The 72,089-nt window shown below is 34.9% G+C and overlaps 1 protein-coding gene across 1 annotated transcript; it reads right to left on the bottom strand.

Moving 5' to 3' along the window:
* Window positions 1-29,841: 29,841 nt before the first annotated feature.
* LOC132543755 (uncharacterized) lies at window positions 29,842-58,373 on the bottom strand. The gene is made up of 2 exons (XM_060207278.1): window positions 58,240-58,373; window positions 29,842-31,096 (listed from the first exon to the last, which is right to left on the bottom strand). The coding sequence occupies exons 1-2, from the start codon at window positions 58,257-58,259 to the stop codon at window positions 29,842-29,844; spliced, it is 1,275 nt and encodes a 424-aa protein (XP_060063261.1). The 5' UTR covers window positions 58,260-58,373.
* Between the last annotated feature and the right edge of the window lie 13,716 nt (window positions 58,374-72,089).

Genomic DNA, 72,089 nt, shown 5'->3' with positions numbered 1-72,089 from the left:
AAGATAATTTACAGTGAATCAAATTCAGTGCTTGAGACCCCTTAAATACTTTATTGGGACCTTCTATCATAATATTAGTATTTCTGTAAGCATATCATATTCTGGTATCATCTATTTCCGGTGAAATACATTGGTGATACAGTATCGATGATGTTAGTAGCGTTAGTTCCAACGTTTCCGCTTATTCCACCGGAACACATACTTTTGAAATATAACTATTTCCGTTAATGTTTCTGGTTGAATGCAGAGTTTTGTTGTGATAAATGGTATTTCGTTTATAACTTCAGTTTGTGAAGTCCAATATTCTACCAACTGAGCAACTGAATTGTGATGAAGGTAGACACATATAGTTTTAATGATTATATCATAATTGAGTTAGGGAATATTCTTTGTTGTAAATGTTCAATATAATAATCAGGAAATGATTGTTGCTATTTAAGGTGGCACATCGGAACTGTTTCCTTTGGATAAAGAGGCGTCTCCAGGAATTATGGAAGACATCGATGAAAATGAGCTAACATCTAGCTGCGATTTTAGTGGTATGTAGTACGGCAGCAAGCATCATATTGGTATTATTTATGATTTTGATATGTTGACATGCAGGAATGGTCTGGTTATTATTTCTGGTTAAATGCACATAAAACCACTGATGCATCGTGATAGAGCACTTAATACTGGCTCTCCTCTTTACCCGAGGTCACGGAGTGCGAGGCTCCTATTTTCTAAGCAGTCGCGATTCTACATAGTGATGGAGATGGACAAGTTTTATTGTTTTGAAATTCATAACATCATTGAGTTATGGATTATACTATTTCTTTGTTGTAAATTGTATCAGTTTGCAAACATCAACAAAAAATTTCAGCTGACAATTTTGGAAAGATTTCTTTGGAAGAAAGTGTCTCTACAGAATCTATGGAAGACATGGATGAATTTGAAATGGCAGGAACAAGATTTTCTCGTGGTATGTAGTGCTTCCGTTAGGATATTTACGTTCCAGTATTATTAAGCTATCAGATGTAATACACATATGCATTACGCCAGATTGGGATCAAATCACTAACCTCGGATCTGTACTTAAGGTTGTTAATTCCGCGACTACATTCTCTGAACCATCGTGACATAGAAATGAAGACGCATATGTTTTATGGTTTTTTAAAGTTCACCCCATAAATAAATTGCAGAATATTCTTCTTTCTTGTTGCAGGTTTGATTTACTGGTCTGATGATTTTAGGACAATATTAGGCGGGATGGGTATGTAGTATTTCCATAAGCATGTAATATTTTGGTATCATTCAGTGTTTCGGTGAAACACATCGGTAATATAGTTTATGAACTTTACCCGGTTGCTCATAGTTTTCCATTTATTTCCACCAGAATGCACATTTGTTTTCGATATTTTATATTTTTGTTTTTTTGAATGCAGACTTTTCTTTTTGACAAGTGGACTGTTGTAGGTATTCTCGTATCTTTATCTGATTCTGGTATTGTTTAATATTTCCGTTATAATCAACATGAAGTAAATGCCTGTTAGGGAGCGCACCACTAACTTTTTGTCTCCTTGAATTTCACTTGAGGTCGCATAATACAAGGTTTTACTGCCTGAGCGATTGCGACCCCTATTATACTGAAGAAGGATGATACATGATATTTTGCTCACATCTTGTTTCATTGTGAGATGCTTTGTTTCCTTGTTGTAAGTTTTGAAGATGGATGAAGATTAATTGATACAAAAAATGTCTCTATGAAACTCGTCACACAGGGTTTCAAAATATGCAGGTTGATGAAAATTGTGGTTAAGATTTATGGTCGCCATAGTGATTTCATTGAGAAATATATTTCTTTGCGCGATATGAAGTAGGACGTGTTTGATGCTCGTTAGTTTGCCTGTCTGGTCCGTTACATTACGTACCTGGACATTTTCCTTGTACTTTTACAGGTATCTCTGTGTTCACAGAACACAGAAATTTTACTTTCCATTCAAATGAGATATGTCTAAATATTTAAACGACTTCTCATTAACCAAACGCCTAGGGTGCTGATATTTTGTCTGTGGCATGCTGGATTGAAGGTTTATCAATTATTGGCATTTCCTCATTTTAAAGGTTACTTAAGTCAATCTTCAAACAGCTTCTCAATAACAAAAGGTGCAGGCTGTATATTGGTTCTGCAAGATTTTTGGATGAAGGGCTACCGATTTGTTAATAAAATTGACCTTGACCTTTATTCAATATCTCTAGGGTTAAGTAAGTTGAGGTTTTTTAACACTAGCAGTAGGCTCGTAGTAATGGCATTTTTGTAGAAGCATGTATTAGGAATATGATTTCAGGTTTGGAGAAAATGTTTTTATGAACCAACGATGTCTTCCCTGTAAAGTGTTGAGTTCAATATAGTTAAACATTTAATTGCAGGCCTATTTAGCCTCTTTCATATATAGGACTTTATAGTCAGACGACCGTGGGCCTCTTGTTGTGAAATGCAGTAGTTCCGTTAGCGCATCGAATTTGGGTTTCTGTCATCATTTCCAGTTGAGTTTTAGGTACAGTGTATATATGTTATTTCCAATAGAATGTTTTTGTGTTCACTTTGATGCTGAAAGTTTGAGTCGAATATGATATTTCGTTTATGCGCAAAAAATTCTAATGGTGTACATTAATCCAAAATGTTAAAGTGGTATTTCCAGAAGAATGTGGACTTCTTTAGTAACTTGTAGTATCTGGTATGTCCAGTAGTATCTGGTATGTCTAGTAGTATCTGGTATGTCCGATAGTATCTGGTATGTCCGGTAGTATCTGGTATGTCTGTTCATGTCTGGTAAGTTCGGTAGTATCTGGTATGTCCGGTAGTATCTGGTATGCCCAGTAGTATCTTGTTATGTCCGGTAGTATCTGGTATGTCCGGTAGTATCTGGTATGTCAGGTAGCATCTGGTATGTCCGTTCATGTCTGTTATGTCCGATAGTATCTGGTATATCCGGTAGTGTCTGGTATGTCCGTTCGTGTCTGGTATGTCCGGTAGTACATGTATCTGGTATGTCCAGTAGTATCTGGTATGTCCGGTAGTGTCTGGTATGTTCGTTTATGTCTGGTTTGTCCGGTAGTATATGGTATGTCCGATAGTATTTGGTATGTCCGTTAGTATCTGGTATGTCCGTTAGTATCTGGTATGCCCAGTAGTATCTTGTATGTCCGGTAGTATCTGTTATGTCCGGTAGTATCTGGTATGTCCGTTAGTATCTGGTATGCCCAGTAGTATCTTGTATGTCCGGTAGTATCTGGTATGTCCGTTCATGTCTGGTATGTCCGATAGTGTCTGGTAGTATCTGGTATGCCCAGTAGTATCTTGTATGTCCGTTCATGTCTGGTATGTCCGATAGTATCTGGTATGTCCGTTCATGTCTGGTAAGTCCGGTAGTATCTGGTATGTCCGGTAGTATCTGGTATGCCCAGTAGTATCTTGTATGTCCGGTAGTATCTGGTATGTCCGGTAGTATCTGGTATGTCAGGTAGTATCTTGTATGTCCGGTAGTATCTTGTAGGCCCAGTAGTATCTTGTTATGTCCGATAGTATCTGGTATGTCAGGTAGTATCTGGTATGTCAGGTAGTATCTGGTATGTCCGTTCATGTCTGGTATGCCCGATAGTATCTGGTATGTCCGTTCGTGTCTGGTATGTCCATTCGTGTCTGGTATGTCCAGTAGTATCTGGTATGTCCAGTAGTATCTGGTATGTCCGGTAGTGTCTGGTATATCCATTCATGTCTGGTATGTCCGGTAGTATCTGGTATGTCCAGTAGTATCTGGTAGGTCCGGTAGTGTCTGGTATATCCGTTCATGTCTGGTATGTCCAGTAGTATCTGGTATGTCCGGTAGTGTCTGGTATATCCGTTCATATCTGATATGTCCGGTAGTATCTGGTATGTCCAGTAGTGTCTGGTATGTCAGGTAGTATCTGGTATGTCCGTTAGTATCTGGTATGTCCGGTAGTATCTGGTATGCCCGTTCATGTCTGGTAAGTCCGGTAGTATCTGGTATGTCCGGTAGTATCTGGTATGCCCAGTAGTATCTTGTATGTCCGGTAGTATCTGGTATGTCCGGTAGTATCTGTTATGTCCGGTAGTATCTGGTATGTCCGTTCATGTCTGGTATGTCCGATAGTATCTGGTATATCCGTTCATGTCTGGTATGTCCGGTAGTGTCTGGTAGTATCTGGTATGTCCAGTAGTATCTTGTATGTCCGGTAGTATCTGGTATGTCCAGTAGTATCTGGTATGTCCGGTAGTATCTGGTATGTCCGTTCTTGTCTGGTATGTCCGATAGTATCTGGTATGTCCGTTCGTGTCTGGTATGTCCGGTAGTATCTGGTATGTCCGATAGTATCTGGTATGTCGGTTAGTATCTGGTATGTCCGTTCATGTCTGGTATGTCCCGTAGTGTCTGGTAGTATCTGGTATGCCCAGTAGTATCTTGTATGTCCGGTAGTATCTGGTATGTCCGGTAGTATCTGGTATGTCCGTTCTTGTCTGGTATGTCCAGTAGTTTTTTTTTTTTTTTTTTTGTATGTCTGGTAATATTTTCTATTTATACGTGTAAGGAAAGTCTTTGTAATATTCATAATGCTATAATGTATATTTAATAAAATGTAAACAGCCAACAATTTTGACTGCATTGATTTCCCTCAGAACACTTTATCCCATCAACATTCAAAATCGTGAATGTCTGCAAATGATTACAAGGGTCATCGATGTGAATTTCAAATGCTGAACTTATTCCAATGCAAATAGTTATGTTTAATAGTTTCTGTTGAAATATAGTTTCAATACACCATTTTCCTGTATATTTGATAACAAATACAGTTTTTCATAGATTGCTGTAACGACAAAAAGTATTTTTTAAACATTTTGTTACCATGGTTACTTATGTTATAATTTGCAGATTGACATCTAAAGTGAAATCTATATATTACAGACATGACACAGCGATGCAATGTCAGGAAAATAGAAGAATTACTCAAACCTTTAATTGGCAACCAAGCTGCAGCTACTGCATTTAAGGACCTATTATACGACGACATCACACAGTTATGTCGACTGGTAAGTAGAAAGTCTGGTTCATTTAGCGAAGATGTTGTCGGGATTTCAGGCCTTGGCTAGGTAGTGGAATACAATAGAACAATAGAAGTTCCATTATCACGACCAGTGGAAAATATGAGAGTGACTTTTCAATGACAACACTGTCACCTTCCTTCAGCAGACAAATGTCCAATACTAGTTTTGGTCGTATTTAATGTTGCAGCCCATATGGAGAGAAGCACTGACCCCAACAGTCGATATTATCCATTATTTGTAATATATATCGACGTTATTTGATTTTGTATATCATTTGAACCACTATTCAATTATATCAATACGTGAAAGGTTATAGCAAAACGTGGCTATTGAAAGTCTACTAGCAGTGTTTACCAGCGGCAAATTTTAGGACTAAACATCAGGAACAAAAGTTAAGGTTGGAATGCCGAAATATGATTAATACATTTGGAATTAGAAATGTATTTCAGTTAGCCATTGAAGAACACGTACCTACAGCTGATCAGTGTTTAATGGTTTAATCGTAGGTTTTTTTTATTGTTTTATCAAAATAAGGTGTTATCATTCAGTTGTAACCTGAAAGTTTTCAACTGTATCATTTATATTCTTTGATCATTTTGGGCAAGTCTTTGTTATCAGTTTGATATTGTTCTCGTACAGTTATATAAATATGTAAGACTTGTGAGTGGAGTTTAGGCGTTCAGATAATAGTTCAAATTGAAATCAGTTTGATCAGATAGAAGACATTGAAGGAGATGTAGATTTACCTGACGAGACCTCCGAGAAATGCCGAGATATTTTACAGTTTGCAAACTTTAAACAGGTATGTATGGACTATTAAACTGTTTAAAAAAAACCTTTATCTCTTTTCGGAGTTATTCTTAATCAACTCTGGGTATTTGTTACTTGTTTTTGCTATTTTGATAGGTATTTTTACATCAAACGGTTAAAACAAAACCTACAATTACGTTTCTGCTCCTAATTTAATATTTATCCATTTATTTGTTCAATATAAGTTCACACTTTTAACCCATGTAATTGATAATGAAGTAATTCGAGAATGAAACTTACTATTATTCCAAGTTATATGAAATGATTTCCACTTAATTCCCTCGTACACAAATATTGATCGTTTGCAATAACTGAAATCAAAACCCGCACACCCTTTTAAAGGAAATGGATAATGATACCTGTAATCTATACGAAATAGAAACTGCAGAGCCATCTTTAATACTGGTCATGGACCCTCTAAGAACTATCGCTAATAACTCGTAATGCAACATGCAACAGCCGATACCTATCCAATAATACTTCATAGTCCTACCCTGTAGTACTACCTTGTTGTACCCTGTAACACTGCACAGTCTCATCCTTTAACACTATCTAGATCTACTCTGTAACACTATCTAGATCTACTCTGTAACACTATAACACTATCTAGATCTACTCTGTAACACTATCTAGATCTACTCTGTAACACTATCTAGATCTACTCTGTAACACTATCTAGATCTACTCTGTAACACTATAACACTATCTAGATCTACTCTGTAACACTATAACACTATCTAGATCTACTCTGTAACACTATCTAGATCTACTCTGTAACACTTTCTAGTCTTACTCTGTAACACCACCTAGTTCTACCCTGTAACTCTACCTAGATATACCCTGTAAAACTACTAAAACACCATAAGCGATCTTATCCCTGACATACCATATGTTGTCCATGTTTATCGGATCATTTATGTGGACTAAGTATGATTTACTAGTTGCAGACATTCTGTTTCAATTGAAATAAGCAAGGATTTTAGAGTAATTTATATAATAATAATATAATAAAAAGCACTAAAGATAGAATTTTAATGCTTTTAGACATAGAAATCCTTTTTTTCCAAAGTTATTTCGTACATTACATAATGACCAGACTGCATACACACTCGCTTTCACACACAAAATAATATACATACATAAGGATGTGTAACATGTTTCATCATCATCATCATCATCATCATCATCATCATCATCATCATCATCATCATCATCATTCATACTGGTATGTAATTACATGTATATTTGATTACCTCATTTTTATTTCAGAATTATACATATCCATAGTGTCAATATTGTCACTCATATTATACACAAATCCACACACTTACACACCTTCACACAAACACACATCATACGTACATGTACTCACATTTAAGAAAAAGGGGCAAATAAGTATAGCAAAGGCAGGAAGGGGAAGAGAAAGAAGAGACAAGATCAGAGAGGCACGGTTTCATGGTATATAAATATAAAAGTGTGCAAAACAGTGAGCAAATCGGGCGAAACCAGGGTTAAAATGATCATGACAAAGTATTCAACGTTGTCAACTAGAACAAAAATTACAAGTATTTATATAATAAATTGATATATTAATTATGCTTATTTTGATAATAATAAAAACGTAAAAAAAATCGAACAAAATTATACTTTTTGGATTAAATCATTACAATTCCAAAAGAGGTTTCCAATTTCTCCAACATTTTTATACACCGCCGGGGGCTGTCCTATATTGGCATCATCTTCTCCGTCTATCCGTCCGTACGTCCATTTCTTGTGAACGCAACCAATGTCACTACTACGATGGGTAGATGTGCGTGAAGGGGCTATTTTTCGGTTCTTTGATTTTTGTAAGATTTATGCCATTTATGATCTCACGTCCCTATCTCTTCCAGCTAAGCTAACTGTTCTCACAGACTTCATTTTGAGCTTATGTATACGGACATGTTAAAAGCGATGATTAACAGGACCAATCTTGATCTTTATATTCCGTGGCGACAAATATTATGTCCACGGCACTCTTGTTCAAAATATCCTTTAATCAGTTCACTTTTATTGTCATTTACAAACTCTTCAATCAGGAAATTTTCTTTTATAATACTGATGAGTGCATTGAGGATTAGGGATAAAGTGTTTCAGATAAAAATTAAAATTTCATTATCCATATGATTGCAATATTGTGTTACTATTCCAAAAAGAATCCTTGTTAGAAGCTAACAGAATTAGTAATAAGCCGAGAAGAGGTTCAACTCTCTTAAGTAACATTTGCACCTCTTGAAATTTCCATAAACAATGAACTATTGTCTCATGTTCTATATTACATAACGTACATGAAGGGCTAGCAGTTAAGTTTATTTTATAAAGAAAAGTATTTGTAGCCAAAATAAGATGCATAACTCTAAATTGGAACCATTGAGTTTTGAACTATTACTGACTGAAAATGTCAAAATCCTGGTTTCAATTCCTGATCGCAGCTGGCGACAGTGGTAGAGTAATAATACAATTATAAACATCTGTTGATCCTTTTTAAACTCTTGAAAAATATTTCCAAGTTCTGATTGATAAAAATTATGATTTCCTAGAAAATGTTTTGAGTGCATTTACAGTTCCATGATACTGTAAAAAGTTTGTGTTCACATGGGACATTTGCATAAATTCATCAAAAGTGTAAAAAGTCAATTTATCTGAAATTTTAATAAAGTCACTCAATGAAATCACACCAGCTTCAAACTAAGTATAATAACAGGTTTATTATATACATTGATATCCTTATTGTACCACACAACAATTTTCAAAATTGTTTCTTGTTTACTAATCTTCACCACTTCAGAATTATTAACTTTATACCATGCTTTAAAAACACCTCTCTAAAATGAATTGAAGCAACTGGATTCACAAAAATGGATATATTAGTTTTCATAATTATAAAGCTTGTATAGATCCACCATTGTATTTAGAATGAGCCTCCATTTTCCATGTGATTGTACTACTCTCCTTATCCAGCCTATCTTAAGAGAATCTATTAAAGCTTGACCATCTATCATCTTTAAACCTCCATCTATATCATTTTGAATCATAACGTCTTTCTTAATCTTATGACATTTATCATTCCATGGAAAATCAAATAATAGTATATTCTAGTGATTAATATATTTTTTCTGAATTGTTTGTTAAGGAGATAAACAGATAATTAAGTTGTGAAATCAACAATGATTTAATAACATGTCTTTTGCTTATTGGAGTCAGATTACGTCTATTCCAAATGCTAATAACGGCTTTAAGTTTTAAGTGTCATCATCATACTGAACATTTAAAATTGGTATATTTTCAACATTCATACCTTATAACGACAGTTGATTTTTATTTCTAAAGGTAAAACGTCAGCACAGAAAATGAAAATGTATGGAGAAATAGGGTTCCGTTGCCGGCATCCATGTTCAACGTTGATAAATATAGAATGCATTTACATTGTTGTGAAAAGTTTTGACCCATTTTCTTTACCAAAGTTGTACCTTTTCTATAAAATTCGAGGTTACTGAATCGAAAGCTTTATCAAAGTCAATTAACAGAAATATGCCTGGGATATTTTTTTCCTCTGCAAACATTGCAATATCATAAACTGCGCGAATATTTTCTCCTTTATACTTACCTGATAAAAATCCTGTCTGATCTTCATTGATAATGTCGTCTGAGAGAATTATGGGTTTCCAGGTTTTTCTAAGAAATGGCGAGGCTTATCTTCCTCTGGAATACAAGTTACAATACCATGCCTCTGTGTCTCTGATCACTGACCAATTGCAAAACAATTATTTCCAATATACTTTAAAGAATTCTGCAGTGAATCCAGTACTTTTATTATTTTCATGTCTTGGAGACTTTCCCGTGCTTCATCAAATGTTATACTCCCCTCCATGTTTTTCAATTCAGTATAACTTAGCTTTTTAACATTACAATTCTGCAGATGGTTTTCTAAATCAATATTATTAGTATCTCGGTATTTATATTTTCATAAAAAGTCCTAACTTCTGCCAAAATATCCTCTTAGTTTGCAACGACCTCATTTTCTTTCTTAATCTTTGGGAATCGTTGGGTTAATTTTTGAAGCAAAGTTTCTATTTACTAAACTAAAAAATCTATGATGTTGGGTTTTCGCCTTCTGTCCATTTCGCTGTTGCTCTTAATTGCTTCCCCTAGTTTTTTTAAAGGAATTATCTCGAGTTCCTTTTTTACCCTATCTAGTTACTCCTGATCTGTATTAGTTTCATCCTCCAAAGAATTTATGAATTTCTTAAGTCCTTCCTCTCTAAGATTAATTTGCTTTTTCTTATATGATTCATATGAAATATATTTACCCCTTATTTCCATTAACAAAATTTCTAGGAACAACTGATCGTTAATTACAAATTGTATACCACTATCAGGAATAAGATTAAGAGTATCAGGATTACAAACAGATATACAGTACTAAAATTTTATATTCTCTATGCATTTTTACCGTATCAAGATACACAGATTCAAACAGTAAATATTTGTTCTGTTTCCAAAGGCCCTTCCCCTTCTTAAGTTTCTTCATCGTTAAAGATATTACTGGAGCAGAGTGATCCGATCTATAGCTTGGCTCGATACTAGATTTGCTGACATTTGATAGAAGAGATTAAGAGAGAAGAAAAAAAACCCATTCTAGCCTGTTTCGCAGGATTAACATGTGGCCAGGCATATCGGCTAGTATCAGGATGAAGTTCCATTAATATAAGACCGTTATTTTCAATAATTTCGAATACCTTATCTCTAGCTAACACATGAGTAATACCCCGGTAGTTTTCGTAGTCTAATATAGGATTCAATACCGGTTAAAACCACCACAAATTATTATCTTATCAGTCCAAATAAGTTTCCATGACATCCGTCATTAGAATAACAAAAGGTTTGGGTTGTCCTGGTTTAGTCCGTACAGAGAAACCAGAGTTATCCTTGACCTTCAATATCAGTGTCTAATGCAAGAAAATTACCGTAAATCTCCTTTTCCTCCCAATGCACTTTACCATCAAAATTTTCATTTAAAAGAATTGTGATACACCGTGCATTGGATTTAAAACAGCTTAAATAACAATTGTAGCCCCTCTCGTTTCTAATAATTAGAAACGAGAGGGGCTACAATTGTTATTTACGGTGCACGGTGTATCACAATTCTTTTAAATGGTGGATATCCTGCAAACAGTAAATGCTGTCTGTTTTCTCTTAAATACGAAAAAACATCTTTTCTCTTTCCTTTATCGCTCAACCCTTGACATTTCTCTTTACGTTATCGCTCAACACGTGACAGTTCGCCGACAGCATAGTGATTTCACACATGCAAAATCAATATTGTAATCATCTCTTTTTAACGTACCAGTACCTCTCCGGAAAATGATAGAAAAAATGGGAGAAACCCGAGAAAAACCTTTGCATGGCAAAGACTCCGTAAGAAAATAAAAAGAAAGTAAGAGCAAATCAACTTGATATAAAAACATTGGTATAGTTTAGGAAAAGATAAGTCGAAATTACTACACAGCACTGGCTATACCCTGCGTTGCAATACATAAACGGAAATACCCAACCGGAAGTATGGTATTCTTAACAGAAATCTAGAGTACGGAAAAAATATAGAAATTCTCAAGTAGTAAGTGTACAGATACCTCCCATGCATCCTTAACCTTTTATCCCAGTATCATTATATTCTCATCTATGAACCTGACTTTCAGAATAAAATAATATCTATAAATATATCAACCTCTCAGTGGTAGAGCACTCTAAACAGAAACGTGACCTTTAACACGATCAATGCGCCCCTAACCTATGTATACTTATCATTCTCTTAGTCTCTTATCAAAGACCCGAATACATGCAAAAATTATATATTGATATCAATTGCAAATAGCAAAATAATGATTGTAATATCATACGTGCTACATAATACAGCATTACAATATAACACCTAACAATTAAGAAGGTGATCGTACCAAGTTGTAAAGTGGATATTACAGTCTGAGATCTTACTCGGAAAAGTGAAAAAAAAATATCACTAGTTGTATGCTTTTTGGCTGTCTCTGAAGGCCACTGCAAAAATTGTATATTGATATCAATTGGAGTTCAGAACGTACAGATTCCTGTAGGTTGTTGTCTTTAAACAATTTGTTCGTCATGTTCACTAATTGTTGTAATTTCCAACAGGAGTCGGGCAGACTAAAGCTACAAGAAAGGTATATATGTAATAATACCTTTATCAGCTGTTACTACTTCGCCGTTCTACTGGAAGAGATCCCAGGGACAATCCGCAACCTCATTGAACAGTCCACTGACAGCCTTTACAGTCTGGTAATAAACACAAAAATGTCGATTTAAAGGGTTATTCATTTGATATGCTCATCATTTTATGGACGTTAACTCAGTTTTATTCCTGAATCATGGTATACAAGGTATATACAAATGTGAATTGTGATATACTACCTAACATCACTAACATTACAATAGAGAGTTACTTTGCTTTTGGTCCCTATCTTTTGGTAGCAATAACATTAGTTGCCATTCCCAGCGAAGCGTTTTTGCTTGAGATGATAAATTGACTCCACTAGCCCGTTACCGTACACCCGGGCAATGACATCTTTGGACACTTGAAAACTCTCCAACACATCTGAAAAACAACCTTTGTTTGTCCTAGTTGAGCGTTTTGCTATTGTCGGGATTTCACTTTATGACATTATCTTTGTTAATGTTCTGTTTGTAAGTTATCCGAGGATCTCCGAAAGTATGTAACATCCACCAGTAATGACCGATTACCTACATCAAAATGTAGATGTATGTTATATATAAATAAGTATTTCAGTTGTTCATAACAACAACCGGACGTGACGAAAATGAGGTAGTATCTATAGGGTTAATATCATAAAGGGTAAATCAAACAAATTGAAACAGAAGAATTTATAAGAATCAGAATCACATCATCCTTTTTGATCAGTGCATTTAATTTTGATTTTTTTTCCACAGCTGAAAACCATCCTGCTCGAAACCAATCTTGAAGAAATTTTCATCAGTGAGGATATTTTGAATTGTCCGAAATCCACTGAACTTCTTGGAAAGTTGGATATTGTTGTTGACGGGTCTGCGATCAAAAGGATCCCAAAATCTTTGGAACATGTGGCGACAGCTGCTTGGATAACTCTGCTGTATAACGGTCCTTCCAAATCTGTACAATAAACAAAGGTTTCATACATTCTTACAGAACAACCAAAAGAATCTTCATTAATATATAAGTTCTTTCAATGATATTTACTTATATCTAAAACGCTTTGCTTGTTTATATTTTCGAGTTTCGCGAGTTACACGTGTAAGACAGGATGTCGCACGTGTGGTATATGTATTATTGACACACATTAATTAGTTCAGCGATCTGTTGTCGTATCTTTCGAGGTCAGAAAAAGACCCATCCAATTCATATTGGACACGACTTATATTTGCCATTTTCATTTATCTGTATAATTTACAACTGTTTGGTATGATAAAGTTTCTTGTCATCAAAGTCCTCAATACAGTAGAAAATGAAACTTGATTTACTGAAAGCCGTCGTAAATCTAAAGGATACTAGAGGTTGTTTTATTGTAGCGTTCAAAAAATTCCAAGAAGAAAATAACATTTTCCAGCCTGTAAACTCATCCATTTGATAGAAATGTACGGTACATTTTTTTTCTGTATTGTTATATTGATATACAAATATTTTCCTTTGCATCACCAACCGCCGAAATCATCATTTTTATGACATGATGCCAGATGTTTGTTAATTGTTTTCGTAGATTGGAACTGCGTTGTATTTTGCTAAATGTCAAAATGTGACAGTCGGCAATGGTAAATAATCGGGAAATCTCGAATGAAACAGCGTTTATAAGTACATTTTCTTTGTCTTAAAATGTGTATTTAAATAAAGAAATGTAAAAGTTTGTGTATGTTATCATATAATTTATATCCTATATTGTATAACATACATACAAATGCTCGATGTCTCGCCTATATATTTAACACGCTAACACACTCTTTGTAACTTCGAATGGAGTCAAATGTTTTTCTTATGATCAAATTGATGAAAAGGAAATTAATCACAGCTTTATCACGCGTAATCCTAGAGGTGAGTGTTAATGTTTCTACTGGTTTCGCCTCTGTTAAAGAGACCTCTGCGATAGAACAACACTCATAGATAGATCAAACACCCGCCTACAAGGTAGGCATGAGTAGGATGATAAAACACCCGCCTACAAGGTAGGCGAAAGTAAGTTGATTAAACAACTGCCTACAAGGTAGGCATGAGTAGGATGATAAAACACCCACCTACAAGGTAGGAGTGAGTAGGATGATAAAACACCCGCCTACAAGGTAGGAGAGAGTAGGATGATAAAACACCCGCCTACAAGGTAGGAGAGAGTAGGATGATTAAACACCCGCCTACAAGGTAGGTTGATTAAACACCCGCCTACAAGGTAGGAGAGAGTAGGTTGATTAAACACCCGCCTACAAGGTAGGAGAGAGTAGGTTGATTAAACACCCACCTACAAGGTAGGAGTAGGATGATAAAACACCCGCCTACAAGGTAGGAGAGAGTAGGAGGATTAAACACCCGCCTACAAGGCAGGAGAGAGTAGGTTGATTAAACACCCACCTACAAGGTAGGAGAGAGTAGGATGATTAAACAACCGCCTACAAGGTAGGAGAGAGTAGGTTATGATTATTTTCCTACAAGGTAGGCTTATATGCTACAAGTTTTGTTTTTTAAACACCCACCTACAAGTAGACATACATATCAAAGACTATCCCAAATAAGAGGAGGATCTCTTTACACCTACATGTTGGTCCAAACACCCGCCTACAAGGTAGGAGAGAGTATTTACACCTGATGTTGGAGAGAGTAGGTTGATTACACCCGCCTACAAGGTACAGAGTAGGATGTTGGCCCCACAAGGTAACAGATACCTCTTTAAACCCCGTTACAAGGTAAGAGACGCTTATTTACACCCGCCTACAAGGTGAGAGAGTGTCCCCACTTAACACACACCTATTTACACCTGATATTGGCCCCACTTAACACTCTCCTATTTACACCTGATGTTCGCTCCACTTAACACTCTCCTATTTACACCTGATGTTGGCCCGACTTAACACTCCTATTTACACTTGATGTTGGCTCCACTTAACACTCTTATTTATACCTGATGTTGGCTCCATTTAACACTCTCCTGTTTACACCTGATGTTGGCCCGACTTAACACTCCTATTTACACCTGATGTTGTCCCCAATAAACACACACCTATTTACACCTGATGTTGGCCCCACTAAACAAACTCCTATTTACAACTGATGTTGGCCCCACTTAACACACACCTACTTACACCTGATGTTGGCCCCACTTACCACTCTACAAGGTAGTCACCTGAGTAGTTGTGATTATTTTCCTCATCTTATATGCTACTTTTTGTATTTTAATCGCCCTGTAGACATACATATCAAAGACTATCCCAAATAAGACCCATCTCTTTACACCTGATGTTGGTCCAACTCAAGACACGCTTATTTACACCTGATGTTGGCCCGACTGAACACTCCTATTTACACCTGATGTTGGCCCCACTTAACACTCTCCTATTTACACCTGATGTTGGCTCCACTTAACACTCTCCTATTTACACCTGATGTTGTCCCCACTTAACACTCTCCTATTTACACCTGATGTTGGCCCCACTTAACACTCTCCTATATACACCTGATGTTGGCACCACTTAACACTCCTATTTACACCTGATGTTGTCCCCACTTAACACTCTCCTATTTACACCTGATGTTGGCCCCACTTAACACTCTCCTATTTACACCTGATGTTGGCCCCACTTAACACACACCTATTTACACCTGATGTTGGCCCCACTTACCACTCTCCTATTTACACCTGATAATGGCCTCACTTAACACACCTATTTACACCTGATGCTGGCTCCACTTAACACACACCTATTGAATATGACGTTGGTCCCTCTTAAGATCTACCTATTTACACATGGCTTTTTTATAATAAAGTTGTAATAAAGAACACGATCATTTAAAATAAATGTTGTAGTTCAGATGATACCATATATCAAGCGTGTTTTTGCTTTCAAATGTATGAATATTATTGCTTATCAAATTTCAGCGAGATTCACGTTGTACGACTGGTGTGTGGCTTGAATTGCTTGTACTTAGAACAAGTTTATGTTTACATAAAATTTTAAGATAACCGCATAAGTTTTGTCCTTTTATTGAAAAAAAAATACGTTTCAACAGACATATTAACATATTAATATGTTCTGACATGAACACTACACAAAGTAAATACTATACAAAACAACTATACGCCGTTAAGAATTTCAGACGTTTTTGTATCTTTTTTTTTTTATTATTATTTTTTATTTTTTATTATTTTTTTTTTTTTATTTTTTTTTTTATTTCTTATTTTCATAAAATGATTTAACGTGGAGAAATTTGAAAAGTAAAATATAGTCTTTATAACGAACGACAAAGTATCGATGTTTTTCGATGGTGACCACGTAATTAACAAATGTCACATTTTCAAATAATAATAATAATAATAATTATTAAAAAAAAAAAAAAAATCAGTGACACCATTGGTGATGTAACTTACTAATAATCATTGTAACGAAATACAAGGTAGATAATATCACTTGTCACGTTAAAAAAATTCCTGTTAATTGCCAAGGTTATCCCTCAGCAAATGCCACATTCTCAAAGGAGTTGGAATGTGATAAATGACATCATTCATAATGAGAACAAGAAATGCTGTATCCTTAAAGAAATGTCTATGACATCATTCATAACGCAACACATTGCAATACATTTTATGATATATATGACAGAGCTTCACAATGAATTTAACTGCATAATGCATGTATTTCGTCTCTTTGGGTCCCGTCAGTGATACCAAGAGCAAAAAGTTTGAATATCTTGAAGACCAAGCCAAGTTTTAAAATATCGGTCGGAAAATTCCCTTACTCCACGATTTACTAATTATACAAGTTCTCAAACTTTATTATACCAGAATATTTTAAAAAGTTATGCTGAATTGGACAAAAAGATACACAGCTGAATAGTACCTCTCTATACGAACTTATCACACACATTTGTATGTATTAGATAAGTTATCCGTCAAACTATTAGATAAATACGGTTGTCTTCAATACTGGAGAGAAAACAGTCTCAATATCGGTACCAGTTCACGTGTTAATCATCCATCTCGCTTACTACCTCTCACGGAGTTGGCTCTTGTGCTATGATGTTGGCATGCAATAGCCGTATTTGACTGGGATAACCAGGAATGAAAATTCACTGACGCGTTAACTTGAACGCACGTGTAGAGCTAATTGGCGTGTTACTCTGCATGATATCATATTATCCTCGGTGTTCTAACTTGTAGAAATAGAAATAATCCTTCTGGTGATCTGAAACTACATCAGGTTGACCGTCACGTGTTGTTATTAAATTATCAAAATCATCGAACCGTGAAAGCAATAGTCGTGTTATTCACTGCGATAAGACCGTGTATTTTTGCATCAGAAAGAAATGATATTGTAGTCCAAGAAGTCGGATCTCTTCTGAAAACTTTATAAAACCAATACTTGTGCGAAATTGACCCATTTTGTACTTCGTGATTGTGTGTAAATAGCGACAAGCGACAACATAACTGCAACAATAGAAGAACGCCCGGCGCATGTCCGAGGATAAAAAGGAATAAGTGTCATGTTTGGTGTTTTGGTATTTACGATTGCCTCTGTCGGTTTTGTATTAGGTAAGTTCCATTAATATATTTACATGCTTTTGCATTGAAGTTATGTAATTGAAGGATAAATCAATTTAATTCGATTAAAACGTAAAAATATAGAATTTCAAACATTTTTGTGTGTCTTAAAACTGATGGTGAAACATATTGATTTTTTTTTCATTTTCGTTCTTTTTCTTCTTTTTCGAATTCCAAGGGTTTTCATTCTTTGATCCTGTGATCATAAGGTTTTCATTATTTATTATTACAATTTAGATACATACTTCTCGTTGGTTTGTGTCATTAGAACGAATGTGGTTGATTTGTTTCCAAGTTTGCTAATATATGATTTCGATATCACAGTCATCATATTTATATAATGTCGAGAAAATATATTTCACGACCGACTGAGAAAGCATACAGCCGCGAAGACAGGACAGATATACTGTAAAAAAATCAATTATTTTCGTGGTACTTTTAACCTAATAATTCATAAACATTAAGTAACCAATCTTCAGCATTGAAAAAAATCATAATTTTTTGGCAATGTTTATCATGCTAATAATTTTGTATTGGAAAACCACGGAATATTTTCCTCGCGAAAAAAATAATTTTACAGTAACGTTCATTATGTATACTCCACATAGTGAAAACAAAAAGATTAATACGAATTGACAGTGGCCATCACAAGGTGACAAGTTTATTAGAAAGTAAAGGAAAAATGTAACGTATCAAGATTTATACAAGTGTTATAAAATATAGTATTTAATTATCATGTTTGATATAAAGGTAGAGTTCGGTATGATAACGCCACAAAGGTGAAAAAAATAACAGCGTGACTTTTAAACTTTCCCGCCGAAAACATAATAATCTTACAGTAACGTTTATTCTTTAATTGTCTCGTTTTCAGCAAACAACAATATCATTCTCTTCACGTCTTATTTTGTGTCACGTGATCATGCGAGGTTCTGCTGCAACAAGTACGGCATGTCCCTAATGAAGATTTCTAATCAGGCGGAAAATGACGTTATGGAATCATTCCTCCGCAGTTTACCGGGGTATATGTATAGATATATATTTAATTTTTGGTGTACACGTAGAATATGTTTTTTTCCTAAGATAAATATCTAACCAACAAGAAGACAAAACAACAGCTTTGTTGATATTCATCATACTGTACATGTGTAGCAAGATTTAGTCCTTCGTAAACACAAGTTTCACCCATCGATATACATTTCGTCTCACATGTACCGAAGGTATGTTACCAACTTAAAACAACAGCAATTATCTTTATATCACAATCTTCGTATGTTTTGTTCTACAGTGATAAGACTTTTAAAAAACACCATAACATGCATTATTACATATCTAATGATGTTTTGATGTATATATTGTAGACTATAAAATTTGTCACATTATCTTTTTTATGAATACATGTGTGATGATTTGATAGACACAGCCATGTATGTCAGAGTTTTATGCAAAATTTGAATTTAGAATCTTGGCATATTGCATTTTGTCTGATATCGAGGGGTGTTACAACTAAATTTGAAAATCACACCATTCGGATTTTTTTACGGCTGATGGACATATGAATCGCACATTCGTACATGCGGTATAGGATCAAAAATGTTGACTAACTTTGTGCGATTGTTAGATCGAAGTTGCGAATTTTGAAAAAAAAAGTGTTAATGTATTTAGACAGTTATGGCGTCCAAAAGTAGTCAATGTGATCACGTGAAATGGCACGTTCACGCTTTTTATAGTGAAATGATTATTTCGTGCAAACACAATCGAATTCAGCGATGCAATGTTTTTTTCGCAATATTTCAATGGTCGTCATAGCGATACCTTTTAGAAATATTATATATCTTTGTGCGATATGACGCTAGACGTGTTTAATGCTATTTAGCTTACATGTTGGTTCCATTGTTGTTCTCATTTGAAAACGTGACATTACTAACTTGGATTGACGAAGATTTGTATGGCGGGTGTTGTCAATGAAGCAGAAAACGCTAACTCTTTCGGAACACATGATCTTATTCTCCTTGTCCTTTTACATAAGTCTCCGTGTAATTATTTCTTTTTGTTCATATTTTGCCCTAGTTTTATTGAATTTTCGTTATGAATGCCAAATATGTTCACGTGTTGACATTTTCTTGTTTTCATTCAGCGCAAAAAGTACTAAAACAAGATAACTTCTAAGATATGCACATTGGTATTGTATGTTTACAGTTCTTAGTCTACAATTGTTTTTTTCCCTGATGATAGCAATTATTGAAAATGAAATAACATCAGAAACGAACACAAACGATATATTAAACTCCAGAAATCATAATATATTTGTAGAATTTGTCCACAGTACTTCCGAACTATACAATAATCACCACATTTAATCAATTACCAGGGTGTCCGAAATGTGGATTGGTATGTTCCAAGATCCGACATCCTCTAGTCCGGACGATTTTGTTTGGTCAGATGGCGAATCACCTAGCTGGTTCAACTGGGATAATGATACGTCGCATACCATTGGCTCCAACTCAACCACCAATGAAACTTTGTGTATAAAAGTCAAGTTGGAAGAACATTCTGGAATGTTTTGGGTCATCTCGCCGTGTAATACTCTACTAGAATACAGCTGCCAGGTTGGACGTAAGTTAAATTGTATAAGGGAAAAATAACAATGATAAAAACAGGGTTGAAGTTCATAACAATGATTTAAAAGATAACGAACTCATGATAATATAGCTGTTTAAAGTTTTTCATATGAAACGTTTTGTTTTTCTGAAACCCGATATATAAAAGCTAAATTCGATTATATGAAATAGGAAACTGAACCGTCTGATCGAGGAATTAGCTTGAAATTATCTTTTTATACATTTTAAGTCAATTGACTCAGCTAATGAAGATTTTACGAAGGTTTTTCTTTACTCTGCTAGTAGATGTATACCTAATAAAGAAGTATCCTTATACCTAAAGATAAGTCCTGCATGAATTCAGGGCTGAGGAAAAACATGAGATAACGTGATAGGTTAAAAAGAATTGCAATTTATTCTAACCATCCTAAAGATATAATCAATTTCAAAAATCACCGAAAAATTTAATAAAATGACAGAAATATCTGTAAAATTGAATAAAGTGAATAATATCAAAAAAAAAAAAAATATATATATATATATGTAAGAGTTTCCTTTTATGATCATGTGCACAAATAATAAATCACTTCGACTCATCCTACCGAAAAACTACCGGAGACTAATGTAGAAATTAACGGCTGAATATTTTCGGAAAATTATAAGTGGCGGACAAAGATCTTATTTTATAGATATTTGTTGAGATAGTTTTTTTTTGTTGTCAAATTCGAATGAATCATACTGAAAATTATGATGTTTGAAAGGATTTAAAACTTAGAAAGTTATCTGGTGAGGATGTTGTCACCACATGATCCTGCAAGTATACTATTCATATGTGTAAACTTTTTGATTTTTTTAAAACAAGTCCTTATCTTCATGTACTTATCCTCATATCCGGAAAAATGCTAAGGTCATGTCACTTCTTGGAAAAGGAGACAGCAATTACCAACCTAATTATCGACATATCCCTTTTTTGTCTGGAATTATTAATTTTTAAGCATCTACCTTGGTTTTTTAATGCATTATTTTACCAATATCAGTCCGCTTTTATGCCGAGCCAAGCAACAGTGTATTTAATTGATTGAACTTAAGCATAACACGGGTTTAGGTTTAGAGAACAAGAAACACACAGGAATGATTTTATGAAATATTTCCAAAACCTTTGACAGAGTTTGGCATAGAGACCTACTAGTTCAACTTAAATCATATGGTATTTCAGGTGAGTTTTTATTTTGGACGCAAAATGATTAAATATCAATCAATAATAATAATAATAATGTCAAGGATTCTAGGCGAGGGAACACTGACTTTAGTGATCCATGGGAGGTAACTCGCATGAAAAAATGTTCCAGACTATCAGTGGATTAAGGTGAAATCTAAATATCTAATTATTTCATTATGAAAAATAATATTGAATAATTTACTTTTCCAGTTAATAATTCCGTTATACCCAACACACTGACTGATGCTATATGTCCGAAGTTGGTAAAACTTCATGGAAGGGACATAAATAGAACCGCGCCAGGTAACGTTGAAATTAATCTCTTGGCACATATGTATCTGAAATGAATGTACGGAGATAGGTATATGTTTTGGATATAGAAATTGCTATAAGATGCTGAACAGAATGTAACAAGTCCAAATTATGATCGGTGTATTTATCTTTTCAATACATTTGTAATCATCTTCTGAACTGGTTTTTATACTCTCATACGCTTCACACTAATATTTCGTCCTTTGTTCCTGCACAGCCCAAAACTATGGTTACTTTGACGTTGATGACCAAATACACACCATGGGTACCCAGGTCGGCTCTAAGCTACTTAACAGTCCATCTCATGCATCCATGGATTGTGCTTTCCACTGTCTTGGAATGGTCCAGTGCGCCCAGGCAATAGTGATTGCAGACCAACTTTGTATTATGTACTCAATGGTTTAAAAACTTGCAGCGGAGCATCGATTTTTTTTATAGTTTTTGACAACCGCCTCTCCCTCCGACGACAAGTGCCGCTTCAACAGTATCCATACCTCTGATGTCTGACTTTCCGGGCGAACGATTTCGTCAGATGTTTCAGTCTCCCAACCGACGACAGCGACTAACTGCCACACCTTGCTAATGATATTCTCTACTGCCGCGACAGTTGACGGTCCCACTCCAACGATAGGCTTCCTTTCAAAAATCTCTTCTTTTTCTGGAAGTAGATGTCTTTCATTCGTATTATTCCATTCCAATTATTTGTATCCGGAATCTGTTTTAAAACTCGAAAGTTGCAATAAAAAATATGAAAATGCAAATGATGTTTATTTTGAATTCAGTGCTGGATTTAAAAGATTTCGATATTTTAATATGTTACCTGTGTATGTCTGCTTGACTTTAACAAAGAAAAAAACAGAAGGAAAATCACGATATAAAAAAGGTTGAATTTTCGTAAATTACTCCTAAATATTTACCTTCTAATACTTTTTGGTTATTTTTTTTTCTAATATACTTAAAGTCTTTTTTTCATAAACATAGCATTTCGTGCATTAGACACGTTTCAATAAACTGTATACACGTGTACATGCACGTGAGAGCCATGTATGTAATATATACGTGTGCAGGGATGCTTTGTCGATGACCTGTTCTAGTATAATTCACAGTGCCATTAGGCATACGGTATATGTGATGACCTCTTCTTGCAATACACGTGTTTAGGTACGCCGTATACATGACGACCCTCCATGTGTAATACACGTGTGTAGGTACACTGTATACATGACGACCCTCCTTGGGTAATACACGTTTGTAGGTTCACTGTATACATGACGACCCTCCTTGTGTAATACACGTGTGTAGGTACACCGTATACATGACGACCCTCCTTGGGTAATACACGTGTGTAGGTACACTGTATACATGACGACCCTCCTTGTGTAATACACACGTGTGTAGGTACACCGTGTATATGACCACCCTCCTTGTATAATACACATTTGTATGTACACTGTATACATGACGACCCTTCTTGGGTAATACACGTGTGTAGGTTCACTGTATACATGACGACCCTTCTTGTGTAATGCACGTGTGTAGGTACACTGTATACATGACGACCCTCCTTGTGTAATACACGTGTGTAGGTACACTGTATACATGACGACCCTTCTTGTGTAATACACGTGTGTAGGTACACTGTATACATGATGACCCTCCTTGTGTAATAAACACGTGTGTAGGTACAACGTGTATATGACCACCCTCCTTGTATAATACACGTTTGTATGTACACTGTATACATGACGATCCTCCTTGTGTAATACAAACGTGTGTAGGTTCACTGTATACATGACGACCCTACTTGTGTAATACACGTGTGTAGGTTCACTGTATACATGACGATCCTCCTTGTGTAATACACGTGTGTAGGTACACTGTACACATGACGACCCTCCTTGTGTAATACACGTTTGCATGTACACTGTATACATGACGATCCTCCTTGTGTAATACAAACGTGTGTAGGTTCACTGTATACATGACGACCCTACTTGTGTAATACACGTGTGTAGGTTCACTGTATACATGACGACCCTCCTTGTGTAATACACGTTTGTATGTACACTGTATACATGACGATCCTCCTTGTGTAATACACGTGTGTAGGTACACTGTATACATGACGATCCTCCTTGTGTAATACAAACGTGTTTAGGTTCACTGTATACATGACGACCCTACTTGTGTAATACACGTGTGTAGGTTCACTGTATACATGACGACCCTTCTTGTGTAATACACGTGTGTAGGTACACCGTATACATGACCCTAATTATGTAATACACACGTGTGTAGGTACACTGTTCACATGACGACCCTCCTTGTGTAATACACGTGTGTAGGTACACTGTATACATGACGACCCACCTTGTGTAATGCACGTGTGTAGGTTCACTGTACACATGACGACCCTCCTTGTGTAATACACGTGTGTAGGTACTTTGTATACATGACGACCCTCCTTGTGTAATACACGTGTGTAGGTTCACTGTATACATGACGACCCTCCTTGGATAATACACGTGTGTAGGTACACCGTATACATGACCCTAATTATGTAATACACACGTGTGTAGGTACACTGTTCACATGACGACCCTCCTTGTGTAATACACGTGTGTAGGTACACTGTATACATGACGACCCACCTTGTGTAATGCACGTGTGTAGGTTCACTGTACACATGACGACCATCCTATGTGTAATACACGTGTGTAGGTACAATGTATACATGACGACCCTCCTTGTGTAATACACGTGTGTAGGTTCACTGTATACATGACGACCCTCCTTGGATAATAAACGTGTGTAGGTTCACTGTATACATGACGACCCTACTTGTGTAATACACGTGTGTAAGTACACTGTATACATGACGACCCTCCTTGTGTAATACACGTGTGTAGGTACACTGTATGCATGACGACCCTCCTTGTGTAATGCACGTGTGTAGGTTCACTGTACACATGACGACCCTCCTTGTGTAATACACGTGTGTAGGTACACTGTATACATGACGACCCTCCTTGTGTAATACACGTGTGTAGGTTCACTGTATACATGACGACCCTCCTTGTGTAATACATGTGTGTAGTACACTGTATACATGACGACCCTCCTTGTGTAATACACGTGTGTAGTACACTGTATACATGACGACCCTCCTTGTGTAATACACGTGTGTAGTACACTGTATACATGACGACCCTCCTTGTGTAATACACGTGTGTAGTACACTGTATACATGACGACCCTCCTTGTGTAATACACGTGTGTAGGTTCACTGTTTACATGACGACCCTCCTTGTGTAATACACGTGTGTAGTACACTGTATACATGACGACCCTCCTTGTGTAATACACGTGTGTAGGTTCACTGTATACATGACGACCCTCCATGTGTAATACACGTGTGTAGGTACACTGTATACATGACGACCCTCCTTGTGTAATGCACGTGTGTAGGTACACTGTATGCATGACGACCCTCCTTGTGTAATGCACGTGTGTAGGTTCACTGTACACATGACGACCCTCCTTGTGTAATACATGTGTGTAGTAAACTGTATACATGACGACCCTCCTTGTGTAATACACGTGTGTAGTACACTGTATACATGACGACCCTCCTTGTGTAATACACGTGTGTAGTACACTGTATACATGACGACCCTCCTTGTGTAATACACGTGTGTAGTACACTGTATACATGACGACCCTCCTTGTGTGATACACGTGTGTAGGTTCACTGTATACATGACGACCCTCCTTGGGTAATACACGTGTGTAGGTACACTGTATACATGGCGACCCTCCTTGTGTAATACACGTGTGTAGGTACACTGTATACATGACGACCCTCCTTGTGTAATACACGTGTGTAGTACACTGTATACATGACGACCCTACTTGTGTAATACACGTGTGTAGGTTCACTGTTTACATGACGACCCTCCTTGTGTAATACACGTGTGTAGGTACACTGTATACATGACGACCCTCCTTGTGTAATACACGTGTGTAGGTTCACTGTATACATGACGACCCTCCTTGTGTAATACACGTGTGTAGGTACACTGTATACATGACGACCCTCCTTGTGTAATACACGTGTGTAGGTTCACTGTATACATGACGACCCTCCTTGTGTAATACACGTGTGTAGGTACACTTTTAACATGACGACCCTCCTTGTGTAATACACGTGTGTAGGTTCACTGTATACATGACGACCCTCCTTGTGTAATACACGTTTGCATGTACACTGTATACATGACGATCCTCCTTGTGTAATACAAACGTGTGTAGGTTCACTGTATACATGACGACCCTACTTGTGTAATACACGTGTGTAGGTTCACTGTATACATGACGACCCTCCATGTGTAATACACGTTTGTATGTACACTGTATACATGACGATCCTCCTTGTGTAATACACGTGTGTAGGTACACTGTATACATGACGATCCTCCTTGTGTAATACAAACGTGTTTAGGTTCACTGTATACATGACGACCCTACTTGTGTAATACACGTGTGTAGGTTCACTGTATACATGACGACCCTTCTTGTGTAATACACGTGTGTAGGTACACCGTATACATGACCCTAATTATGTAATACACACGTGTGTAGGTACACTGTTCACATGACGACCCTCCTTGTGTAATACACGTGTGTAGGTACACTGTATACATGACGACCCACCTTGTGTAATGCACGTGTGTAGGTTCATGGTACACATGACGACCCTCCTTGTGTAATACACGTGTGTAGGTACAATGTATACATGACGACCCTCCTTGTGTAATACACGTGTGTAGGTTTACTGTATACATGACGACCCTCCTTGTGTAATACACGTGTGTAGGTTCACTGTATACATGACGACCCTACTTGTGTAATACACGTGTGTAAGTACACTGTATATATGACGACCCTCCTTGTGTAATACACGTGTGTAGTACACTGTATACATGACGACCCTCCTTGTGTAATACACGTGTGTAGTACACTGTATACATGACGGCCCTCCTTGTGTAATACACGTGTGTAGTACACTGTATACATGACGACCCTCCTTGTGTAATACACGTGTGTAGGTTCACTGTATACATGACGACCCTCCTTGTGTAATACACGTGTGTAGTACACTGTATACATGACGACCCTCCTTGTGTAATACACGTGTGTAGGTTCACTGTATACATGACGACCCTCCTTGTGTAATACACGTGTGTAGGTACACTGTATACATGACGACCCTCCTTGTGTAATACACGTGTGTAGGTACACTGTATACATGACGACCCTCCTTGTGTAATACACGTGTGTAGTACACTGTATACATGACGACCCTACTTGTGTAATACACGTGTGTAGGTTCATTGTATACATGACGACCCTCCTTGTGTAATACACGTGTGTAGGTACACTGTATACATGACGACCCTCCTTGTGTAATACACGTGTGTAGGTTCACTGTATACATGACGACCCTCCTTGTGTAATACACGTGTGTAGGTACACTGTATACATGACGACCCTCCTTGTGTAATACACGTGTGTAGGTTCACTGTATACATGACGACCCTCCTTGTGTAATACACGTGTGTAGGTACACTGTATACATGACGACCCTCCTTGTGTAATACACGTGTGTAGGTTCACTGTATACATGACGACCCTACTTGTGTAATACACGTGTGTAGGTACACTGTATACATGACGACCCTCCTTGTGTAATACACGTGTGTAGGTACACTGTACACATGACGACCCTCCTTGTGTAATACACGTGTGTAGTACACTATACATGACGACCCTCCTTGTGTAATACACATGTGTAGGTACAACGTATACATGACGACCCTCCTTGTGTAATACACGTGTGTAGTACACTGTATACATGACGACCCTCCTTGTGTAATACACGTGTGTAGGTACACTGTACACATGACGACCCTCCTTGTGTAATACACGTGTGTAGTACACTGTATACATGACGACCCTCCTTGTGTAATACACGTGTGTAGGTACACCGTATACATGACGACCCTCCTTGTGTAATACACATGTGTGTATATGTGATTATCCTTATGTATCTGTCAGCTCTATTGCTACATATTCGACAAATAAAACATTATTACTATTCAATACGTTGATTATTTATTCATAATTTAACATTTGATATCTATACACAATGAATGAGACGTACTGTTGATCATCGCAAGTTAATTAAACTGATTAAACGTGACTCTAGGGTATATAATCTTTTATATACATGGTATCACTTAGTCTAGATCACATAACCCGACGTTTACAGGTACATGCCATCTTATTGTTGTCCCGCGTGTTCAATTAACATAGGTTGGCAATAGGTATTGGAATCTGGGTGGCGCTTTGAGTCAAGACCGCCCGAAAAACTGTAAATATGATGTTGATTTTCTTTTTTAAACGAACTGATTCTGACAAAATAAATCCTAATTAAAAGAGATTTTTTGTTGTTGTGAATACAATTCTCATTTATTTGTTTTATGTTTTGTTATTTAAATTGATCGAAGTGGAACAGTGATTGTAAGAAGTAGGCATGTCCCATTTAAAAGTAAATGATAAAGGATAGCTTGCTATATATAATCATTCGTTTTCAAAAGATAAACATGATTTTCGCATGCAGAGCTTATTAAGATATATGACGTGTATGTTTTGATTCTGGCTACTTTTGTTGCTGTGGGTGTTATTTCCACGAGTTAACTATTAAAGATCGACTTGGAAATAGGTAGCGTTTTCCGTTCAAATATGATTATAACATTCAGGAAACGACTACTTTCCAGGTCACACAAACTAAATGACGGATTTGTAAAATGTTCTCAGAATTCATCGGGTTTTATCAGATTTGATAAATATTCGACAACAATCTACCTGCCGTAATCTTCTGGACAAAACAAAGTTGAAAACTTTATTGAGAAAATTTAATAAATGATGTGAAATATAACACTTAATACTTCTCGATATTCACCTTAACTACAAAACGTTGAATCTTTCTTATCTGTAAAGTTATGAAATAATATTGTACGTATAATCTAGTAATTTCAGTTGACACAAGAAGCTTGTATGACCAAGTTATCCATAATTATTACGTGGGCTGGTCACTGACAAGTCCAACAAAATATTACGTGGACTGGTCACTGACAAGTCCAACTAATTATTACGTGGACTGGTCACTGACAAGTCCAACTAATTACTACGTGGACTGGTCACTGACAAGTCCAACTAATTACTACGTGGACTGGTCACTGACAAGTCCAACTAATTATTACGTGGGCTGGTCACTGACAAGTCCAACTAATTATTACGTGGACTGGTCACTGACAAGTCCAACTAATTATTACGTGGACTGGTCACTGACAAGTCCAACTAATTATTACGTGGGCTGGTCACTGACAAGTCCAACTAATTATTACGTGGACTGGTCACTGACAAGTCCAACTACTGGTATAACGTGATACACAACGTATATTTTTCTTTTTCTGTGTTTCACTTTTCGTGTTAATATTTCTGACAAAGCCACCAAAGTTTATACAAAATCCCTCGCATCGATTGAGAGTATCTTGGCGGCTTCATAACTATAGGACCTACAACAATTTAGATATATCAATGACATTAATTTTAAACTGACCCCGATAACTTAATTGATTTTGATCTCAAAATAATAATTTATCTACAGTCTTGGGTCTATAGACGCAATGTATACACAAGGGAGATAATCCAATCTGTCTTCAAATTATTCCGTTACCCAGTCTCGCACAAACGATAACAAGCACCAGTTAGCCGAGTATGTCTTTTGAAGAACATGTACCTTAACTTGTAGTCTGAACGAAAACATGTACTTTGCATCATTCTGTTATTCCAAAACTTAAGAGTTACGGTACATTATTCCCGATATTCATCCGGTGCTTTTTTCAAGAACCCTGTTAACGTGTCGTTCCGTAAGTTGAGTTCTTTGACATCCTCAATTAAGTTTTTTAATTCCCTCTGACGAAGTTCATTTTGCTTATAAGTTTTACGCAGGGGCGTTATCTGAGGATCGAAGTCAATCCGTGTCCTTTCCGGGGTTGCCGTGTTAAACACTATCGCTGGCATATCTACAACAATCTGTTTCTTATGTGCAGGAGGTGGCGTACCACCTGAATAATCCGAGTCGTAATCATGACTTTCGGAATAGTTTTTTCGGTCACGTCTTGGCGTGCGCCTAGGATTTGTTCTATGTTTCGATTTGTCGAGTCTCTTCATAATTGACCTGCCCTCTACGGCATTAACTCGTTTTCTACTGTCTCTCCCTTCGGATTTCCGACTGCTATGTACGGATTCCCCGTAGAAAGACATGTCGTCTTCGTTCGGAACTACGGGCGTGTTCGTAGGAAGATAATATATACAGTAATAGTCTTTAAGCTGTTCCAGGCTCATCTTATCCTGGTCCATTGTGTCAGAATGTTGAAAACCGGGCGTTGGTAAATCGTCGTAGTCTTTGTCGTCATCCGGCCTGATAAGACCTTTGAGACGGCCCCCTGTCTTCAGTGTACCTTTGTACAATGGACCATGCCGTTCTAATGGATATGGGGATAACTTAGGTGGCGTGGACTTCTTCTGTAACGGGGATGTTTCAAGAACTAATTGTTTGTTAGAGGTTGTTGATTTTCGACCAATGTTTGGAATACTAGAAGTTGGCTGGATCAACCGTTGTAGATTCAGTTTAAAACTTTCATCTGGCGTTCGAACCGGAAGTGACGACGGTGGCAGCAATGGGCTACGAGGAGATTTGAAAACCGCTTGTGGTTCCATAATTTGCTTTCCCTCTAAAGGCATAATCCTTGGAGGACTTCGTCTGGGCCGGGTACGTTTGAACTGTTCAACTGTTGTCATCAGTGCCTTACGGGGTGGAACCTCAAACCCGAATGCATCTGTGTCACGTGGTCGCGTAGTAGTTCTGTTTTCCTTTCCGTTTTGTCTCTGTTTAAGTCGCTCTAAAGCGTTTGACAGGTTCTCATGCTCCTGGTTGATAAGTTCGTCCCTAAGGGTGGACAGGCGTTTGAGATAGTCCGCGTGATGTTGGTATGACGTTCGACTGTCCTCAAACCATGGCAGACTCCTAGCTCGCCGCGGGTCGATACTTGTTCTCTCCATCAACCTGAGGACGACACGAAAGAAAAAATCACACATCATTTAAACAAATACACGTGAACCGTATACACAAGAAACATGTACTATATTCAAAAATAGTTTGTAGGTAGATAGTTTAATCTTACATGAATATATATAGTGGTTGTACAAATACTCACAGATTCCATGTTACTTTCTTACTTTATAATCTAAATCGAAGTTTATCGTCTTAACTACTAGCAATGTACAAAATGTATAAATAATATATACAGGGGATATACGTAGCAATTTTTGGCTCATTTTTTGTGATTTTTTTAAAAGAATTACTTTTAACAATATCAACTTTATTACTATCTTCTTATCAATATTAACTTTTGAATTAATGAAAAACAATTATATGAAACAGTAAGAAACTAAGACAAACAGCATTGAGGCAGCGTGGAATATAATGTAATGAATGGATAAATCACACAAAGAAATCTTTAAAAGTTGTGTTAAAGAAAGCACAGAAAACATTAATATCAGTTTACCAAACAGTGTCGTGAAACGATAGAAAAAGGGAGTACATTGTGAAAAAAGGAAAAGATTGGTTTCGGACCCTTATTGGAAATAAAATACGTAATGCAGGGAAATACTGGAGTATGATAATTTCTCTTATCGTTGGTCTGAAACAGCTAGAGGTATATTATATGTGTCAGATATGACACCTGCCTGTTGTACACTGAAGACAATTAGAACGCTTTTTGTCCCTGATCATTAAGATATTAACAGTAGTAGCACACGACACAAACCGTACACGCATATCTTTATTATTTGCTTCAAACTGGGATCGTTTTGATAAAGAGTAATTTGCGGCCATTTTTATAGTGCATGGTGGGACAGATGACAGGGAAAGGGAGATGCACACCGTGTAAAACATTAATATCAAACCATGCAACATGCAGGCTCTATGTAGAGTATTATTACCTTGATATATTCAGATTAAACGGTGTAATAACACCATTATATACTCAGTCTGTTATACAGTGTAACAACACCATGATATACTCAGTGTGTTATACAGTGTAATAACACCATTATATACTCAGTGTGTTATACAGTGTAATAACACCATTATATACATAGGTTGCTATATAGTGTAATAACACTATTTTTATATTTATACACAGTCTATAATGTAGTATGATACTGTATAACACTCTCACATACACATTCTGATGGTGAGTGTACAATGCGAGTCTCACATACACAGACAGTTGGTGCATTGCACATACATTTCTATAATGTTTACCAGAAATATTCAACACCCAACTTGTTATACAAAATTGTCAAGTTATTAATATCGTCATCAACATATATTTTCACTGTGTCAGAGTTGTTGTAAATACACGTAACTCCATTTCAGATGATTATGAAAGAAAGTAATCTGAAATGAACGGACAAGAGTTCAAAACTTCACTAAAATCATACAAGCATCGGGACATACAATGATCCACTATCGTTCGAGCACTGTATATACATTCAAAGGGCTATATCATGCACATTAAAATATTAAGTTGAAAGTGATATATAGATTTTATTTCAGTTTTTTTTTAATAAATCAAAGATTACAATGTAGTTATCGCAAAACTGCAAACGGATTAACTTCAGTACGCATGCGCATCTCTCGAATCACTTCCTGTTTTTGCATGCTGTACAGGAGATTACCTCGGCGGAGGAATTTCCATTGTGTTGGACAATTCATTGTCTACGGTAGTGTTTCCAGTTGTCCGAAAATCCTTAAGACGTTGGATGACCTCTAATAAGGTCAAACATTGACCTTGTGTTGGAAGTAACCTGTCCCGGTCAGTAATTTTAGATTTTTTTGAAAACCAAATAGGAAAAGCACGTGCAGAAATGTATTGTTTATCACCAGTCTTGCTATCGAATGATAAAATATCTAAGGTTATAAAGAAAGAGTTTTGAGTTTCGAACTTTCTGAAAAGTAATGTTTATTGGGCAACACTAGTAGTGGTTTAACATGGTTGTTTTATATCTTCACCTCTCACTCATTAATTATCGTAATGCATTTTGTTCTTCTTAAAGATCAATCAAAAATTGGTTATAAGCTAACAAGGAAAAAAATCACGATAAACGATACAATACAAACATTTGTACAGTTTATGAGAGTTATCGCCCTTAGATGATAACAATGAAAATCGTAAATCAATACTACTGTGTTTTGCACATAACAGGTATATGCTATTTTTCTATTTGATAATGGATCTTAAAAAGTGATAACAGATATATGGCGGCTTTGAATTATACATAACGTCGGTTTCTAGAATTGTAGCGGCAACAGTACGATACAATCTTCGTTATTAAATCACAAATGACACAGATTGATCACCCCCTTTCCCAACCCACGTCTTTACTATACCAGCTAATGACACAAAGAATGCCACACACGACTATCAACATATAAAATTAGACCATATTTCAGATAAACCATTCCCCCGATTCATTTCAGTAATTGCAGTAATTGAATCATCAAAGAGTGTAGAGTAGAAGCTTCAGCTTAAAAAAAAAGAAAGAGAGTGAAGTTCTCAACAGTAAAAATACGATAAAAAGTCTACGTTATGGATATAGAATAGTTATTACCACAGGTGTTAAGTAGTTCGTATTGTGTTCTTACCTGTCTGTATCTACGTCATCAGTTTGTGATTTCCCGCCCTCATGAGCGGTAACATTGTCTTTCAATTTTGTCTCAGTGATCTCGCCTTCACTAGTGTTAAAGTCACTCCTTAATATTCTTTCTGATTTCATACGCCTAACGACGTCTTGAAAAGATATGCATTGTTCCTCATTGGGAAGATTTCTTCTGATGGGTTTCTCTGATGAAATTCTTCGAACGTCAAAAAGAGAAATATCACTGATTGATCTAAAAACACTTTAACAACAAGACTTTTTACGAAAAACCCTGCAAATTTAGTGACCGAGACTGATTGACACGTGACTGAATGCACGCCACCTGTCGACAGCTGAAGAATGTGAACAACACTCCAGTCAAAGAATCAGATTGTGTACTGTCTATATAAACATCAATACATCTGCACCTTGTATAGCGGTGGTATTCAAACCACACTGAGCATGTACTTTAAACACTCATCCAACTGGAAATAACATATCGACACGAGTATTCATTTCTTCTTTTCACCAATCATTCCAGGGAAATGGAGAAACCATAGACACATTTATTTGAACTGGAATAAAACCTTTCAAATGAAAAAAACCAATATCGATTCCAGAACACTGACCTACCAGAAGAGTTTTATATGCACTGATGTTTCTGAACTACAAGAGTGTGCATTACTAGAGAAACACAGTGGGCGTGCCTCAAACTTCACAAATCAAGCAAGTGTAATGCGTGGTCCAAACGGAGAATATGTGAACTTGCCATAGTGATCAATTCAAAGTCGTGTCCGACAAAAGGAAAATCAAGGACGGACAGACACCCGTGAAAACGGGCGTCCAACAACACATTACAGAAAACGGGATAAAACTCACCGAATGTGGAAATCGTTGCTTCTAAAGTTGAATGATATTGGGGATGTTGAGTTTAACGATAGCTTTATCAGACAAGGACATACTTAAATCTCAAAATCGCACAGGATAGACAGACTAAACTCAAATGTCTATATGGTAATACATCGATGATACGTTGAGGAACAAAGACTTACTCTCAACCTAAAGGCTTAAGACACCAAAACAAGAACAGATGTAGCGCACGAAACAGCACATAGCAATGATTAACAAGGTCACGCCCTCAACTCAGAGCTAATATGGCATTGACACAAAATCTTTATCTATATCGTATTAATTAAAGACAAATTTTGGCATATGAAAGAGGACCTTAACATGTATGTTAATACCCATAACCCTGCCAATGTACGTCGCGATAATTTAAAAACAATATGGTATATCACATCATATAAGACACTGAAAATGTACGCATTATCTTTTAAGCATTGAATCTGATTCTTTACCATTAGTCTTCGAAAACATCTGGGGATCTAATGTTGTCAAAAGTTGACAGTTTGACAACAATATCTATATTGACATTTACAATGCTATTTCAATGTCGCCTTCTTCTTGTTCTTTTGTTTGAACATTCCAAATGACATCTAAGGGAATTCCATCCATACAATCTATATTCAAAATTAGCACATATACCGCTTTTTAAATTAATTGCCTTCTAAGTTAAAGAGACAGACTCGGTGAATCCTTACCTCGGGAGATTAAGACGTTTGTCTTTCTCTATCATCTCGCTTTGGCACATTCGTTCTCTCTTCATGCGCTGAATTGCCTGACGAAATGACAAGCCCTCCTCTCGTACAGGCTGATTCATTCTTTTATGTTTAGCAACAGAAGCTGACATTGTGACCGTTGTCTACTGGCTGAAATTCATTGTCCAGTAATTAAGAAACAGAACAATGGAGAGATCTATTCATAATGATTATGATCGGCAGGTCAGGGAACACAATTACTTCAGTTTTAAGTCCTTTATAATCATTATGATATTTACCTAACTTAAAAACAACTATTATTTCTATTCTTTATTCATAATTTCAAAAGATGCAACTTCTGTCAATTTTTAGTTTGATATCCTAATGAAAGCTGCTATATTTGTTTATTATGTTTTCTTTAATCAGGACAATTTAACTTTAAACCTTTAACATAAGTATTATAAATAACATTAATATAATTATTAACAAGTTTTAATTCACTAGAATTATGTACATATTTTCATCTTTATAATTCTTAATTTATATAATAAATTATAATATTTAATCAGTATAATATTAAAATGTATGATTATTCAAACTCGATGTGACAAATGCAGATTTTAGTTCACAAAAAATGAAATACATCCGCGATCTATCTATAATTAGAACTGAATTTGCATGCAAACACACACTACAATCTATTTCTCACTTTTCATGCAGCGCCAAATGTTTCTATTTATAACAAGGAGTTATAAACTTATTGGTATCATGCTAGGTCTGATATGGAGAGTTACGGGTAGACATGTCGGTGATTGAAACTAGATCGAGATTTCCGTTTGGGAAGGAACCTAGTAAACTCGACATTCTAATGCTATTTTTCAATGTTTGTATATAAGAATTCGTTTTTTTTCTCTTTATTGGCGTAACATTTAGAAATCAGCCAGGTTTATGACTAGAGCGCTAACTCTAGACGTAAAGACCATATTCCTTATGGTAAAACGGGTTTCGTTTGATATCGAATATTTTCAGAAAGATAGAAATTAGGGAAGCATTCAAGTGTCCGCTCTTTTCTTGACATGATACCTTATAGTTAAAGTTATAATATTTAGGTCAAACTTTTGACATGCATACATGTTTCGCTCAAGACGTTGTAAAGCTGCACTGACCTTAAATGGTCTATGTTGACTTTTGACCTGATTACATTACAAGGTAAATGTACCTAATATATTGAGATGTGACGTCAAATGAAAATTAATCATTTTCTTTTCAGATATCAGTAAATTTATATAAAATTGCATTTATTTACTGTGACATTTCTTGTTTATTAATTTTCTAAAGTAAGTTTACAATTAAATTTATAATTACCATCTAGGTACAATTGTTGTTTATCACATGTCAGGCAATTTACTTCAATCGAAATGTATCACATATAGATAAAGATTATACAATTGTGTTACTATTTTAAGATATTGTCAATAACATTATTTTGATAATGCGAAGCGTATGAATATATTTACATTGTGTATTATTCCTAAGGGGTTCCATATAACCTTAATTAGGTATGCACATTTTTCAAATCCCAACTCCTGCCAGTACTTGAATGGATAAGCACACTCTTCCAAATATCAGACTATCACTTTTGAAACAGCCTGGGAAAATGAGTAGTTTAACATCAACAATCAGCTCTTTGTTCCATTATAACAACAAGGAAGTACAGCCATCCCGAACAACTGATCGTTTATGAATTTGAACCTCAAAATCGAATTTCACAAAAAGTAGAAATTTTGATACCTCTCCACATCACATAATCCGAGTAATTTACTATAAATGCTGAATATAAACACCCAAGTAAGACTGCTAATAACACAATAATTACTTTCTGAAATTACTGTTCCATGTCACCTGGTAAAACACATATAGAACAGACATTTAACTAAACAGAGCGTCGACTTGTGTTTATCTCAATTTCTATACAGTTCCACATGACAAGACCAATTTTTCCATTCCATATTCCATTATGCTTTCACACAGCGTTAAAAATTGTCACAAATACAAGCTTTAGGTATAGTAAGCTTGTTCCTATAGATTGTGTATCACATTTGTCTATCAATCGCCACGCTATTCAAAACAGATTGGCCGTTCGTTAAGTAATTTTCTATGTTATTACGGTTGAAATGAATTCCCGTGTGATATTTTTTCGACCAAGTCACTTCGACCACGATCAGACAGTGAGACCTTTAAGGAATCCGTGTGTTTTTTTTATTTAGTTGAATTCAAAAGGATATGGTTTCTCATTGGACGAGTTCGGTTATTTACGTTATTTACAGATCGTCGTTAATAATACGTACATTGAGCATTGATCGTATGAAGACTAAATATCCTATTTCTCATGGGGACATTTCATCACTTGTCATACACAATACGTCTTTAAGCACAGCTATCAAACTCGCCTTTGTGCTCTCTTCAGCATGTAAGGCACAAGTATTGTCCATTCATCGGCCAATTCAAATCCACCTGTCTACTTGTGTTGGTTTTTATTGAAATGCTGTGCAATATTTCTAAATGTTAAATGAAAGCTAAAAATACTGTCCTTTTCTATAAATCGCGTGTCACACGCTATGTAGATCGAAGGGTTCAACGACAAAACATCACTTCACTTTATATACGTGACAAATCGGCGTGATATTTATCTAACTGCTGTGTCAGGAGGCGTACACTTAATTAATTAAGTGACTTCATACAAATATTACTTAAAAACAACGCCAATCAACACAGTGAGAAATGGTTTGTAACCCTCATATCTACGTCACGTGATCTTAACAACGTCACGCGATCCAGTATCCTCTAACCACCGTAACAGGATCACTGAACGGCGTCACGTGATCATGAAAACGACGTCACATGGTCCTCAAAACAATGCCAAATGATCTTCAAAACAACCGGAAGTGATCCGGTATAGAACATCCCGTGATCCTCTTAACGATGTGAATTAAAATTGAATTGTCACTTTTCATTACTGGTTGAGAATATTATATGAAAGTTCATAAGCATTTGTCCGTAAAAAAAATCTGATTTCCACTTCACTAACCTAGGTCGGTAGATTTTTATCACACATCTGGATGTAATGAAGCGTTCATATGAAATCAATAGGAAACCTAGTGAAATATCAATCGATCAGACGATATGTGTTTAAACCATAATCTCCAACTGTCCTGAAATTGTCAGTATCGGAGCACTGATGCATACCATTGGTGGTGGACGTGTTAAAAATTAAGCTGGTATATTCATAATACGTACATGTACTTTACCGTCTGTTAATCAGCAGAAATCGATAAACGATATTTGATACAGGAACATAAGATCCATATCTGAAAGTTGATTCCGTCGATTATCCCACTGGCTTAGTATTGAACACATTAGACGCAGTTCACATCAAAATTCCAGCATAAACCATGATCTATTGGATCAAAATATCATAAACATAATCTGAATATCGACAATCGAAATATTTCCGACTAAGATCAAAAATACACAGATATTATGATATGGAAACAATATTCCGGAATTGCCTGTCCGGGCACCTGCGTGAGATTATATATCACTTCGTCCACATAATCAGCCGTGAATCTGACCTGTAGAAAAAGTCGAATCACAAATCCTTAGAGATCAGAATCAACCCTAAAGATTTCCCGACGATTTAAAATATCCTTGATGTTTATCTCGAGAGCTTTGTTTGTATGTATAGGGTTTTAACTCGTTCCCCTTAAGACCTGCGTATAGCGTACAAGAATTAGAAATCATTAAGCGTATACATAAATATTGTGATGTGTTCGGATTTTGTGACGCGAGAAATTTATGATAATGATAAAGGAAATCAATATTTAACACAAATGTAAAACATTCTGGGACTGTTTGTGATAATACAAAGAATGTTTTTGTATGTAGATATGGGGGAGAAAAGAAATCTCGTAAAAGCGAAATTTAATCTGTACAACACTTGGTGTATACACATAGCTACTTGTACGTCCTTTGTTAGCTTTCCATTTCAAAATAGAAAAATGGAGAGACAAACTTCCAGAACATTTCAATCACAGATAGAGGTAGCATATTAACAATGCGATTGTTATATGCGAAACATGTTTACTTTAACAAGTCATTTATATCAAATATTGCGTTTACAGTTTCATAAAAACTTGATCAAGAGTTATGCATGATTGATATGAGTTTATATCTAATATCAATTTATTTAATTCTTTAATATGTTTGCTAATCTGTGTTAAGTGTGTCTTCGGGCTACCCAGTCAATTTTGAAATAAACGATTATATAAACAACAAATCACGCAAGTGGTTGAAAGTTTAAAATCCTCAACAGAACATGTCTCCCCGAATATCTTCCATTGTCTTTATATCGACCATAGCATTCTATACGTGTTTATTTTGTAAACGAAAATCGACTACAGGTAAATTGGGCCAAATGTATATAACGACAACATGTCGATTTGATAGGATTTTTTAAATATATATATATTACATTATTTTAATATATATATATTACATTAAGTTTATGAATAATGTAACAATTATCTTCAGTATATTGAAATTTTTCCTACTTCAGTCCAATAATGGTTACCTTTAAAAGCTCCAAGGAAAGAACAGACCAACACAAAATAATCTCGAAATTGCTGGTATCTAGACAAGACATTAAAATAATGATAGCGTCTATATAGGAGGACGGGCCCTTTAACATGTCTGGCAATTGTTTGACGATAATCCAATATTACATCGCCATACGCTTTCGATATAGATATGTCGTCATGTTACAACGGCATGGCATAGATATGTCGTTATGTTACAACAACATGATATAGATATGTCGTTATGTTACGACGGTATGGTATAGATATGTCGTTATGTTACAAAGACATGATATAGATATGTCGTTATGTTACAACGGAATGATATAGATATGTCGTTATGTTACAATATAATGATATATTTTGATATCATTAATGGCAAAACATGATAAAAGGCAGAAATACATAGGATATATTCCTCTACGCGAGCGACAAATTTCTATTCCAATAGATTAAATATAATTGCTATTCATCAGAAATATTCTATTTTTTACTTTGTTTTATTCTTTCATAGATGCTTGTTTGAATTGACATGCTCTTTTATCATTAATTCGCCGAATAATATACAGTAGTTTCTAATTTAAGGCGCAACACTTCAAAGCACGAGAAGGTCAATATAACACGTGCAATTCTCGTACAGTCAAATTCAGATGGGTCAGGATGAATGCATTGCAGTGAAAATGTCCTCTCATTTTATTGATCTGTATTCCTTTACAGGTAATGGTCTTTTGAAGAAGTTGATGATTTCACTGCTAATACAGTGAGCTCATTGGCCAAAAATAAGTGAAAATATTTCAAACTTGTTTTTGCACTATCACTAGAATTTTCGCTGTAAAACTCACATTTCACTGCAATCAAATGTAGTAATATCCGTGACAAGATAATTTAATCTGTTACCAGGTGGCAGTATACAGTCAATATGAATGCAATTATGGTAACAGATAATGTTGCCTGTTAGGTCCATGCACTGAGGACTCCAAAGTTCAACATTTAACAGATGACATTGACACACCTTGTAATCTCGCATGTTATGGTGATAATATGGATTTTGCGGCAAATTACGTGTTTGACAACAACTTCTTCCTGATTTGGTTTTATGGCTTTACATAAAATGTTATCAACGCCTCTTCCTAAAGATATGTCAGTGTACTGATACCAAAAGTGGCACGCAGCGACTCTTAATTCGACGTGTAGATTAGTCACATATACTGCAATTTGTTAAATTAAGGAATGCAATACACTAACTTACGAGAAAGTTAATGAATATATGAAAATGGAAATAGGTAATTTCTAAAAATAAACGTATTCCATAAAACATAACTAAATAATGATATTGTTGTCTATTAGAACAGATTTGTGGAAATAAAAGACAGAAAAAAATGTACATTTATACTCAAGGCTTTTAGATATCCCAAGATGTACAGAGATACATTTCATCCATCTCAACTAAATTCATTCCACAGATGATGGAATCACCAAAGCGGGGAACACCGGGAAACAGAACTTGTACACGTGTTTTCCGAGATATATCTTCATAACTTTGTGTTTTTTCGAGGTTTGACGTTACCTGCATTCCACGTTTAAATTCATTTGAATAGTAGCATGGTTCAGAATGAACACATGTACTTGGCATTGTTCTAAATCTAACTGATGTATGAACATTACAAAATCTATTGAATTGTGGGGTTAGTGTACGTCCCCATTAAGCTTTGACTTTTCTTTGGATGACTTTGGATTTTCCTGAGTCGCCTCAAAGGCTTCAAAAATTAGCATCACTGACGGGTCCTCGAAGGACGAAACAGTTGTATGATGTAGTATCACTGACGAGTTCTAGAAGGACGAAATAGCAGAATATGCAGTTTAATTTATTGCTTGCCATAACTGTATCTATTAAAAGGTGTAATTCACATGTTCTTCTGTTCTCGTGTAAACCTTGTCTCAGGAAGGCTGTTTGGACTTGAGGTCACGAATCACGTGACGTTTTACACAAGTCGATGGATGAAATAGAAATCTAGTCAGATGATAATATCTAGTTCATTCCATTCGTAGTCCTGTCAGATTTAATCAATTACTGGAACTAATGTGAATAATTGATGTTTAATTACAGCGATAATTGTAACTAGGCAGATATCCTAGTAACTATCGCATTTAAACATCAAAACGATTCTAGACCGGAAGTAACCCATCATACCATTTCCGGTTATCGGTTTTTAACAGAGAATCGGGTTGATCACAAATAATATTGATAATGTGTAATAATTCAAACCTTCTATTTGATGCAGGATAACGTATTTTGCAGCATATGCCACGTTCATGTGGTTTTAACTGCATTTATGGTCGTGTCAGTTTAGCAATTAATTCAATTATTTCTAAACGATCCGACTAGTACATAATCTAGAGCCGGAACTCCAACACGGGGTTCGGTTGTAGTGCACCACGTATGATTATTAAATATAATGAAAGATAACAGTAGATATTCCACATAATCGAGACATGAAATTAGGGCAGATGGGGTTTCTTTTATATAACGTTTGTGATCACACCTACCTTCATATCCAAATAAGACGTGCCATTAGTGTTGTTTCGATGACTGAGGCAATGGTTGGTGTATGAGTTAAGTGGCTAAGAAATGCAGGTATATGAATAAAACTCAAGGCGAGCGTTACAGTAATTGAAGCATCAAACAAACTCAAAACATTAATGTGAATCACATTTGCTAGTTTAAACTGCTCAAATCAAAATAGTTACGCAAAGTCTTATTAAGTCGCAAACGTAACACAAACGTTTTGAAGACTGTGGCAATAGATACAAGCGTTTTCTTTGTATTATTTGTTCCGATTACTAAATCTTTCGTAAAACATCCGGTTATTTCTTTTCAAAACCTCTTCATAATTGCTTATGAGTTAGTAACCATTCCCATTCTGTTCGAACATAAAGCAACCCTGTAAGATTTCTTATAAACAAGTACACCGTTATTGTAACAGAACTTTGCAACAACCCTAAATTTACCCTATATCTATCATATAGAACCTTTACTGAAATATGTTCAATGCAACAAACGAAGTTTGTTTCCAATACAGACCATAATCAGAAAAAAATCCATTTGGAGTCCTTCTTTTACCCTTTACCACAATGTTAATGATTGGAGTTAATACACACACCGTAAAAAACCAATACATCAACAAATTATTGTACAAACATTTAAACAAATCTTCAACGTGAGTACAAATCACCATTTATATGGCTATCAAAACGTGTTATCATCAAAAGTACATCATGTATATTGCTTCTAATCAAAATGTTCTGTAGCATGGCGTCGAACAACGCCTTGCGCCGTGTACAGCTTTTTAAATGATGATATTGAGTTAATGTTTAGAACACGAGAGTTCAGAAGCAATATGTTTTTAACAATAATTATTATATCACATCCTTCACCATTCATATCACACGTTCACTGTACCGTAGGAGAGTCTGTTTGTCCTTTGACCCCAGGGACACTGGTAGCCAATTCACCCTTTAAACAAGCAATTTTAATCAGTTCAGAAAAAAGAAAAGTAATATAATAAATTGAGTAAATGACAAAACAAAACGTAAATTGTTCAGACAGATAAGTGTTATTACAATTAACCGTTCTCTGAATAGGCAAGAAATACATCACTAATTTAATCTGAAATGCGGGGGTGAGGGGGTTATTCATGTAGGATACAATCGAGCATCGTTATCTTGAACTCATATAACTCGAAGACCCCGTTTATTCGAAGTATATCATCGATCCCCACAAGATATCAAACACAAAAATGGCTGGTATAAGTTGGACACTTGGATAACTTAAGGTTTACCGTTGGTCCTGTAGACTTCGAGATAATGCGGTTAGATCACTATTGATGAATATGCATATGTAATCAGTAAATGATAAATGATATGATATTCCGAAGAGTGATTAAAATAGATATATCGTTACGAAATCAGACCAGCTACGTACTAAATGATTAAATCGTCAGATTAGGTCATCAGTAAGTATTCAAATCTTTAAAGAAAGAGAAAGTAACGTTAAGACTTTCAATGATCACAAACTAGAACTGGGCTTATCAGGAACCACAATTACATCCTGAACACTATTGAGAAATGCATTTCCATCGCTACTGGAATTAATCTTAAAAAGACTGTTTGTAATTGTCCACAAGAATAAAGTTAGAAGTATTGCAATGAGCACAATGATAATTTAAAATGTGACTATTCATTCTAAATCCGTTAAGTCCGAGTACACACTACATGTATGTTGATGCTCGAACCTGCAAAATCATGTGCTTTTGAAAAAAATGATCAGTTATAATTGGTAACTGCATGGTTACGTTACAAAAATAGTCAGACATGTTCATTGAAGGACTCAGATCACCACATTATTTGCTTCTATGTCTGTCCAATCATTTCCACAACTGGTACAGGATTATGACCATCATGTTCGGAAGAACAACATATTATAGTTGATTTTCGGTATCCCAATAAATTCAACAGACTACAGATAGTAAATCACTAACAATGGCTATACAGTATTTCAAATCTGTGAACTTTTCTGTGAGAGTAATAGTATTATAGACCAGGTTTTGTAAACTTAGAATTATATATCATCATATCCATTAAATATAGTGAGACTCGCACCTTATCTTATTCAAAATAAGTAAATGATTTAATAGAAATAAGCTGGAGAGAATACACATGTTCCTGATGTTTTATAGATAAACTCCCAATATGTTCATATATTATTTACTAAATGTATTTGGTACGATCCAGCATATAAATTGACAACTGTTTATGTGTCAGATAAGAACGATACAATGACACTATCAATGGCAGTTATTACAGAAACCAATCATCAGATTGCTACATTAGTCTTTTTATTAGAAAATAAAGACCTATTTATCGGAGAAGTTTCAATAACGAAGATCAACACGTGATCAATTTTCGCTCTATTTCGAATTCAGATCATTATACTGGTGTTTATATAGTTTACATGATTAATTTATCTTTTAAATGACATTGACTTCAGATGTCGTAAACAAGGTAGGCCAAAGAACAAGTTGTACGCCTTCTTTCCTCTATGAAAGGTCATATTCTTTAATATTAGCAGATCTAATGCGAGATACTGTATAACACCTATATTTCGTGAAGGGCTTATTTTCGCGTTAATACGCGAGAGAGTCAAATATGAATTCAAATCCCTCTCTATTATTTGTACTTAGATATCTCTAGATCGCATCTATGTTGATTTGGTAACCGCTATCGGAGTCTTGAAGAGTCCATGTCTTTAATAACTAATTAGAAATACTACAAATGAAATAGTATACAATATGCATCAAGACATCATTAACCCGGTGCATGTTTGACATACCACACTACACAAGCATGTATGACTCAATCGTTTACAGATTTGTTTATATGACACGAAAAAATTATTAGTTTTAAATGAAGAATTTAATAAAAGCTGGATTTCACCTTTCCTGTCAATATACAGTATAATGGGAAACATATCGCTCAGACACATTTTCTCCCTCTCATCAAAATACCCTTTTCTTCAAGTGCTGAATTCGCTCTAGATGCATAAAAACGTATATTTAAGCTTGAACTTCAAACTTTTGTCACCGTTTTATCTCGCCTACTTGAAAGAATAGTAAAGTTTAAAGTGTGGCGAACGATTCATCGTGTGCACAGTAGTTCGATAGCGCTTATCTAAAGAATTATTTTAATCTAATTAGGCACAAATTGATGATGAACAGCACTACCCTTTCGTGTAAAAAGCATACCTGATTTGAATTCGTATTAGATTAATTCTAATCACAATATTTGATCAGGTTCTTTTTTAACACCTTAAGCAAACCATATTTAATTAAGTCTCAAACACAAAATATAGTTATGCAGTATTAAAAAGGTGTAATTGTAAAGTAGATAAATGAAGGGAAAGATCAGGTCTTTATAATTTAAGTGGATACGTCACGGCATGCGCTCTTTCCCTCAAGATCTTTTGAAAAGACAAAAATCAAGTTCTGCATCAGTCCTTCAATAGCAGATTCTTAGAGCATACAAGAGTGCACAGCTAGCCAAATAACCCCTCTCGACCCTTAATGAATATGGGCTCATTTAAACTTTTCAAGGAGGTATGTCTTTTGTAGATTTATTAAAAGAGAAAATTTAGCTGATAACTAGGAAGAACTTGTTGACTTTACATTAGTAAAAGGAAAGTGCCTACTCTTATATATATACACACATATATATACTTTAGTGCAGAGACGGAAAGGAATATTGGAAATTTCATTAAATTAAGTTACCCCACTAACCTTAGAAGCAATTGTTTGTCCCCCTCACCAAGGGACACTGGAAGGAGGTCCAAATCCATATTAAGCCGTCTTTCCATTGACACTATGTTAGTAATGCGTCGTCAATCTCCTTTCATTAACACGTAGTATATATATTTGTCACAGTGTATTGTTTGGTGACCATATAGAATTCGTCCACAACTATTTCTACAGGCGAAGAATATCCATTGACTTTACAACTGCGATCTCAATATCTTATACATTAAAGTAACACACCGTAATGGCAGGATGATTCAATCTGCAATGAAAGAACTGGTACACCGGGAATGATGAGATAATCTATGGGCTACACACAAATGTAGTGCGTACCATGTTCCAATAACAGCTGCATGATGGCTGTACATCAATAATATGAAATCGAAGGTTTCTTCTTTTTTTTTTTTATAAATTTCTAAAAATACTTCTCGAAGTGTTAAATATTATCCAAACGGTGTAAAATTTCTGAATTATTCACTGTCGAAGGGTTACAGGGAAATACCTTTAACACAGCATGTTCCTTTTCACATTTCATCCGTTCATGTGATATATCGTCCGGTATTTGTAACAGATTCTATGACATGATTTAACAGTGATTGACTTCATGTCACCACTACACTCATTTCCATACACTGTGAGTTATAACTTATCGACTGTCTCGTGTTGAAATATATTAAATCCAATCCAGATCTTTTACCAGGCCAATTTACGTCGTAATATTACAAAACGCTTTTTTACACCCTTAAGTATTGTTACATTACAAACACTAATATGATACACAAGTGCTTGCTATCAGAAGTCTGAAGGACGCTTTAATCTCACAAAGGAATCTTTGTTTGATCTACGATTTCACCGTTGAATCGGAAGACTTTTCACTTCGTCGTTCTTTTGCAAGCTGATACAATGATTGACAATTACCTACGCAGCACCACATGTTCAAACACTAGATATGTCATATCTTGGTCTGCAGAGCTACGGACTTAGCTTCCAATTTTTATCCCATGGCACAAAAAGACTCATTGATAAAGTTGCAACATAGTATTTCTCACAGTTTTTCTATCATTGTGGGAAGGAAATTCTATCAGGAATACGCTTTGACATACCAGGTATAAGACATGAATAATAAAGACATTAAAATCATGACCTGATCTTTTCTTTATTGATGAAAAGTGTTATAAGACTCTAAAGAAGGAAAGCTTAATCCTGCCTTAATGTGATACTTACAGTGAATAGTCACAAAACCACATCACAGGCATACTAGGTATATACTAGTATTTACCAAAGACATTGAAGCATGGTTGATTTCCAAACATATCTATATATATATATATATCCTTATTTACCAAAGGCAGAGCATAACACACCAATGACGTGAAAATAGATGTTTATGCTCAGAGATCTTGTAAATTTCATATAAATCTCTTGAAGGCGACCACTTATAAAGCCAAATCAATGAAATATATTCTTCTATTTATATAAAGAACCTATATGGAAAGTCGTCCAGTTAATCGATATGAAGTACTCTGTATATCATTTGGTGGTCGACTATTTCAAATCTTTAATATTTACAAAATGAACATTCGTCCTTGATTTAATATGAGGTATTTTAATACACTGGCTAGGTATAAGCTATCTACTTGGTAAAGCTTTGTTATTGAATGACTGGTTAGCATCATTGTTCAAAATGCGACTTAAAGATTCTTAATATGATTTAGTATTGACTTAATTTGCTTATTGTAGATAGGTGAAAGTACTTTCCTCTCAGCAGATCAGTCATATGTCTATATAATGACACCAACGGACTTTATAGCTGTTTTCTAAACAAACTCCTAAATGACAGCATATTCACATATATGACGAATGTCTCTTCCTGAAATCAAATACACTTAGCTGAATGGAGTTGATGATGCGTGTAAATTTGCAAAGTCAAGGAGCCATTTGATATCACCATAACAGTCTCATTGCTATTAAAATCTATTTAAAGTGTCATTCACTTCGTGTTTTACAGAAGTAAATAGCTCGTGTTCATTCTTATATCACGGTAAAATTAAAACGTATTGCCGACCACGGATTGACAGGAAATTGTCAATAACAGGTAAAACCACCTTTGTATTTAAGTATTTTGTCGGAGTATTGAGATTCGCATTGTGATTTCACTTTTTTCCTTTTATTTGTAGACTCTCATTGAATATGTCATCGTGCCTTCCAAATTTCACTCTTCTTTGTTAGGAAGTTTCTATTCATTGGCACGTTCATGTAGTGTGATTGTTACAATGATACTGCAGTATTAATATGTAACGATGATAAAGATCATGCGTTGGTCATATGCTTTCTCTTACTCATACCAACTAATTGCATATTTCCGTGGTTTTTAAGAATAACTACAAAAGTGACATTTAATCCCAATAATTCTTTTTCCGTCTCTTAACTCTTATTATAAAACCTTACCGTAATTTCGTTATGCTCCGTTATAGAGCGGGGAAGTAGTTTTATTTCTTTTAATCGTAAGCACAAAATAATCGAGAAATCAGATAAATACATTATGCACGAAATAAATAAAAACAAATATTCTGCAAGCACTTAATTGTATAATATCCTGTTTCATAAGGACGACATTATATGATTCAAATCTTGTTATAAATACCCAGACGAAAAACACTTATCCTCTTCCAACCACTTCATAAGATTTACGGCAAAACGCCTTAAATAATTTCTCTATCCTAAGCCAGACATAGAACATTGTTTAAGCAGGATAGACGGATTACGAAGGAGACTAGTAGTTGAAATGATAATAAAAATATTAGTTTGTTCTGTGTACGTGCTGTAGTTTAAGTGTGATTAAGTTTTATAGTACAAAGTATTGCTTTATGTGTCCTAAATAAACACAAATAATTATAAACTTTATTTTTTTACAACAAACGCGAAACAAGCATTCAGCTTATATTAATCACCATTGTTGGTTTGAATGGAAGCACACGGGGAGTCTAACTATGGGAGGAGACTGGAGAACCAGGGGATAACCCACGTGGTCGGGCAGGTGAACCATACCTTTACATGTCCGTTCTTGGAATCGAACTCCGGCTAGTTGAATGGCGAGTGCGTTACCACCGCGCCACCCGACCTCAAAATATTCATGCCTGTTATCGCCAATGCGTATCATTTTGAAATATCATTATCATTACACATTAATTGTGTCACTTGTTTCAGGTCATCACAACTTGTAAGCATATAAAACATTACTAGAATTGAGACGATAACTAACTGGTGTTTACTTACTGTATTATGCTGTAAGTATATGTTTAACCATGTAAATATAAGTGATCTTAATTGGCTAACCTTAAATCGTCTTACTTTATAATCTTTTGTTTGTCTGATATTGAAAGCAATTATATGCTCGATAAATCACGGTCAAATAATAAAAGAAACATTGTTACCTGGTCCTATTTTACATGTACTATTTCAGGAGTTTTGGTGCAAATCTTTCTTTTGTTTATATTTTGCTCTAGTTTTATTGAATTAGAATATGGGTTATGATTATGTGTATATGATCTTTTTAAATATGTTTAAAGTCAAACCGTAAAGGGCAATATCCAACGTAGGTAGCTTTTTTCAATTTAAGACGTAAAATTTGTTCATATTGTGGCATTACAATCGATTTCTGACTGGCACTGCCATAAATATTTACCAAGGTATATCACATATTTGGCAAAATGTTACATGGACAAATATTTACAGCAAAACAAGACGGCGCCCTCAATTGCCTTTTAAACAAGTGAGGGTATTATCTTGTTTCTGTAGAAAACATTGGTTATCGCTTTTATTGTCACCCATTTTGAAAATAATTCTTTAGAAGGTTTATTTTAAGAATGCATAATGACATATTTGCATATGTTCATAATGTACAAGTTTTCAAGTTCTGACAATACAAATGAATATTCGCGTATTAGTTGACTAAACCTGAGGTTGTCTAAACTATGATATACATATACACCAGATCTAAAATTGATATAGTCTTTTTGGAATGTAAAGTCATTGACCTTTACAAGTACTAACAATGACAAAGTGACATACATAGCGGGTGGTACTGTTGACCCTGTCTAGCCTAATCTGATTACGAATATTTGACAACTAGCCTAACTGGAAAGCTTACAGCATGGCTGGGGAAGGAATCTATTGATGACCAGCCAACAAAATGTTATCATTATTGGTTAATTGTGGTTATTTCAAAATTTAATATTGCTTTCAATTTGCATCTGCAATATATATATCCATTTTTTTTCAAATAGAAAACTATATGTATGTGAGTAAGTATACAATTGTCTCTACAATCATATACTTTGATATTGGAGTAAATGTGATGTCATTGAGTTAAAACCAAAGCCAACCGTACAAAGAAGTATTGGTTATGTCTTAGGTAAATTTTCTGTATATCAATCCTTGCGATATATAACGTCATTGCTATCAATTCCAGTTCCCACATTCCGTTATTTGATTATCACATTCTGGCTTGGTACCTCTCATCGACTATGATTCATGTTAAACATATTAACATATATACCTGTCGATCTACTAAATCATTACTCATATTGAAATAGGTGCACCTCCTCATCTTGTGTTTGACAATTTTGTCAAACATTGATATTCCTTATTCGCCTCCTTGGTTTTCAAAATGTAGGCATCCACTGACGAGACATAGAAGGATGAAAAATTGTATGCTTTAGTTTAGTTCGTTGTTTGGCGCGCTGTTTTTAATTCTAACTTTGTACCTTTAAAGATGCTATTCACTTTTGTGTGCTTCCAAAGATCTTTTGAATACGCACCATAATTCTGTTATTGTTAATTGTTATGTTAACAGAGATACAATGTCGTCATTTTATTGTTCGCTGAAAAACTACGACACTTCATCAATAACAAGAACAACATACTAGGGGATAGCTACGAGCTAGTAACTTGCTGAGACGATTTCACAACATGAAGAAAAGAAAAAAATACACGGACACCATTGAAGAATTTTATTAAGAAAAAGATCCTAAGTTCTGGAAGGTGACCATGTTTCTGATTCATCAACGAGGCCATGTTGTTAAATACGATTAAGGTTCAATTCACGTGACAGTTTATTTAACACTCAGTATTCGTAAGTAGACTTATATTGAAATGAGTAATAAAATAAAACATATGACATTTGTTTCTCTATTTTCATGTCAATTATTGTTATCAGGTTTCTGTGCTTGTTTATCTCACAGTGACAGATCTATAACTAGACTCAAATTACTTAACGACGCAACACATGCTGTTATCTTAAATACAACTGTAGCATGTCGTACCCAGTCAATAAAGTATATATCAGATACAGGAAAAAGACACAAATCTTGCAAGGACTTTATGACCTAAATATGAAATAGGAATATAAACAGTTTCAAAAACAGAAAATCAAGAGGAAGTACATTTTTAATCTTGCTAGGACTTTATGACCTAAAAATGAAATAGGAATACAAACAGTTTCAAAAACAGAAAATCAAGAGGAAGTACATTTTTAATCTAGCGAAATGAAATTTAAGAGAAAATGTCAGCCTAAATAATTAATAAGCCCCTCTTGGAATGTCTGAAAATGGATCAATATATATAATTTCTTTTTCTATGGGAAGTAGGGCTAATCGTAGTTGCTGACTATCCAAGGTAGAGGGGATCAATATATCAATATCTAAATGCTTTGTTTAAATCTGACACCACCATGTTTAACACTTAGAATATTGATTAACGCTTTAGAGATCTAAATTTCACTAGAATGAGGCACCTTGACAAGCTTGGCCATATATTACCAACATTACTTTAAAAGGTATCATAAAGATATGTTTACTACACATGGTTACAAAACATATCCTAAATGTTTAAGAATAGTATTATCACTCGACAAATATATCGATCGATCCACCAAGTAAACATTGTTTATGGAAATATATTTAAGATTTTCTTTCAGCCTTACCTTTACACATTACAAATAATTTTTTTTTTTTTTTAATTTTTTTTTATTATTTTATTTATTTTTTGTTTTGTTTTTTAATTTGATTTGAAAATTGTTTTATAAAGTTCTAATATATTCTATAGCAGCATACATAAAATGATATAGGTTTTGGGTAATGCCATATCTTGGATTCTTACCATATCATAGTAAAAGACAATGGTTTTATTAAATGAAGAGGATACGCCTGTGTTATGAACCTAAACCCCTCACAGAACTTGGTAGTCAACTTGTACAATCATTTAAGGTATGAATGATTATCACCCTTTACTTTTTAGAAACTAATACAAGAAAGCAATGTCACAAGCAAAGAATATTATGACGCAACAGGCAAATTGACTTCACGAAGAGAACATATATACATATATATTATGATACTGTCCCTACGTGGTACCCACGTGTTTATGAGACAAATAACGAGAGAGGAAAATGATTAATCATGTTATATTACCTTATACTCACTTTGACGTCTGTACGATCTGTAATGTGTTGGTTGGTAAACAAATGAGCACTATTAACTGTATCTCAGAAACGTGTTATTCAGTCCGCTCCATTTTAAGACAATAAGGATAAGGGTTCATTGTCAGTTCATACTCCCTAACGGACCTGTATACTAGTTGGCTTGATACCGTTATTTTGGTGTATGTCATATCATTGTACATCTAGTAGTAGCACAAAGATCTATGAACAACATCCATTATCGATTTTCTTCTCGATCACAAATAGTTAACATCACGAAGACTGTGTATGTAAGTAAACTTGCTAAATAATACATAGCATTGTCACCACAAAAAAATCATGTCCACACGACACAAATATTTAGTGTCTCTATACAACATCCACACGACACAAATATTTAGTGTCTCTATACAACATCCAAGCGTAATAGAGAGATCAATATAAGCTGTTAGCTTTTTTTGCAATTGTCATAAGATAAATGAAGTTTATATAAAATCACACTGATCATGTTTCCTTAATATTTCTTTATCCTATACTGTCACATCAGTTCCAACATAAAATAAACGCTGACGTTATCACAGTTCCTATGTAGCCCAAAGAATACGCTTTCACTTAGACCTGTGGAAACATTGTAATTGCCAGAGAGCCCATAAACAACAGACAGTTATCTATTTAAATATAGGATCACTGTCCAACAGTGAGAATGTTATATCACTGCAGGCATATATCACACAACACATACTTTAATTAAAAAAGGGAAGAGATCGAAATGATATCGTGTCAGGTTCGTGATGTGTACTTGCTGTGAGTATTACGGGTACCATGTTAAGCCTAGGGTTAATTTGTCGATTTATCAAACTTCATGGGAATTGAATTCGTCAATATAACGGTAAACACTTAAGTAAAAACACAGGTACATCGATCATTTATCAATAATTTAGAATAGTTTAGATAACATTTGCCATGCTGTGGGAATTGTGTAAACATTGTGCACGAACATTTGACGATTGCTCAATCACTAAACTCCAGTTAGAAAAGAACACATAAGATTATATTACCATACACGAGATTGTACTTAATCTCAAAGTTGTTTTTTATATTGTATGATTTTTCGGCAAAGTTTGTAATCACTGCATAGGATTTAATTTTACATAGAGAATAACACGTTCCTTAATTAACACTATAGTTATATACATATGCGATAGTTAAGCTAAACTTAATCGCACATAATATTACAATATTTCTAAATAATATCATGATAGCTACTTTGAAACCTCTCCAGAGTATTGCGTTTCTTGCATGTCTCGAAATACTGTGGTTTAAGATTTTCTGTCCAAAGTCGATATTTTTCAATGACCTTTTTTCATCTTTTTCATCATAAAAGTAAAGGAATAAACTGGAGTCTTATGTAAGTACCAGGTGTTTCCTCTTACCTGGATATAAACTCACTTTATGTTACATCAAAAACGTGGGAAATATTCATACACATATGTAAAATCCGTACAAAAAGTTAACAGTGATGATATGGTAGATTTAAGTGTTCAAATATACACATTTAGTCTTACTTGTCTGTACTGTAGATATGCATGTTATCATAGCTCTTTACCGCTAGAAAACAAAACTTTAAACAAGCCAAGTATTACCCGTCAAGTGCCAGATAAATCAATATTTGTTTTGACAGAGTAGAAATTAATTTCATACTATAAGTGATGTCGTAACCGTCATAGCTTGTTTGCCTACCATGTTTAATTTAGCACGCAGTCAACATGTTTTAAAGTGTTGTAGGAAAGTTGCTCTTACTATTCAAACAAGCCAAATGGAGGAGAGGTGGGAAAGTGTTTAATGAATCAATATTTGTATATTTGTTCAGAATATCAATCGGCGTTTTTGAGTTTTGGGTTTTTAATATGACAGGGTAGAGTACCATCTGACTATAAACTTTATAGTGATTGTATATATACTATTATATCACAAACATTAACGTAGGTGTCAAAACTTTTTTAAGATAAAAAGATCCGCCAGGATCGAAGAGCTGTGGGTTCAGAATCTTGGCAATAAGTTGTCCTCATGTAGGAAGGCATCAACAAGTCACTCACTTCCATTACATGCGCACGACTATGTTCATACATCAATATACATAATGTAAAATGTAATGCTTAGCATAATTGTACCCACGAGTCTCAACATTTTTATCGAAAAGAACAAAATTGTAATCCGAAAACATGAAATATCTGGAACATTTGTGAGTGCCAGTGACATATCTTAATGAGAGTCTAATAGTAAAGAAGATTACCTCTTTTATCATTGTATTCAACATCTAACTAACAAAAAAATCGCTTATACGATAAGGTCCTGGTATCATAAACTACAGTTTATAGAGAATAGAAGTTCTTATAATACAACCAGTAGAAAATTAGAATGTGACGTTTTGATGGTTACATGGTCACCTTCATCAGACAAATAGAGCGTACTAGCACAAATGCACATGTACGTTGTGTACGAGATGGTACGGAATCGAACAACTTTTTCGGCTGTACTCCTATGTACACTAAGGTCGAAAATAGTGTGACGAGATGGTAAACAGATCATAGACAAAAATACACCAGATGGTAACAATGTACTGTTGTCAACTCGGCTACGCTTTGTTTAGTAGTTGGTCATAGATGACCGAGCTTATGGCCCCCTCGTCCCTATGAAGTACTGGCCCGCAGCGGCGTTTCCAGATGTATTCCTAAACTAACCAACTGTAAAGGTTGTTTTCCATTTCAACTTTTTAAAATTTTCCCTGTCAATGAGATGATGTTGCTGTTTTGAATTATATGTAAGTTGAGATTTAATCTGCCTGGGACTGTATTTTCGCTCTGATTTAGTGAATTTTGTGCCTTCTTGGGATTCCGCGTCTTTCTGGTGTTCATTGTTCGCATTTGATACGCAAGTTATCAAGCCGGACATTGAACGAACATTTCTTTGACACCATTGTCTAACAGTGTCACGCTGCGCACACTACAGTCGAAGCAAGCATCACGCTTTACCCACCAATCAAAAGGAGCTACATTCTACACCTAACTGACGAAACGTGCAACACTACACACACTAGTCGAAGAGTGCCACAATCTCTATTCAACGTTCGACGAGTACCACAGTTGACATCCAACAGAAAAAGAATCCCACTATCTACATCAAACAATCGAAGAGTGTCACACTATAAGCCAAACAGTCGAAGCGAGCCAAAGTCAACTCAGTCAATAAACAGTCAATAGGTGCCACACCCCATACCCAACAGCCAAAGGGTACCACACCTTACACCTAACAAGTGAAAAGTGACCCACTCAGCATACAAAAGACGAATAGTGCTACACTCTACTTATAACAGTCGGAGATCGCTACACTCTACACCCAACAGTCGAAACGTGCCACCCGCTGCACCAATAAGTCGTCGAGTGCCACAGTCTGCACCCAAGATTTAAGAGTGGCACATTTTATACCCAAGAGTTCAAGAGTGTCACTTTCTACACTCAGCCGTTGAAGAGTGGCACATTTTACACCAAAGAGTTCAAGAGTGGCACATTTAACACCCAACTGTCGAAGAGTGCCAACCCCTACATCCAACAGTGGAAGAGTGTCACACTCTACATCCAATAGCGGAAGAGTGGCACATGCTACATTCAACAGCCGAGGAGTGTTACACTCTACGCTTAACAGTTGAAGCTTGCCACACTGTACACCAACCCAACAGACCAACATAATGTATTCTGCACCGTCACTATATACTGATACTAATTACTGGTTATAACGCAGTAATTATAGATACATCATAAATTATATACGTGCAAAATCGCGAACGATTCTCTAATTGTGGTTTGCAGTATGTTCCAATGTGTTTTGTGATAGCAAAATTATATGTCTCCGATAAGTAAACACAACGTAAACATTACATATATTTCTAAGTGTACATATAAAATAAATTGCATTCAGACTTGTCCATTTATCAAACCAAATTGTTGATATTAAGGCAATTTTACATAATATATTAAAGCAACTGTATTATCAATTATGTTCACAAACTTGTGCATATCTGGCATAAAAAGACATTTAAATAACACAATATGAGATAGCATAACCCACGATCAGGTTATAAAGGTTTTTTCAATGTCAGCACAGCTGTTAAAGAATAATCTTTTTCACTTTCTCAGTAAAATGTACTCAGTATAATGAAACATTAATGATACCTGTCTCAGAGACCAGATAAAATGCCTCAGACAGTATATATACCATAATTGTCGGAATTTAACGAGGTTCTATCAAAGCTATTCTCTTTTATCACATAATACGCTGGTCGACTTATGCCGTATTCAACACAATGAGACTATGTAGATAAAGCGCTATAGACGGCAGAATCACGCGAACTAAAGACCGGTTATTTGGTCATAAAATATCATACTAGATATTTTACATTGGGTGAGATTTGTCAATAAAATGGATTCGTATCATGTTTTATTCAACAAAGTTATATTAGTTTTCAATAAATGTGTCCGTATAATTTGAGTTAGTTAATAATACCCGCTGTGCCGATTTAAAATCTGTTCATTTAGTAGAATGGTAGTGTGATTATATTTACATTTCCATAAGGCAATATTTTCCCTGAAGAATATTTAATTAAATACTCCCACGGTATGATTTCATAGATTTGTACACAGTGATTTACAATTGCCAATCATCTGAATCAAATCCCCGAATGTGTCATTAGATAATTATACAGATTCATAACATGCAGCACTGAATAACTAAACTTGTCTTCATTGTAATTAACATAGAATGTACAACACACACAACGTTTAAATCAACACCGACTCCTTAATTTTCTACTACTTGACCTATTTTCGAATGACCCATTTTTCTCTCATTCAAGGGCAAAATGTGAATCTTATTTCTTGATATCATCCGTCTTTTATGTTAGTTCCATACAATATTGGTGGCAACATACATCCCTCTAAATTAGCAGAACGCGGGTTTCACTACTGATGCCGTGGCGTCTTCGTTAGCAGTAACGTATTTAGGTCTATCTATATAAGGGAACAACTAAATAAAAAAACCTGTTCAAACTTTATAATCAGAAAATATCAATATGTATTAGATATTGTCACATAATCAACGAAGGTAGACAGTTCTTGACTCATGCCCTGCCCAGGCATCGAACTCTCTATCTACAACACCAAATCGCCTAGCTAAGAAATTCCAGACTTCATTGCCATTATACCAACAGAACATCCCAAAAAAAGGATGTTTGGAATTTGTACTGATAGACAACAAGATTTTCCTCGCTGAGGAGGCATACCTATTAGAATTTTGAAACAACTTATCCATCAGTCACATAGAAGCACACAGATTATATAAAAATATGTTGGTACTGCGGAAGTGATATGCTGTTATGATTTATATATACTCACCCATATCCTGCAATTTCCATTTCAGGAGACTCCACGAAAGTTCGTTCGCTATCTACACCAACAAGTGGAGCTTTGTGTTTAACATGAGAACGTGCATATTGTCGTCTACGAGAGAGTTTGTCGAGAAGATCGTATCCACTTCTAGAAACAATGTCTGTCTCCTGTCGTCGAAGTTTGATGGGGTTAATATCACGAGCCACTATATCCGTCACCTCTCTACTGAGGAACGCCATATCGTTATACTGTACACTATATGACACTTCGTCCTTTGTCGCAATGTCTCTAAGCAGGATACATATGTATTCAAATTCACATTGATGCTGTGACTCTCGGTTGTTAAAAAATTGTTTCAAGGTCCGACTTCAAGTTATCACGGTATTTCCTGGGCCGTTGTGTTGAATATCTCAATGGAGTTGGTGATTATCAATCACCAATGTACACATCAATCCATATTTCAATATAGGCTGAATTTTCTTAACTTAACTTAAATGTCTAATTCATGTGTTATTGCCCATGAGAGTCCTTAGGGAACATTATGGAATTTCTTTATATTGTATGTATGTAAAACTTCCTACTTGTCTGGTCCAACCATTGAAAATCTACATTGAGGTACTGTCCGTTATCTCGCACATAGGTTGACAAGTTTAGCAGTATTGTTAAAAGGCGATATGTCCATCCTGACTTTCAGATAATTTGACACTTGATATAAGGCGAACCCATTAATGTCCCTGTCAATATTTGATAATACTAAATATGCATATATTATAGATCTATATAGAAATGAAAACCGTTCATGTGTTAAGAAGAGTTATATTAAGCAACATAAAGCATATTGAACGTGATCTTACATCGAAATGACAAACGCCTGGTTGTAAGCGGACATTTGACCACGGATGAAAGCTTCCCCACACTACTTTGTGATATAGAAGTATTTCCAGACAGAACCAAAAATATGTTCATATTGAAATTCTGTTGATTCTGACGACAATCCTATGACAAGATTAACTTACAGCGAAATATCACTTTGTCATTAATCACGTTCCTTACAAATGTAGTCCATTTTACAGGTGCGTTGACCCAAGATTACTACAGTGCAGAGTTCTTTTAAAGAGTGTTCTGCTGGTCCTTAAATAATATTTACTTTTGAAATAATCTAAGAGCGTATATTCAAAATAAGCGTTCAATGAACCGGAAGTGTTCTCTATAAGGAAAAGATCGAAAGTTGATAACCTTGGATTTACATGTAGACATCAAATTTAATCCTGTTAAGAGTCCGTGTTGAAGAAGAAAATATATCAAGGGTTTATTTTCAAACTTATACTTTTACGAATATGTGTATTTATCATTTACAAATTATGGTATATGTTATGTCTTTTTATTGTTACTAATCTGGTATACAAAAATACCTATTGTATACATATAGCGAATGTTTAAAATTTACTTCATCGACTACAGCTTTTTAACATATGTTATTCTCATAATTGGGTCACCACAACTTTCCCTAACAATAGAATAGATGTGTACTATACAGACGTTATCCAGAGATCCTTTTATCGTACAGCAGCTCTATATCTTCACTTAGACCTACTCCTTTTAAATCCACTGACAATGGTCGGCGGCACAATAAGTTCGCTAATTCCATGCATTATTTGTTTCACTATCACAATAATCCTCTGTATACATTTACATTTGCCTTCCTTATTGTCCTTATTGTCTGCATAACAAACATGTTAATGTAAACACTGTAAATTCCACGTAGGGTATCCTCATAAATGCCAACACATGCACGAAATAATATCCATATGAGAGAATATGATTTCTCTATTGTTTCACAACGATCGCAAGCTCAATCACTTCAAAAGAGAGAAACAATACTGGACTATTTTTCCGATAAATCACGGTAATTTAAGCGACACAGGAACGCGATTAAACAATTTTTGACCTTTGTCAGATCTTGGTAGCGAGAAGCAATTTTACATTGGTTTTGTTATCAACTAGAAGTATGCGATACAGAAGGTTAAACAGTAGAGACCAACGCTAGGTTGTAATATCCATTGTTGAGCTATTGAACCTCTGCTAGAAAGGAATCACTTAGAATTATGAATAAATACATAATCAGTTCATGCCATTGTTAGCCTTTCTCAAGCACATACTGTTATAGCTGCCATACCAATTCCATGAGGAGGCGTAGCAGTATTTGTTTTCATATATTGTGTAAGTTTTTCGAAATCAATTACATCTCCTGGTTAGGTTGTTCCATCGTTAAGGTGATGAACTTCTCACAATAATGGGCGTAAGTAAAATGCAGTATGAATATCCTTATTAAAATCCGTATAAAAGGGAAAACATTTTCCATTCAACGAAGATAATGAATCCAAGTAGTTAAAACTAGCTCCGCTGTGTTCTTAATGAAGTCATTATCCTTGTAACTGTTTAAATATTTTATAAAGTTTTGGTATCCATCGGTGGCTGCCAACATAGGCCGTTTAGCGATCACATAACGGGTTGGCAAACAATCAATTTAAGAATATATTTTTTTCATATTTAGTTACAAGAATGCCAACTGTCCATTATGAATGTAGGTCAACAGGACAGCCAACGTACTTCATCATTTCTTTTTCTTAAAAATGCTTTTACAGATTCATTATAGATATAGAATATCATAATACAGGATAAATACCACTGTAGCAATGTTTCTGTATATCTCAAATCAATATCCAGGCATTGTATAAATATATTTTATAACGTTGTATAAATACAATAAATAGTATCTTTCGCCTGCTAGATTTAAATCTCCCGAATCACATATGAAAGCATTTCAATTAATGATTCACAAAAAAATCGTTATGTTACCAGTACACAGCTTTCACAATACTTTGACTTCTTTTCTGAATGATTAAACACCACTATGTTATATCATTCCTAGGACGTATACTTTCTGGAACCATGAGAAAACGCTGTCAAACATTAAAATGGATTATGCCCAATAAAAAGATATAACTTGCCAACATACGTTAAACAATGTCATGCCCTTTGAAGTGTGTTCATGATTAAATGAATCCAATTTTATAAGGTATATGTTTATACAAGGTATTGTTGTGCAATTATTTAGAATAGAGATCCCCCAGTAAGCCGATATCTGTCGCCATATATTTAACTACGTACCGTATTTATATATACTGATCTAACTTTGGATTTATGGAAATGACTACCGTTGTCTAATTAACAGTTAATCAATATCAATCAGTGTATTAAGCTGTTCTTTAATCAAGGTTACAAGTATATCTATTAAATGAGTGTCAATTATTTCTATTTAAATCTACAGATCAAAGTACAATACATTTTAAAGATAAGATGTCAACCAGATTTTGACGTCACAGATATGCGATGAAAGAATAATTCTCATTTAAAAACTAATGAGGTTTGATATATTGTCAAATTAAGATAAATTTACGACAATCAGTAGAAAAAAGGTGTCGTTGTATTTATTCAAACTCGGAAAACCGAAACCTGACATGTACTGACATCTATAGTATTTTAGAACAGGCCATGTGTGTTTACCACCATAAGACATTTTCTGAAGACATTGGTAAGAATTGACCTCTTTATAGATATTGACTAAATGACATAAGTATAAATGATATATATTTTATCTTGTCTATTTTACCTTGCAAATTCATTCAAATCTTTCTTTTCGTTATATTTTGCCCTAGTTTTGTTAAATTTGAGTATGGATAATGATTATGTTTTTTTTTGTTTGTTTTTTGTTTGTTTTTTTTTTTTTTTTTTTGGGGGGGGGGGGGTTGTTGTTGTTAATGTTTTTTTTATCATCACTTTAAAACGTTTTTTCTATGTGTAGCATTTGTGTCAGTAATCACCATTATCTCTGCACGTAACATATGCTTCATTCTCAGTAAAGATATATTTTAACGATGTTACATTATTCATGTCAAAGTTACAGTTCTAAAGTACTTGAGGTCTTTGAAACAATCCTGTCTATCCTGGTGATGATGATAACACTATTGATAGATACATGTACAATCTTGCATTGAATAGCGCTCGATAGATATATTAATGTCAACAATATTTTTCTTCTTTTTAAATGTTTCTCCTTCTCCATCGTAATCTATCATATTTTTTATATAAGATTTACGGTAATGCATGCCATGCATCTGTAAACCCCTACTATAACTTGTAAATGAATATCACAACGGGTGGTAGTGATTGATATGTATTGTACTTATAATGAAATGTCTCAGACATGTATCTCATGCGGCGGGGCCTCCCATTGACCAGATTTACGATATCATCTTATTTCTGAATGCCCTGTGTGGGATCATTAATTACATATATCAAAGAAAAAAAACCATTGCGTTGGGGTGTCAAACGCAGCACAGAACACCCAATACACAATATATGATATACCGTAGCATTAAAACCTTTAAACAGGGGTCACATTCGGTATTACACATTATACAATAATGATTTACATTTTTCTGAAATATAATCATATTCAGGAATTAATGTATTAACTAGAATAGTGGCAGTGGATCTGAACAAGGAAATGTGTTAGAGATTGTACAAAAGACACGCAAGTGAATAGAACCTTTTCATAATGCAGAGATCGGGAACAGATATGATACTTCATTGACAATGGTACTGAACAATCATTTATTTATCTATCTATTTTTATTCATTTTGATTTATTTTTCAATGATTTCGGAAGAACTCATAATCCATTAATTCACGAATGCATATAGCTAAACTAATTATAAACGCGACATCGTGCTGAAATTTTACTGAAAGATATATACGATTTTTAAAACAATCTTCACACTATACAAACTCTCTCACGATGCAAAGAGTGACACGGAATTCTACCTTATACGACTGAACATACCCAGTATTGACGATTTGTAGTCTGGCATTGATAGAAGGCAAATAAAACCGGATTTGAAATATTAGAAAAAGACACGTTTAGTTGATTGTTACCTGTCTTGCGCTGGTTATGGGCTAAATTGAATTACGGATATCGACAATATGTCACAGTTTTCCTTATGTAACCATTGGTGATGGTATGGATATGAATCTAACGTTGATCTTTTCGCTAGAACGGGTAACTAGAACTAATGGGTTAGTTGCCAGTTTTGACAATAACAATTATGACCTCCAATATAAATATCATCATTATTTAACATTAATCGTACTAGACAAAATCTATTGATATGTTATGTCCTGACGTACACCAATACATTCGTATAATATACATGTAAATATCTATTGAACCAGGTATGACGTTAAAATCACATTATCACTATTCTTACTCTGAAACTAATACTTTTCTTGCACAGCTATGAAAAATTCTTTTCAATCGAATAATTCTTTAGAGCATTGAAACGTATATCATTTTCTTTATCCCTGACTACTGTGTCACATAAATCGATCTGAATTTCATGTATACGAATAACAGTTTTCTAATCTTGGTGCTAAATTATTATATATCATGTGGGGGGTGGCGGCTTCCTACCTTGACCTAAGTTGTCTGATGTATGAAATTACGAACTTTACATAGGCATGGGGCTATTGCACTTCCTCGTCTAGAATGTCTTTTCTTTTATCACGTTGGATATCCCTCATTCGCCTGGTAGACTTCCAACTTTCGGCCCTTGCGTCACAGGCGAGTCCTGGGGGATTAATTATCTGTATGATGCAGTTTGATTCATTGTCTTGATATACTTTATTTATAGGTTTGTATTGCAGGTTGATGTTCAGTTGTGTGTCTTTTTTACAATATATTTAAGTGGGTAAGGAATCTGAATACACGATTTAATTAATATCTGTTTACATCGAATTCTTGCTTCATACAATATTGAGAATGATTTCGCTGTTATAAGGCCTGACATGTAAGGTTTCCTTGTGTACACTCCATCATCAGCCATTGTAACTTTTGCCTCTGTTGTTAAACTCAAGCTCAAGTGAAAGATATAACTATCTTTTTTCTCTGATAAGGCGCACACAACACTGATGCCTAGCTGCAAGGATAGGCTGTGTTTTGGATTAAAAATAAATAAGAAATGTCAATAACTTAAAATTACAAATAATCTTCCACATCATTAAAATCAAAATCTGCGACAATCCCTTTAATAGGAATAATTGAAGTTGATATACATGAAACCATTATACACATTTTAAAAAATCAGATAGTTGATTTATTGATTTAATAACTTTATTTGTCACGTGGATAATCAATCAGTCAATGTAATAAAGATGATAGTATCTGTTGTACTGATATGGTCATTGTTGGTAAAAGCCCTCTGACAATATTATCGAGACGCTTCAGCAAATATCCTGTTTACTACATTACACCTATCTTGGCACATTTAGAAATGGGTAGTGTCTTAAACATACCAGTCAAAGTATTGAATTTTCTCTTGGGATAAAATACTGTGTATTGCATTTGAACAAAAATGAAATAAAACAACATAGTTAGCGATTTCAGATTATAAGTTACATTGTTAAATCGTTAACATTATGACCATCATTAGAAAAACAATTTTAAAAAGTTACGCTCATTAACGTACAAATCTTCAAATGCTATCTTCATTAGACATTGCATATGACACCGATTTCCTCGGGATTTAACCTAAACTGATGCCCAATACATGTAAATACATAGCACGAGTACGGTTCCATGTCCCTCAAGGCATGATATTACCAGAGATATGAAAAGAATTTTCAGATCTAAAACATCAACTTGTCTGGATTATGAATAGTTCTTAATAAATTTCTGAATATTAATCAAGATAAAAATTTCTCACATATGTGCTAGAATTCTAATGAGGGCTTTTTAACACAGAAATTGGATCCTTGACCTTACAACCCTTAACCTCGATCTCGTTAGATCCTTTAACACGTGTGTGATGGTTGATCAAAATTCACCAAGAAAAGAAGCAAGTAAAGTGCTTTAAAGTATTTTACAGAACATAGTTACGATGACTACGACATTGACTCTAAAACCTTGAAATACAAACTTGTCAAAAATGTTAAGGCCTTTGTAAGACTCGTCAGTAATGACAAAGGCCTATATTTTGAAACTCAGTGTCGATTGAGGAAAATGCAAAGTAATAATAAAAATGCAATAACATCTAGACGGGGAGATGCAATAATCAAATAATTCAATGAATACTTTCGTTATTGCCGGACATTTGATAATGTAAGATAATGAGACGTATATGTGGATATTATGAACCGTAACATGTGACATGCAGGTTACGGCACGCCGTAACAAATATATAAATTTGAAAAAAAATTAATACATTTAAAACGACTTACCCCTTTCCAACCACCCGAAGGTCCATGGCTTGAAGGGAAGGGGTATACACAATCTCCATTGCTGGATGACTCAAGGTACTCTGGTGTTAGCGACAATTCTACACATGCATTGTTCGTGCTCACACTGTCGACAACGCTTCTGACACTTTCGTTAGTTGTTAGTCACAAATGACGTGTTTTGAATAAGATATGTACAGAACAGTGACGAGGGGCGTGTCATTGACGTCGGTATAAGTTAACATGTAAACCTTAGGTAGGATCATTTTCACAGTTTCAATTACATACATTTTCCCGTCGTTTAGTGCAGATTACTTTTTACATGTGTTCTTTTAGTTTTATTACATAGCATATCGTGTCCATACAGACAAACAAACAAATAATAAATGCAGATTTCGATCGTTAAAGAACAATTCTATTATAATGGTTTAAAGCTTTTTTTTCCATTTAATGACCGCACGTACCGAGACAAAATACATCAAGATTAAAAATCTGTATTTCTAACGACAATAGAGAATCAGGCATGATGTAGACAAAAGCCCATGTGTTACTATACAGTTGAAATTGTTTGATAAATTAGCTTTAATCACATGAACATAACGATATGAATGATAGGTGATATAAATGTATAGTTTACTGTAGTGGTGACTTAGTTATAAAATATATACATTTTACAACAATTGCGAGACAAATTAGAGTAACGTATACTAATCACTCTAGCTGGCCTGGCTGTAAGAGCGCGAGGGGTCTAACTGTTGGACGAAACCGGAGTACACATGGAAAACCCACACGCCCCAATCTTTTCACGTTAGTTCCAGGAATCAAAACCCTGGACGTCCAGATGAAAGTCGAATGCGTTTCTGCTGTGCCTCCCGACCACCCGACCAACTGACTTGGTTAACAATACAAATAAACAATTAATTCAGCTATAATGATAGTGTCAACGAAAATTCGCGGCAGTGAAAAACCAAAGGAAGATTGTACAAAATGATGCACAACTACATAGCACCTTTCAATATACATTAAACATTACATACAATAAAGGCAGGTAAGGATAAAACTGTTTCGTTTATCTAGAACTCGTCAGCTGTTTTACTAGGTAATACAGCATTTAAAGAAAATGTATAACGAGATATCACAGTGTTTGAACGCGAACGGGAGGGTATACTCCTGGTTCAATACCTTCCTAAATGTCAATGTTAATTGAATGGTTAAAAAATGTCAAAAATTTACATAGATACCATCAGAGTGATTTGAAACTACATTATGCCCAACCGCGGTTTGTCTCGTTTAACATGCATATGTACTTCACATGATTAAAAATGTTTTCCAGAGTAAAATGTTGATAACGAAAATTGGTTCATTATTCATTGATTGTTATGATTTACAAGAAATCCAACTAACCAATGGACATAAAATACATTTTTGTTTTGTATGAATATGGAAGACAATATAAAGGAAACCTAAAAAACATATCAACGAGAACAGCTTGTATGTATCTTCAAAGCATGTACAGAAATATAGGTCAAACACCTCAAATCGAAATTACCCCAGTAAGTTATAATAGGTAAATATTAAAATAAAAAGTTTTGTTAATAACATCGAAGAAAGTTAATTGATTATCAAACAATGAATAAAATTGACCTACCTGATCTGAATGTAGCAGTAGGCCTTTGCAAATTGTAACAAATTCTACCCCCTGCTGTTGTTTACCAAGCGGTTTCACGTTCAAGAACGACAAATAACTTGACTTTAAAAGTTCTTTATATACACAGTATCTGTTAAAGACGCATTTTTGTCGACGGAGTAACAATATAAGTTCAATTATAGCAATATTTCGTCGTTGTAAACACTGTATAGTTATAAGTGTAAACAATAACATATTTGTCAATAGTGATAATGAGACATTTCTTTGAGAATACGAAAATTGCTTTTTAAATATACACACTGAGCTTTCAAAACAATGACAACACAATACACCCTGTCCAAGTTACTAATTTTAAAAGCGTGATTTTTCGTGTGTTCTCTTAAACAAAACCTCACTGGGAAATACATTCAATTACAAACAAACATAATTATGTTACGTGTAACACAAGAACATTGAATGACTCAGTATTGTACTTACTTAGTGTTTTGTCTTTGAAATTTCATAGAATATGAAATCGATAGATTTGTACACATTTATTTTTGTACATGATAATAAAATCAAAGAGTTATGATTTGATAATTTAGATTTGTAAAAAAGATGCGATCATTAAAATAAAGAGATGATTTCATTGGCCGATTTTCTTTCCATATGCAAATAAGATAAATATTGCATACGTATATTGTAGATATTTGAATACATATTTCCCTTATTCATTTCATTTCCAATCCAGGTAAATTTTTGACGAAATTTATATAAGCAATTCCATAGATAATGAAGTGGAACGGAGAAATACTTTAGCGACCAATTCAATATGTACATCATATACCACATGCAATATAATATGGTACTAGCATATGTACATGTAAAGGTGTTTTAGGGAGGGAACACATTCCCTATATAATAACATATATATACAGTATCACTAGTATGGTGTACAGAACTAGGATAATTGTTTTTAATGAAACGAATTTTAACCGCTTTTAGTTCACACGATTTTTCATAACAGATAAATAAATAGACTAACACAGAAAATAAAAAAATGTTAAAAGATAAATTTTCAGTCGACACAAATCAGCTTCATTTGTTTGACAATAATATTAAGCTTGCTAGAGATATATATTCACCATTAGTAAGGGCCTGATTGAATACATGTTTCTTGTTGAAGCACAGGTGATTTCAATCATGTATAATACACTGCATTTTGATACGCTTGATAATGTCATAAAAACTACAGTGTTTATGACACACAAGTGAATTAAACAAGGAATAGTAATATCATATAATGCATTAAACATGCATAATACTGCAGTTATATCTTTGTTGGACTCGTCATTAATGATAGGGATCTATGTAACGAGTACTCAATGTATCAGCTATCACTTGAGCGTACTCTACACAAGCCTAACAACACATTATAATGTAGGTGTATATGACAAAGTATATTTACGAAGTGTCACGAACGACCAATATGTGTGAAACACGGACTACATTCTCCAATTAGGGGAACATGTTAAATACAGGTTTCCATGAAGTGTTGTAAGACACAGATGAAGATAAATCAATATATAATAGATAATGCTATCAATTTTCGACACCTTATCTAAGTGATCTCTTGGTAAAGTTATGATTTAAATTTCCTTACTTAAAAGCCTCCTTTCCTATCTGCGATATTTACGAGTGTGTAGCTTCTGATGTTTTAAGTAAACAGACAAGGTTGATATTTAGTGGCTTATATTTCATAGAGGACACAATGTGAAGTAGAGGACGGTTATTTGACATGCTATCACAAGAAATACCGTCGACCCCATCATTGACGATAGACAGCTTTTAGATGATTGATAACTTAGGCTGGTCAAAGTATGACATGAGATAATGACCTTTCTCACCGTTTTGTAAGTGAATTACTATGTTCACGTTACTGACGTGGTTCGTTATATATATACATGATGTGCTTATAAAAGATAAATGACACGTTATATCTACTTTATAGGGTATAAATATATAAGTAGCACCACAGTACATACATGTTTACAGCACTAGTGTATAAACCTGTATGAAGCACCGGTGTATATGCATGTATTTTCACCAGTGTATATGCCTGTATGTAGCATTAGTGTAAACGGCCGTATAAGCACCAACGTATAAACCTGTATGAAGCATCAGTACATACACTTATATGTAACACCAGTGTTTACACCTGTATGTAACATCAGTGTATACACCTGTATGTAAACCATACGTCGGTATAAAGCATCAGCGCATACACTTATATGGCACACCAGTACATACATCTGTATGTTGTTCAGGGTATGCACTTGTATGAAGCATCAGCGTATACACCTGTATGGAGCACCAGGTGTGATAATAAAAAAAAATTGCTGTGGGTGCCAGCGAGATACAGATGGGATATTCCCTTGATATTGAAAAGAACATAAGATTATAATCAAATATGTAGAACATATTCATGACAAACAACGCCGTTATAATCATTTAACTTTGATGTTCTTAACCGTTTATTTTTCTGTTTGTCACGTGTATAAATATCGCAATGTACTTGTTGACATGTTATTGAAATATTGCCTTTTATCGAAGCTCAAAACAATTAACAAATCGTTTACATGTAAAGACTGTTTAACAACACGTAACAGAGTCCGATATCTACTCCATTTACACATTGCTGCCGATAATGTTATCTTTAAACTCTAAACAGTGCAGTCCTCGATAAAATGAAGTTAAGTCTTGTTAGCTTGACACTTTATACATCTACAAATATTTGTTACGATATCAAATGTTTATGTGAAAACTGAAATGCAGCATATTGTTATAATGATTGAAAATCGTTGAATTTATACAATATCTACCTATCCAGGAATTCATTATTTTTGCTATCTATACTTTACTATCTATAATGCTTTTCGAAAATGATTTTGAAATTTTCATGAGAGAAGCAATTCTACAAATGCGTTCAGAGCAATGGCGTTAAATCTTTAGTTACGATTTTACTTAAACGTTTTAATATATAAGTATCAAATGCATTTAAAATGTTACATGAGAAATAATACATAGTCGCACAGTGCTATGCTAAAGTCGATGGAAACACTATTTCATGAAATTGATTTATCTAATAACCATTGTGTTTATTCATAAAGGTAATAAAACTAAAATCCACTGTTTCATTCCAAATGTGACTTGCGATTTTTCCCAGAGTCGGTTCCATGCACAATATAATTGAAACAATTGTTACCACAGTGTAAAACCCCAAGGACAAACGACGTTAACATAAAAAATTGATAGCACCACAAGCTTTATATTTAAGGACAGAGGCTGTCATCACATATTGAATAGCGATTTACAACGATTTCAATACAAATCTAGAGTTATATACAATAGAGCCAAACAATGAATTAAACTCCATCATACAACTTTTTCGTCCTTCTAGGACTCATCATTGATGCCAAATGCATCAATTTTGAAACCTATAAGGCGAACAAGGATAATCAAAATTGAGCGAAAGTAATTTCAAATTCTAGATAAGTGTCGAATAACATCATACAGCAAGTACATCTGTATATATAAGAAAAATAAAGTAACGCAGCTATTTCGTCCTTCCACGAATCCGCATTGATACCAGAGCGAAAATGATGTCAAAGTTTATGAGGTATTTACTAAAATTAATTCGAACAGCACGGGTTCAGTAGCATAACTTAATAATTTGATCTGATGCGTATTCCATATATTGATGAAGTACGTTTATTTATTCTGTCACAATTTGTTTGGAATCGAGTTGAGTTATGTTCTGCTGGCATTTGAGCTGCACTGGGCAAAGTTTGTAAACGTTAATCTCATACGTTAATCCGTTTAAGTACCACGTAATCTTACAATATTTACAACAGGAATTTGTGTACAGTAACACTGGCTGAAAATAATACTTATTATGTCATGGGGTATAAAGGTAATACTATTATTCGTTCTGATGTATAATCCATTAACGTTGCAGATCCATATATCGTATTTATCAATCTATTTTAGTTGCTTGTAACTAAAGAGTAACAGTATACACTGTTAAAATTAAGACAATATATCCCATTCTGGAAGGTTGTATCGCCCTGATAACAGTGCAAATCTTTGTTTTAATAACCATACAGAACTCATATGAAAAAAATATGATTCAATCCCTTAACGAAATATTCTCTGAAAACCACTCGCCAATCGTCGTGTTTACGAAATTAAGAACCACCCACCCTCCCGCTAGTTGATTTAACCCTATTTCACACCAAATTTGGTGAAAGATCATATTAGTCACTGTTAAATGATAATAATTTTCTAATTATTCATTGTTCACTGCAACACGTGTTCTATACCATGCATATCGCATTTAGGTATTTTCATAATAAACGATAATACTGCAATGGTAACGATGTCTTCAAAGATAATATTACAAGTTTTATCCTTGGAGTGACTAGGGCTATTAAGGTTGATGTCACAACAGTCATTACGTTTCTGTAAAATCTAATTGATACAATAAGATTACATATACTTACCTTGTTTGAGACCGAGGTTGTCTCGGATTGGTTATGGGTGGGAGGTGTATTTCTCTGAAGGAACATATTGAAGATGTTTTTCCTGCCATGCTTTTAACTGCACGTCACTTTTTTAATCCTCGCTATTCTATATTTCAGTTTAAGGTTCAAAGTCAGGCGGTGAAGCTATGAAGAAGATATTTATCTCTGCTGATAAACTTGAATGCTGTGGCAATGATTTCATTTATCAGTCTATCAATAATGTCAATCAGTATATGCAAGCTGTTCGGATACAACTGGAGTCTTCAAGAGGTTGTCCACTTATGATAACACTATCTTTTGAACCCCTATAT

This window comes from Ylistrum balloti, unplaced genomic scaffold (genome assembly GCF_031769215.1).
Source record: "Ylistrum balloti isolate Yb309-2 unplaced genomic scaffold, AGI_CSIRO_Ybal_v1 Utg369764, whole genome shotgun sequence".
NCBI lineage: Eukaryota > Metazoa > Mollusca > Bivalvia > Pectinida > Pectinidae > Ylistrum > Ylistrum balloti.
The sequence above is the reverse complement of the archived record's forward strand: the minus strand, read 5'-3'. Positions and strand labels throughout refer to the sequence as shown.

Bases quoted from the DNA above. Each gene is read 5' to 3' on its own strand.
- LOC132543755 (XM_060207278.1), bottom strand. From the start codon at position 58,259: ATGGAAATTGCAGGATATGG. The intron at 31,097-58,239 runs GTGAGTATATAT...TGTCGTCCTCAG, and splicing joins ATGGAAATTGCAGGATATGG to GTTGATGGAGAGAACAAGTA.